Genomic DNA, 72089 nt, shown 5'->3' on the forward strand with positions numbered 1-72089 from the left:
CATATATAGGGAAGGAACCAAAGGGAGTGACATATATAGGGAAGGAACCAAAGGGAGTGACATATATAGGGAAGGAACCAAAGGGAGAGACATATATAGGGAAGGAACCAAAGGGAGTGACATATATAGGGAAGGAACCAAAGGGAGAGACATATATAGGGAAGGAACCAAAGGGAGTGACATATATAGGGAAGGAACCAAAGGAGTGACATATATAGGGAAGGAACCAAAGGGAGTGACATATATAGGGAAGGAACCAAAGGGAGTGACATATATAGGGAAGGAACCAAAGGGAGAGACATATATAGGGAAGGAACCAAAGGGAGGGACATATATAGGGAAGGAACCAAAGGGAGGGACATATATAGGGAAGGAACCAAAGGGAGAGACATATATAGGGAAGGAACCAAAGGGAGTGATATATAGGGAAGGAACCAAAGGGAGAGACATATATAGGGAAGGAACCAAAGGAGAGACATATATAGGGAAGGAACCAATGGGAGTGACATATATAGGGAAGGAACCAAAGGGAGAGACATATATAGGGAAGGAACCAAAGGGAGAGACATATATAGGGAAGGAACCAAAGGAGAGACATATATAGGGAAGGAACCAAAGAGAGAGACATATATAGGGAAGGAACCAAAGGGAGTAACATATAGGGAAGGAACCAAAGGAAGTGACATATAGGGAAGGAACCAAAGGGAGTGACATATATAGGGAAGGAACCAAAGGGAGTGACATATAGGGAAGGAACCAAAGGAGAGACATATATAGGGAAGGAACCAAAGGGAGTGACATATATAGGGAAGGAACCAAAGAGGAGAGACATATATAGGGAAGGAACCATAGGGAGTGACATATATAGGGAAGGAACCAAAGGGAGAGACATATATAGGGAAGGAACCAAAGGGAGTGACATATAGGGAAGGAACCAAAGAGAGAGACATATATAGGGAAGGAACCATAGGGAGAGACATATATAGGGAAGGAACCAAAGGGAGAGACATATATAGGGAAGGAACCATAGGGAAGGAACCAAAGAGAGAAACATATATAGGGAAGGAACCAACGGGAGTGACATATATAGGGAAGGAACCAAAGGGAGTGACATATATAGGGAAGGAACCAAAGAGAGAGACATATATAGGGAAGGAACCAAAGGAGAGACATATATAGGGAAGGAACCAAAGGAGAGACATATATAGGAAGACATATATAGGGAAGGAACCAAAGGAATAATATAGGGAAGGAACCAAAGGAAGTGTCATATATAGGGAAGGAACCAAAGGGGAGTGACATATATAGGGAAGGAACCAAAGGGAGTGACATATATAGGGAAGGAACCAAAGGTAGTGACAATATAGGGAAGGAACCAAAGGGAGAGACATATAGGGAAGGAACCAAAGGGAGTGACATATATAGGGAAGGAACCAAAGGGAGTGACATATATAGGGAAGGAACCAAAGGGAGAGACATATATAGGGAAGGAACCAAAGGGAGTGACATATATAGGGAAGGAACCAAAGGGAGAGACATATATAGGGAAGGAACCAAAGGGAGTGACATATATAGGGAAGGAACCAAAGGGAGAGACATATATAGGGAAGGAACCAATGGGAGTGACATATATAGGGAAGGAACCAAAGGGAGAGACATATATAGGGAAGGAACCAAAGGGAGAGACATATATAGGGAAGGAACCAAAGGGAGTGACATATATAGGGAAGGAACCAAAGGGAGTGACATATATAGGGAAGGAACCAAAGGGAGTAACATAGGGAAGGAACCAAAGGAAGTGACATATATAGGGAAGGAACCAAAGGGAGTGACATATATAGGGAAGGAACCAAAGGGAGTGACATATATAGGGAAGGAACCAAAGGGAGAGACATATATAGGGAAGGAACCAAAGGGAGTGACATATATAGGGAAGGAACCAAAGGGAGAGACATATATAGGGAAGGAACCAAAGGGAAAGACATATATAGGGAAGGAACCAAAGGGAGGGACAAATATAGAGAAGGAACCAATGGGAGGGACATATATATAGGGAAGGAACCAATGGGAGTGACATATATAGGGAAGGAACCAAAGGAGAGACATATATAGGGAAGGAACCAAAGGGAGTGACATATATAGGGAAGGAACCAAAGGGAGTGACATATATAGGGAAGGAACCAAAGAGAGAGACATATAGGGAAGGAACCAATGGGAGTGACATATATAGGGAAGGAACCAATGGGAGTGACATATATAGGGAAGGAACCAAAGGAGAGACATATATAGGGAAGGAACCAATGGGAGAGACATATATAGGGAAGGAAACAAAGGGAGTGACATATATAGGGAAGGAAACAAAGGGAGTGGACATATAGGGAAGGAACCAAAGGGAGTGACATATATAGGGAAGGAACCAAAGGGAGAGACATATATAGGGAAGGAACCAAAGGGAGTGACATATATAGGGAAGGAACCAAAGGGAGAGACATATATAGGGAAGGAACCAAAGGGAGAGACATATATAGGGAAGGAACCAAAGGGAGAGACATATATAGGGAAGGAACCAAAGGGAGTGACATATATAGGGAAGGAACCAAAGGGAGTAACATAGGGAAGGAACCAAAGGAAGTGACATATATAGGGAAGGAACCAAAGGGAGTGACATATATAGGGAAGGAACCAAAGGGAGTGACATATATAGGGAAGGAACCAAAGGGAGAGACATATATAGGGAAGGAACCAAAGGGAGGGACATATATAGGGAAGGAACCAAAGGGAGAGACATATATAGGGAAGGAACCAAAGGGAGGGACATATATAGGGAAGGAACCAAAGGGAGTGACATATATAGGGAAGGAACCAAAGGGAGTGACATATATAGGGAAGGAACCAAAGGAGAGACATATGGGGGAAGGAACCAAAGGAAGACATATATAGGGAAGGAACCAAAGGGAGAGACATATATAGGGAAGGAACCAAAGGAGAGACATATATAGGGAAGGAACCAAAGGGAGTGACATATATAGGGAAGGAACCAAAGGGAGTGACATATATAGGGAAGGAACCAAAGGGAGAGACATATATAGGGAAGGAACCAAAGGGAGTGACATATATAGGGAAGGAACCAAAGGGAGTGACATATATAGGGAAACAACCAAAGGGAGAGACATATATAGGGAAGGAACCAAAGGGAGGGACATATATAGGGAAGGAACCAAAGGGAGGGACATATATAGGGATGGAACCAAAGGAGAGACATATAGGGAAGGAACCAAAGGGAGTGACATATATAGGGAAGGAACCAAAGGGAGAGACATATATAGGGAAGGAACCAAAGGGAGAGACATATATAGGGAAGGAACCAAAGGGAGAGACATATATAGGGAAGGAACCAAAGGGAGAGACATATATAGGGAAGGAACCAAAGGGAGAGACATATATAGGGAAGGAACCAAAGGGAGAGACAGATATAGAGAAGGAACCAAAGGGAGAGACATATATAGAGAAGGAACCAAAGGGAGTGACAGATATAGGGAAGGAACCAAAGGAAGTGACATATATAGGGAAGGAACCAAAGGGAGTGACATATATAGGGAAGGAACCAAAGGGAGTGACATATATAGGGAAGGAACCAAAGGGAGAGACATATATAGGGAAGGAACCAAAGGGAGTGACATATATAGGGAAGGAACCAAAGAGAGAGACATATATAGGGAAGGAACCAAAGGGAGAGACATATATAGGGAAGGAACCAAAGGGAGGGACATATATAGGGAAGGAACCAAAGGGAGGGACATATATAGGGAAGGAACCAAAGGGAGTGACATATATAGGGAAGGAACCAAAGGGAGTGACATATATAGGGAAGGAACCAAAGGGAGAGACATATATAGGGAAGGAACCAAAGAGAGAGACATATATAGGGAAGGAACCAATGGGAGTGACATATATAGGGAAGGAACCAAAGGAGAGACATATATAGGGAAGGAACCAAAGAGAGAGACATATATAGGGAAGGAACCATAGGGAGAGACATATATAGGGAAGGAACCAAAGGGAGAGACATATATAGGGAAGGAACCAAAGGGAAGGAACCAAAGGGAGTGACATATATAGGGAAGGAACCAAAGGGAGTGACATATATAGGGAAGGAACCAAAGGGAGTGACATATATAGGGAAGGAACCAAAGAGAGAGACATATATAGGGAAGGAACCATAGGGAAGGAACCAAAGAGAGAGACATATATAGGGAAGGAACCAAAGGGAGTGACATATATAGGGAAGGAACCAAAGGGAGAGACATATATAGGGAAGGAACCATAGGGAAGGAACCAAAGAGAGAGACATATATAGGGAAGGAACCAAAGGGAGTGACATATATAGGGAAGGAACCAAAGGGAGAGACATATATAGGGAAGGAACCAAAGGGAGAGACATATATAGGGAAGGAACCAAAGGGAGAGACATATATAGGGAAGGAACCAAAGGGAGAGACATATATAGGGAAGGAACCATAGGGAGAGACATATATAGGGAAGGAACCAAAGGGAGAGACATATATAGGGAAGGAACCAAAGGGAGAGACATATATACGGAAGGAACCAAAGGAGAGACATATATAGGGAAGGAACCAAAGGGAGTAATATAGGGAAGGAACCAAAGGGAGTGACATATATAGGGAAGGAACCAAAGGGAGTGACATATATAGGGAAGGAACAAAGGAGTGACATATATAGGGAAGGAACCAAAGGTAGTGACATATATAGGGAAGGAACCAAAGGGAGAGACATATATAGGGAAGGAACCAAAGGGAGTGACATATATAGGGAAGGAACCAAAGGGAGTGACATATATAGGGAAGGAACCAAAGGGAGAGACATATATAGGGAAGGAACCAAAGGAGTGACATATATAGGGAAGGAACCAAAGGGAGAGACATATATAGGGAAGGAACCAAAGGGAGTGACATATATAGGGAAGGAACCAAAGGAGAGACATATATAGGGAAGGAACCAATGGGAGTGACATATATAGGGAAGGAACCAAAGGGAGAGACATATATAGGGAAGGAACCAAATGGGGAGAGACATATATAGGGAAGGAACCAAAGGGAGTGACATATATAGGGAAGGAACCAAAGGAGAGACATATATAGGGAAGGAACCAAAGGGAGTAACATATAGGGAAGGAACCAAAGGAAGTGACATATATAGGGAAGGAACCAAAGGGAGTGACATATATAGGGAAGGAACCAAAGGGAGTGACATATATAGGGAAGGAACCAAAGAGAGAGACATATATAGGGAAGGAACCAAAGGGAGAGACATATATAGGGAAGGAACCAAAGGGAGAGACATATATAGGGAAGGAACCAAAGGGAGTGACATATATAGGGAAGGAACCAAAGGGAGTGACATATATAGGGAAGGAACCAAAGGGAGTGACATATATAGGGAAGGAACCAAAGGAGAGACATATATAGGGAAGGACCAAAGGGAGTGACATATATAGGGAAGGAACCAAAGGAGAGACATATATAGGGAAGGAACCAAAGGGAGAGACATATATAGGGAAGGAACCAAAGGGAGTGACATATATAGGGAAGGAACCAAAGGGAGTGACATATATAGGGAAGGAACCAAAGGGAGAGACATATATAGGGAAGGAACCAAAGGGAGAGACATATATAGGGAAGGAACCAAAGAGAGAGAGACATATATAGGGAAGGAACCAAAGGGAGTAATATAGGGAAGGAACCAAAGGAAGTGACATATATAGGGAAGGAACCAAAGGGAGTGACATATATAGGGAAGGAACCAAAGGAGTGACATATATAGGGAAGGAACCAAAGAGAGAGACATATATAGGGAAGGAACCAAAGGGAGTGACATATATAGGGAAGGAACCAAAGAGAGAGACATATATAGGGAAGGAACCAAAGGAAGTGACATATATAGGGAAGGAACCAAAGGGAGTGACATATATAGGGAAGGAACCAAAGGAGTGACATATATAGGGAAGGAACCAAAGAGAGAGACATATATAGGGAAGGAACCAAAGGGAGTGACATATATAGGGAAGGAACCAAAGAGAGAGACATATATAGGGAAGGAACCAAAGGAGAGACATATATAGGGAAGGAACCAAAGGGAGTGACATATATAGGGAAGGAACCAAAGGGAGTGACATATATAGGGAAGGAACCAAAGGGAGAGACATATATAGGGAAGGAACCAAAGGAGAGACATATATAGGGAAGGAACCAAAGGGAGAGACATATATAGGGAAGGAACCAAAGGAGAGACATATATAGGGAAGGAACCAAAGGAGTGACAATATAGGGAAGGAACCAAAGGGAAGTGACATATATAGGGAAGGAACCAAAGGGAGTGACATATATAGGAAGGAACCAAAGGGAGTGACATATATAGGGAAGGAACCAAAAGAGAGAGACATATATAGGGAAGGAACCAAAGGGAGTGACATATATAGGGAAGGAACCAAAGGAGAGACATATATAGGGAAGGAACCAAAGGGAGTGACATATATAGGGAAGGAACCAAAGGGAGTGACATATATAGGGAAGGAACCAAAGGGAGTGACATATATAGGGAAGGAACCAAAGAGAGAGACATATATAGGGAAGGAACCAAAGGAGAGACATATATAGGGAAGGAACCAATGGGAGTGACATATATAGGGAAGGAACCAAAGGGAGGAACATATATAGGGAAGGAACCAAAGAGAGAGACATATATAGGGAAGGAACCAAAGGGAGAGACATATATAGGGAAGGAACCAAAGGGAGTGACATATATAGGGAAGGAACCAAAGGGAGTGACATATATAGGGAAGGAACCAAAGGAGAGACATATATAGGGAAGGAACCAAAGGGAGAGACATATATAGGGAAGGAACCAAAGGGAGAGACATATATAGGGAAGGAACCAAAGGGAGTGACATATATAGGGAAGAAACCAAATGCAGTGACATAAATAGGGAAGGAACCAAAGGGAGAGACATATATAGGGAAACAACCAAAGGCAGTGACATAAATAGGGAAGGAACCAAAGGGAGTGACATAAATAGGGAAGGAACCAAAGGGAGAGACATATATAGGGAAGGAACCAAAGGGAGTGACATATATAGGGAAGGAACCAAAGGGAGAGACATATATAGGGAAGGAACCAAAGGGAGAGACATATATAGGGAAACAACCAAAGGCAGTGACATAAATAGGGAAGGAACCAAAGAGAGTGACATATATAGGGAAGGAACCAAAGGGAGAGACATATATAGGGAAGGAACCAAAGGGAGGGACATAAATAGGGAAGGAAACAAAGGGAGAGACATATATAGGGAAGGAACCAAAGGGAGTGACATATATAGGGAAGGAACCAAAGGGAGTGACATATAGGGAAGGAACCAAAGGGAGAGACATATATAGGGAAGGAACCAAATGGGAGAGACATATATAGGGAAGGAACCAAAGGGAGTGACATATATAGGGAAGGAACCAAAGAGAGTGACATATGTAGGGAAGGAACCAAAGGAGAGACATATATAGGGAAGGAACCAAAGGGAGAGACATATATAGGGAAGGAACCAAAGGGAGTGACATATATAGGGAAGGAACCAAAGGGAGTGACATATATAGGGAAGGAACCAAAGGAGAGACATATATAGGGAAGGAACCAAAGGGAGAGACATATATAGGGAAGGAACCAAAGGAGAGACATATATAGGGAAGGAACCAAAGAGAGAGACATATATAGGGAAGGAACCAAAGGGAGAGACATATAGGGAAGGAACCAAAGGGAGAGACATATATAGGGAAGGAACCAAAGGGAGTGACATATATAGGGAAGGAACCAAAGGGAGAGACATATATAGGGAAGGAACCAAAGGGAGAGACATATATAGGGAAGGAACCAAAGGGAGTGACATATATAGGGAAGGAACCAAATGCAGTGACATAAATAGGGTAGGAACCAAAGGAGAGACATATATAGGGAAACAACCAAAGGCAGTGACATAAATAGGGAAGGAACCAAAGGGAGAGACATATGTAGGGAAGGAACCAAAGGGAGAGACATATATAGAGAAGGAACCAAAGGGAGAGACATATATAGGGAAGGAACCAAAGGGAGAGACATATATAGGGAAGGAACCAAAGGGAGAGACATATATAGGGAAGGAACCAAAGGGAGAGACATATATAGGGAAGGAACCAAAGGGAGAGACATATATAGGGAAGGAACCAAAGGGAGAGACATATATAAGGAAGGAACCAAAGGGAGAGACAAATATAGGGAAGGAACCAAAGGGAGAGACATATATAGGGAAGGAACCAAAGGGAGAGACATATATAGGGAAGGAACCAAAGGGAGTGACATATATAGGGAAGGAACCAAAGGGAGAGACATATATAGGGAAGGAACCAAAGGGAGAGACATATATAGGGAAGGAACCAAAGGCAGTGACATATATAAGGAAGGAACCAAAGGGAGAGACATATATAGGGAAGGAACAAAGGGAGAGACATATATAGGGAAGGAACCAAAGGGAGTGACATATATAGGGAAGGAACCAAAGGGAGTGACATATATAGGGAAGGAACCAAAGGGAGTGACATATATAGGGAAGGAACCAAAGGCAGTGACATAAATAGGGAAGGAACCAATAGGAGAGACATATATAGGGAAGGAACCAAAGGGAGTGACATAAATAGGGAAGGAACCAATGGGAGAGACATATATAGGGAAGGAACCAAAGGCAGTGACATAAATAGGGAAGGAACCAAAGGGAGAGACATATATAGGGAAGGAACCAAAGGCAGTGACATAAATAGGGATGGAACCAAAGGGAGTGACATAAATAGGGAAGGTAATCAGGGAGGTGATGTCATAATACGCTGATGTGCGTAACGATGGTGACAGGTGTGCTCCATAACGAGCAGCCTGGTGACCTAGAGGCCGGAGAGGGAGGAGCACACGTGACAGTTTTAATATTCACATCAACCATGTACAGTGTGCTTCATTGCACCTTGCTAGAAACCCCCAAAATAATTGTGAGCTATAAAAACCAACCAAAAAGAATACAAATCCATATTTATCCTTGTTAACCTTGTTCATTTTTAACCCACTCCATTTTTTAAAATGTATTAATGATATCTCCTCATTGATTCTTGAATATGTATAACTTATAAATGCCTCATGTGCTCTAGTTCAACTATCATAACCCAAAATATAACCCACTGGGCACAGACGTCAATTCAACGTCTATTCCACGTTGGTGCAGCGAAATGTTGTTGAAATGGTGTGTAAACTAATGTTGTTTCAACCAGTGTGTGCCCAGTGAGAAGTTTGTTTGACTCTGTAAACAAACACTGTGTAGCCTCAACATATGGTCAAAAACTATCATTTTGATTTCGCGGATGGTCAGTCCTTGCATCCTAAGATTCCATCTATGAATTTGAGAGTGGTTCCATTTCACCAGGCCCAAACAGAGACGGGTAAGAGCTGTGGATTGGCCCTTTAATCGTTAGAGTGATGGGCCAGTAACTGAAAGGTTGCTAGCCCATTATTTAAAAATTATATTAGATCCAAAAAGCCACACGTAGCAAATGAGCAATTACATTTTTCTTGACCAAATTCTACTCTTGTAGACTTCCATACAAAAAAATTCCTTGCGTCGTGGTTTTATTTTGGGCGGAGTAAACCATCTCGCTTCTCCTCTTCCTCTCTGGTTAAATGCAGGCTCCTCTACTTTCCTACAGTACCTACCTAGCTACTACCAACCAACCTGTAGGTACTTACCATCATCTGTGTCCACTAATAATCTATATATAATCTAGTATAATAATCCTAATCTAATAGCCTAACAGAATGAGTGGCTAACCACCAGCCCTTGGAAAACTAATCTAGTCTTTGTACACCTATAAGCTCTCTCTCTCTCTCTCTCTCTCTCTCTCTCTCTCTCTCTCTCTCTCTCTCTCTCTCTCTCTCTCTCTCTCTCTCTCTCTCTCTCTCTCTCTCTCTCTCTCTCTCTCAATTCAATTCAATTCAATTTCAATGTGAGGGCGTAATTGACATGGGAAACACATTGCCAAAACAAGTGAAGTACATAAACAAAAGTGAGAAAAAAAACTATAAAAATTAACAGGAAACATTACACTCACAAAAGTTCCCCCCCAAAAATGTAGACATTTCAAATGTCATATTATGTGCAAATAGTTACAAAAGGGAAAAGAAATACGCATAAACATGGGTTGTATTTACAATGGTGTTTCTTCTTCACTGGTTGATCTTTTCTCGTGGCAACAGGTCACAGATCTTGCTGCTGTGATGTCACACTGTGGGATTTCACCCAGAAGATATGGGAGTTTATTGGGTTTGTTTTCAAATTCTTTATGGGTCTGTGAAATCTGAGGGAAATATGTGTCTCTAATATTTTTTATATTTTTTATTTTATTTACAACTGCGACCTGGCCAAGATAAAGCAAAGCAGTGTGACAAAAACAACAAATAAACAAACATACAGTCAATAACAAAATAGAAAAATCTATGTACAGTGTGTGCAAATGTAGAAGATTAGGGAGGTAAGGCAATAAATAGACCATAGAGGTGAAATAATTACAATTTAGCATTAACACTGGAGTAATAGATGTGCAGATGATGATGTGCAAGTAGAGATACTGGGGTGCAAAATAGCAAGAGGATAAATAACAACATGGGAATAAAGTAGTTGGGTGGGCTATTTACAGATTGGCTGTGTACAGGTACAGTGATCAGTTAGCTGCTCAGATAGCTGATGTTAAAGGTTAGTGATTTTTTCAATTCGTTCCAGTCATTGGCAGCAGAGAACTGGAAGGAAAGGCGGCCAAAGGAGGTGTTGGCATTGGGGATGACCAGTGCAATATACCTGCTGAAGCGCGTGCTACGGGTGGGTGTTGCTATGGTGACCAGTGAGCTGAGATAAGGCGGGGCTTTACCTAGCAAAGACTTAGATGACCTGGAGCCAGTGGGTTTGGCAACAAATATGAAGTGAGGGCTAGCCAACGAGAGCATACAGGTCGCAGTGGTGGGTAGTATATGGGGCTTTGGTGACAAAACAAATGGCACTGTGATAGACTGCATCCAGTTTGCTGAGTAGAGCGTTGGAGGCTATTTTATAAATGATGTCGCCGAAGTCAAGGATTGGAAGGATAGTCAGTTTTACGAGGGTATGTTTGACAGCATGAGTGGAGGAGGCTTAGCTGCGAAATAGGAAGCCGATTCTAGATTTAATTTTGGATTGGAGATGTTTAATGTGAGTCTGGAAGGAGATGGTAATATGGTTATACATTTGGCAGGAGGTTAGGAAGTGCAGCTCAGTTTACACCTCATTTTGTGGGCAGTGCACATGTCTTCTCTTGAGAGCCATGTCTGCCTTTCTCAATAGCAAGCCTATGCTCAATGAGTCTTTACATAGTCAAAGTTTTCCTTAATTTTGTCTCAGTCACAGTGACTACTATTCTGCCACTGTGTACTCTCTGTTGAAGGCTAAATACCATTCTAGTTTGCTCAGTTTTTTTTTGTGTAAATTCTTTCCAATGTGTTCATGTGTCTCTCTCTCTCTCACACACACTCTCCTTCTCTCTCACACACTCTGCTTTCGCGTTCTCGCTCTCTTTCTCTCAATTCAATTTATTATTTATTTATTATTTATTGGTATGGGAAACATGTTCACAAAGCAAGTGAAATAGATAATTAACGAAAGTGACATTACTTTCTTAGGTTTTTGTATCCTTCGTCAAAACCATTTGTCATTGTTGTTCATTTTCTACGGTTTCCTGTTTGACATGTTTAGATTTGACAGGGAAGCTGAGAAGTCAACGATACTGTTAAGATGTTCTATGGCCAAGTTTACACCTTCACTATTACAGTGGAACCTTTTGTCCAGGAAGTTGTCTAAAAGGGATTGAATTTGTTGTTGCCTAATTGTTTTTTGGTTGGTTTCCACACTACAGTCCTTCCATCTATAGCATTTCTTAATTTTACTCAGTTCCGTTGGCTTTGATATCTCATGATTGAGTATTGCTCTGTTCAACTAGACTGCTTTTGCTGTGATCTGATAGGGGTGTCAGTGGGCTGAATGTTAACGCTCTTAGAGAGACTCTGGGTTGAGGTCAAAGATAAAGTAATGTCATGTCTGGACTATCATTACATTTGAAGACTTATTTATATCAAATCAGTTCTCTAGGTTTAATTAATATGCTAATCATGTAAACATTAATTAACTAAGAAGTCGGGGCACCACGGAACACGTTGAGATTAAAGTTATAATTGTCTGAATATAACTCTTCAGATATTTTGATATCTGATCAATTAGTCTTCAATTAATTAATTATTAATTGTTACCTCATTAGTCTCATTCCAAACGTTGTAAAATTCTTGGGTGTCTGCACGAACCCTAGTTTCCATAATGAATCAGCAATATACAGATTGGCTTAATTATTTATTCACTAACTAAGTAAATAATCACAGAAATACATCAAACAAACAGTAGATATTGGTTACTAACAATGACAAAAGTCCCTAGCTGTAACGATGTACGCTGAGAGTCGGGGAGCAAGCTCAGGGAGTGAATACATTTATTAAATAAATGAACAAAACTAGAAACACAAACAGCGCAACGACATGTACCTCCTCCCTGACACGCCTGCTCCAGCAACCTGATGCTGACCAAGATGACAATCCCGGGGATCAGGAGCGGACCAGTCACTCTGCTACGGTGTGGAAACTGACGATCCGGCTGAGGCGCGGGAGCATGATGACCTAGAGCACTGGAGAGAGAGCATACCTGACAGTAAGTTCAGTGAGTGAATACATTTAATGAATAAATGAACAAAACAAGGAACACCAACAGCCGCACCGACATGAAACAGGAACAATGACGACTGGGGAAGAAACCAAAGGGAGGTGACATATAAAGGACAGGTAATCAAGGAGGTGATGGAGTCCAGGTGATTGTCATTATGAGTGTATCGCTGGTCACAGGTGTGCGCCATATCGAGCAGCCTGGTGACCTAGAGGCCTGAGAGGGAGGAGCACACATGACACTAGTGGGCTTAGCTAATATGAAGGTTTGGTAGACAAAGGAAAGGGGTGGGGACTGAGAGAGAGCGGGAAAGACTAAATGGATCCCCTAGACACAGTCTATAATTATATTCATTATATTCATTGAAATGCTAATCCTTTGCAAATGAACGGCCGCTCTTTCTGAAAGAAATCGCAATGTACATATTTACGCCTGGATGTCGTTGTTGCCTCCCCGTTTGAAAGCACTCGATCATCATCAGCATCTCTGGTTAACTTTCCCAGAAGTCACAATGTATTTTGTGGTAGTTGGTGGTTAGAATGGATACCTCAGAGTACCATTCAGAAATGTTCTCATAGAATAGATGCTTCGGCGGTTGTTGGTATTCTTGTTAAAGACTTACTTAATTTCTAGCTGCAGACTAGTAATTACACATCTAAGATTTGCTCTTATTCTGTAGTGATCGATAGTCTCAGAGTTGAACCATTTCCAGCCGTGTTGCCAAACTATAGCTGTATGGTCTCCGATGGTCCATAGAATTGTTGCCATTCCAATGTGGGAACTCTATCCCGGCATTATCTGACTTAATAACCATTCGAGACGTCTGGTTTACCGTAAGAGTGGGTTTTATATGCTGGGGTAGAAAAGGGCGGTTTCCATGACGCCGACGTAATATCTATGCTCACGTGGGCGTGGCCACTGACTAGTTCATCTTTATATGAAAATCCACACTCTCATTTAGAAGGTTAACATCACATTACATATTTTCGTGGGCGTGGCCACGGACTAGTTAATCTTTAAATGAAAATCCACACTCTCATTTAGAAGGTTAACATCACATTACATCTTTTCAGAAATAGTTTCACGTTTATTTACATACGTTTCACAATATTTAGATGTAAACTTTAACTTTGACAGCTGAGAAATGTACACTTTAAGAGATACAGTTATGTCTGTTTCCTGTCCCTCATGAGATCACCAAATGAAACACACTTGTCACAACTGTCCCTTAAGTTTTCACGGACCCACATTCTCAAAAGTAGAAATATTGTTTTGTTCTCCCATTTTTTTAGGAGTTTTGAACAAAATAAGTCTTTGTTCTCTTAGACTCTCTCAATACTGCATGGCAGTTTCTACCAGGTATTTACGACCTGTTGTAAAATCATAAAACTGTGGAGAGACAGAGCGAGAGGGGAGAGGCCATGAGCAGATGAGCTCCTTCAATTTCAGCATGTTCTTAAAAAAAATATAGAGTTGGATAAACTTGGATATTTTGTCAGGGAAACATATGCAGGATGCTACCCTACTACAACATAACCTTCACTCCAAATCAAACCTACAACCTGATTATGGACAAAATTACGTAAACACCTGGAAGGTTGACAACTACCAAAGATTATTATTCCAACGCTATACAGCAAATGTTCTGGAAAACAACAGAAACCTGAAAACAACCAGGAACTGAGTGAGTAATGTTTAGTCTGATGCTTTATTTTATTTCCTAAAAGCCAGAATACATGACATTACAAGGACTGAATGCTAAGCCGAGCTTGATACAACTTCAATTAGCACTGACATGACAAGTGAGAGGTGTCAAAGCCCTTCAGCCCAACAATGGCAGGAGAGAAGCTGCCTCCCGCTGTTCAGAGATAACTAAAATACACTACCCTGTGTACGTAAAGAATGATAAGACAAGAAAAGAGCACAAAATGAAGCCCCTTATGGAAAATCAAGAGACACTTTATAAAAATGGGAACCTCATCTTCCACGCAGACCATCCCCTGGCACAGTGCTATATTAACCAGACCATCCCCTGGCACAGTGCTATATTAACCAGACCATCCCCTGGCATGGAGCTATATTAACCAGACCATCCCCTGGCACAGTGCTATATTAACCAGACCATCCCCTGGCACAGTGCTATATTAACCAGACCATCCCCTGGCATGGAGCTATATTAACCAGACCATCCCCTGGCACAGTGCTATATTAACCAGACCATCCCCTGGCATGGAGCTATATTAACCAGACCATCCCCTGGCACAGTGCTATATTAACCAGACCATCCCCTGGCACAGTGCTATATTAACCAGACCATCCCCTGGCATGGAGCTATATTAACCAGACCATCCCTGGCACAGTGCTATATTAACCAGACCATCCCCTGGCACAGTGCTATATTAACCAGACCATCCCCTGGCATGGAGCTATATTAACCAGACCATCCCCTGGCACAGTGCTATATTAACCAGACCATCCCTGGCATGGAGCAATATTAACCAGACCATCCCCTGGCATGGTGCTATATTAACCAGACCATCCCCTGGCACAGTGCTATATTAACCAGACCATCCCCTGGCACAGTGCTATATTAACCAGACCATCCCCTGGCATGGAACTATATTAACCAGACCATCCCCTGGCATGGCACAGTGCTATATTAACCAGACCATCCCCTGGCATGGAGCTATATTAACCAGACCATCCCCTGGCACAGTGCTATATTAACCAGACCATCCCCTGGCATGGAGCTATATTAACCAGACCATCCCCTGGCACAGTGCTATATTAACCAGACCATCCCCTGGCACAGAGCTATATTAACCAGACCATCCCCTGGCACAGTGCTATATTAACCAGACCATCCCCTGGCACAGTGCTATATTAACCAGACCATCCCCTGGCATGGAGCTATATTAACCAGACCATCCCCTGGCACAGTGCTATATTAACCAGACCATCCCCTGGCATGGAGCTATATTAACCAGACCATCCCCTGGCACAGTGCTATATTAACCAGACCATCCCCTGGCATGGAGCTATATTAACCAGACCATCCCCTGGCATGGAGCTAATATTAACCAGACCATAATGCTAATAATAACCAGACCATCCCCTGGCACAGTGCTATATTAACCAGACCATCCCCTGGCATGGAGCTATATTAACCAGACCATCCCCTGGCATGGAGCCACTACCCTTAACAGACCATCCCCTGGCATGGAGCTATATTAACCAGACCATCCCTGGCACAGTGCAGAAGGGAGCTATATTAACCAGACCATCCCCTGGCACAGTGCTATATTAACCAGACCATCCCCTGGCATGGAATATTGCAACCAGACCATCCCCTGGCATGGAGTGATTAACCTTACCATCCCTAGGTATTCCTTGAGCAGATATTAACCAGACCATCCCCTGGCATGGAGCTATATTAACCAGACCATCCCCTGGCACAGTGCTATATTAACCAGACCATCCCCTGGCACAGTGCTATATTAACCAGACCATCCCCAGTGGCATGGAGCTATATTAGGCCAGACCATCCCCTGGCATGGCACAGTGCTATAGGGCCAGACCATCCCCTGGCATGGAGCTATATTAGGTGCCAGACCATCCCCTGGCATGGAGCTATATTAACCAGACCATGGTCATGGAGCTATATTAACCAGACCATCCCCTGGCATGGAGCTATATTAACCAGACCATCCCCTGGCTTGGAGCTATATTAACCAGACCATCCCCTGGCACAGTGCTATATTAACCAGACCATCCCCTGGCATGGAGCTATATTAACCAGACCATCCCCTGGCACTGGTGCTATATTGCAGACCATCCCTGGCGGAGTGCTATATTAACCAGACCATCCCCTGGCATGTTAGTTGTGCTATATTAACCAGACCATCCCCTGGCATGGAGCTATATTAACCAGACCATCCATGGCATTGAGCTATATTAACCAGACCATCCCCTGGCATGGAGCAAGTTATTAACCAGACCATCCCCGTCATGGAGCTATATTAACCAGACCATCCCCTGGCACAGTGCTATATTAACCAGACCTGGCACAGTGCTATATTAACCAGACCATCCCCTGGCACAGTGCTATATTAACCAGACCATCCCCTGGCATGGTGCTATATTATCCAGACCATCCCCTGGCATGGAGCTATATTAACCAGACCATCCCCTGGCATGGAGCTATATTAACCAGACCATCCCCTGGCACAGTGCTATATTAACCAGACCATCCCCTGGCATGGTGTTATATTAACCAGACCATCCTGGTAGGAGACAGATTCTCAGACCATCCACCTGGCATGGAGCTATATTATCAGTGCAGACCATCCGGAGAGGGTGGCACAGTGATATATTAACCAGACCATCCCCTGGCACAGTGCTATATTAACCAGACCATCCCCTGGCACAGTGCTATATTAACCAGACAACCCCCTGGCACAGTGCTATATTAACCAGACCATCCCCTGGCATGGAGCTATATTAACCAGACCATCCCCTGGCACAGTGCTATATTAACCAGACCATCCCCTGGCATGGAGCTATATTAACCAGACCATCCCTGGCACAGTGCTATATTAACCAGACCATCCCCTGGCACAGTGCTATATTAATCAGACCATCCCCTGGCACAGTGCTATATTAACCAGACTATCCCCTGGCACAGTGCTATATTAACCAGACCATCCCCTGGCATGGAGCTATATTAACCAGACCATCCCTGGCACAGTGTTATATTAACCAGACCATCCCCTGGCACAGTGCTATATTAACCAGACCATCCCCTGGCATGGAGCTATATTAACCAGACCATCCCCTGGCATGGAGCTATATTAACCAGACCATCCCTTGGCATGGAGCAATATTAACCAGACCATCCCTTGGCATGGAGCTATATTAACCAGACCATCCCCTGGCACAGTGCTATATGAACCAGAACATCCCCTTGCACAGTGCTATATTAACCAGACCATCCCCTGGCACAGTGCTATATTAACCAGACCATCCCCTGGCATGGAGCTATATTAACCAGACCATCCCCTGGCATGGAGCTATATTAACCAGACCATCCCCCGGCATGGAGCTATATTAACCAGACCATCCCCTGGCATGGAGCTATATTATATGTTTTTGGTACTTCCGGGTTGGAGCGAGCGGTCGCATCCGCACTTCGGTCCGCAGGTAGTATAACTTTTCTTTACATTTCATTACATTTCATTATAGTACAACGGTTTGATTTGTCTAATCTTAGCAATTTCTTCTTAGCTAGCTACATAGCCGTCTTTGTATCAAAGATAATTGCGTAATTATCGTATTTCGTCGTCCTAACGTAGTCTACACTGCTATCTGCCCAGCAGCTAGCCAGCTAGCAAACGTCCACCGTCTACCGAATAGCAGCACTGTAGAAACTATTACACTCAACTGAACGACTTGATTAGTGTAGTGTTAGCTAGCTACATAGTTGTCTTTGCTGTCTTCGTATCCAAGATAATTGTGTAGTTTAGAGTGTGTAGTCTTAGAGTGATTATCTTAATTTACAGAGGTTAGCTAGCCAGCTATTTGTCGTCCTTAACGTAGGAGACACTGCTAGCTCGCCAACAGCTAGCCAACGTCTACCGAATAGAACTTCCGCACTCAACAACCCGGTCGCATTCCGCTTCGCTCCACAGGTAGTATCACATTTTCATTTCATTTCATTACAGCACAACGGTTTGATTTGTTTGATCGTAGCTAGCTACATAGCTAGCTACATAGCCGTCTTTGTATCAAAGATAATTGTGTAGTCTAGAGCGAGGGGTGTTCCTCTGTTTCTAGGTTAGCTAGCCAGCTATTGTCGTTCTTTTAACGCAACGTAACGTAATCAACACTGCTAGCTAGCCAGCTAGCCCCCGAATAGCAGCACTGTAGAAACTATTACACTCAACGGAACGACTTGATTAGTGTAGTGTCAACAACGCAGCCACTGCCAGCTAGCCTACAAAGTCAACAACGCAGCCACTGCCAGCTAGCCTACTTCAGCAGTACTGTATCATTTTAATCATTTTAGTCAATGAGATTCTTGCTACGTAAGCTTAACTTTCTGAACATTCGAGACGTGTAGTCCACTTGTCATTCCAATCTCCTTGCATTAGCGTAGCCTCTTCTGTAGCCTGTCAACTATGTTTTCTGTCTATCCCTGTTCTCTCCTCTCTGCACAGGCCATACAAACGCTCCACACCGCGTGGCCGCGGCCACCCTAATCTGGTGGTCCCAGCGCGCACGACCCACGTGGAGTTCCAGGTCTCCGGTAGCCTCTGGAACTGCTGATCTGCGGCCAACAAGGCAGAGTTCATCTCAGCCTATGCCTCCCTCCAGTCCCTCGACTTCTTGGCACTGACGGAAACATGGATCACCACAGATAACACTGCTACTCCTACTGCTCTCTCTTCGTCCGCCCACGTGTTCTCGCACACCCCGAGAGCTTCTGGTCAGCGGGGTGGTGGCACCGGGATCCTCATCTCTCCCAAGTGGTCATTCTCTCTTTCTCCCCTTACCCATCTGTCTATCGCCTCCTTTGAATTCCATGCTGTCACAGTCACCAGCCCTTTCAAGCTTAACATCCTTATCATTTATCGCCCTCCAGGTCCCCTCGGAGAGTTCATCAATGAGCTTGATGCCTTGATAAGCTCCTTTCCTGAGGACGGCTCACCTCTCACAGTTCTGGGCGACTTTAACCTCCCCACGTCTACCTTTGACTCATTCCTCTCTGCCTCCTTCTTTCCACTCCTCTCCTCTTTTGACCTCACCCTCTCACCTTCCCCCCCTACTCACAAGGCAGGCAATACGCTCGACCTCATCTTTACTAGATGCTGTTCTTCCACTAACCTCATTGCAACTCCCCTCCAAGTCTCCGACCACTACCTTGTATCCTTTTCCCTCTCGCTCTCATCCAACACTTCCCACACTGCCCCTACTCGGATGGTATCGCGCCGTCCCAACCTTCGCTCTCTCTCCCCCGCTACTCTCTCCTCTTCCATCCTATCATCTCTTCCCACTGCTCAAACCTTCTCCAACCTATCTCCTGATTCTGCCTCCTCAACCCTCCTCTCCTCCCTTTCTGCATCCTTTGACTCTCTATGTCCCCTATCCTCCAGGCCGGCTCGGTCCTCCCCTCCCGCTCCGTGGCTCGACGACTCATTGCGAGCTCACAGAACAGGGCTCCGGGCAGCCGAGCGGAAATGGAGGAAAATTCACCTCCCTGCGGACCTGGCATCCTTTCACTCCCTCCTCTCTACATTTTCCTCCTCTGTCTCTGCTGCTAAAGCCACTTTCTACCACTCTAAATTCCAAGCATCTGCCTCTAACCCTAGGAAGCTCTTTGCCACCTTCTCCTCCCTCCTGAATCCTCCTCCCCTCCCCCTCCTCCCTCTCTGCAGATGACTTCGTCAACCATTTTGAAAAGAAGGTCGACGACATCCGATCCTCGTTTGCTAAGTCAAACAACACCGCTGGTTCTGCTCACACTGCCCTATCCTGTGCTCTGACCTCTTTCTCCCCTCTCTCTCCAGATGAAATCTTGCGTCTTGTGACGGCCGGCCGCCCAACAACCTGCCCGCTTGACCCTATCCCCTCCTCTCTTCTCCAGACCATTTCCGGAGACCTTCTCCCTTACCTCACCTCGCTCATCAACTCATCCCTGACCGCTGGCTACGTCCCTTCCGTCTTCAAGAGAGCGAGAGTTGCACCCCTTCTGAAAAAACCTACACTCGATCCCTCCGATGTCAACAACTACAGACCAGTATCCCTTCTTTCTTTTCTCTCCAAAACTCTTGAACGTCCTTGGCCAGCTCTCCCGCTATCTCTCTCAGAATGACCTTCTTGATCCAAATCAGTCAGGTTTCAAGACTAGTCATTCAACTGAGACTGTTCTTCTTTGTATCACGGAGGCGCTCCGCACTGCTAAAGCTAACTCTCTCTCCTCTGCTCTCATCCTTCTAGACCTATCGGCTGCCTTCGATACTGTGAACCATCAGATCCTCCTCTCCACCCTCTCCGAGTTGGGCATCTCCGGCGCGGCCCACGCTTGGATTGCGTCCTACCTGACAGGTCGCTCCTACCAGGTAGCGTGGCGAGAATCTGTCTCCTCACCACGCGCTCTCACCACTGGTGTCCCCCAGGGCTCTGTTCTAGGCCCTCTCCTATTCTCGCTATACACCAAGTATTGGCCTATCATTAACCTCACATGGTCTCTCCTATCATTGCTATGCAGACGACACACAATTAATCTTCTCCTTTCCCCCTTCTGATGACCAGGTGGCGAATCGCATCTCTGCATGTCTGGCAGACATATCAGTGTGGATTACGGATCACCACCTCAAGCTGAACCTCGGCAAGACGGAGCTGCTCTTCCTCCCGGGAAGGACTGCCCGTTCCATGATCTCTCCATCACGGTTGACAACTCCATTGTGTCCTCCTCCCAGAGCGCTAAGAACCTTGGCGTGATCCTGGACAACACCCTGTCGTTCTCAACTAACATCAAGGCGGTGGCCCGTTCCTGTAGGTTCATGCTCTACAACATCCTCAGAGTACGACCCTGCCTCACACAGGAAGCGGCGCAGGTCCTAATCCAGGCACTTGTCATCTCCCGTCTGGATTACTGCAACTCGCTGTTGGCTGGGCTCCCTGCCTGTGCCATTAAACCCCTACAACTCATCCAGAACGCCGCAGCCCGTCTGGTGTTCAACCTTCCCAAGTTCTCTCACGTCACCCCGCTCCTCCGCTCTCTCCACTGGCTTCCAGTTGAAGCTCGCATCCGCTACAAGACCATGGTGCTTGCCTACGGAGCTGTGAGGGGAACGGCACCTCAGTACCTCCAGGCTCTGATCAGGCCCTACACCCAAACAAGGGCACTGCGTTCATCCACCTCTGGCCTGCTCGCCTCCCTACCACTGAGGAAGTACAGTTCCCGCTCAGCCCAGTCAAAACTGTTCGCTGCTCTGGCCCCCAATGGTGGAACAAACTCCCTCACGACGCCAGGACAGCGGAGTCAATCACCACCTTCCGGAGACACCTGAAACCCCACCTCTTTAAGGAATACCTAGGATAGGATAAAGTAATCCTTCTCACCCCCCTTAAAAGATTTAGATGCACTATTGTAAAGTGGCTGTTCCACTGGTTGTCATAAGGTGAATGCACCAATTTGTAAGTCGCTCTGGATAAGAGCGTCTGCTAAATGACTTAAATGTAAATGTAAATGTAAATGTAACCAGACCATCCCCTGACACAGTGCTATATTAACCAGACCATCCCCTGGCAAAGTGCTATATTAACCATTAACCAGACCATCCCCTGGCATGGAGCTATATTAACCAGACCATCCCCTGGCACAGTGCTATATTAATGAGACCATCCCCTGGCACAGTGCTATATTAACCAGACCATCCCCTGACACAGTGCTATATTAACCAGACCATCCCCTGGCACAGTGCTATATTAACCAGACCATCCCCTGGTACAGTGCTATATTAACCAGACCATCCCCTGACACAGTGCTATATTAACCAGACCATCCCTGGCACAGTGCTATATTAACCAGACCATCCCCTGGCATGGCACAGTTATATATTAACCAGACCATCCCCTGGCACAGTGCAATATTAACCAGACCATCCCCTGGCATGGCACAGTGCTATATTAACCAGACCATCCCCTGGCATGGAGCTATATTAACCAGACCATCTGGCAAGGAGCTGGCATCCCTGGCACAGTGCTATATTAACCAGACCATCCCCTGGCATGGCACAGTGCTATATTAACCAGACCATCCCCTGGCACAGTGCTATATTAACCAGACCATCCCCTGGCATGGAGCTATATTCACCAGACCATCCCCTGGCACAGTGCTATATTAATGAGACCATTCCCTGGCACAGTGCTATATTAACCAGACCATCCCCTGGCACAGTGCTATATTAACCAGACCATCCCCTGGCATGGCACAGTGCTATATTAACCAGACCATCCCATGGCACAGTGCTATATTAACCAGACCATCCCCTGGTACAGTGCAATATTAACCAGACCATCCCCTGGCACAGTGCTATATTAACCAGACCATCCCCTGGCACAGTGCAATATTAACGAGACCATCCGCTGACATGGCACAGTGCTATATTAACCAGACCATCCCCTGACATGGAGCTATATTAACCAGACCATCCCCTGGCAAGGAGCTATATTAACCAGACCATCCCCTGGTACAGTGCTATATTAACCAGACCATCCCCTGGTACAGTGCTATATTAACCAGTCCATCCACTGGCACAGTGCTATATTAATCAGACCATCCCCTGGCACAGTGCTATATTAACCAGACCATCCCCTGGCATGGAGCTATATTAACCAGACCATCCCCTGGCATGGCATAGTGCTATATTAACCAGACCATTCCCTGGTACAGTGCTATATTAACCAGACCATCCCCTGGCATGGCACAGTGCTATATTAACCAGACCATCCACTGGTACAGTGCTATATTAATCAGACCATCCCCTGGCATGGAGGTATATTAACCAGACCATCCCCTGGCATGGAGGTATATTAACCAGACCATCCCCTGGCATGGAGCTATATTAACCAGACCATCCCCTGGCATCCAGAAAATCACATTGTAGGATTTTTTATGAATTTATTTGCAAATTATGGTGGAAAATAAGTATTTTGCAAAATTGGTGGCTGACTAAATACTTTTTTGCCCCACTGTATTTGCTTGTAGTTCATCCACTTTGTTATCCAGCTATTGTACGTTGGCTAATAGTACCAATGGCAAAGGCAGATTATCCACTCGTTACCGGCTCCTTACCAGGCACTTCGATCTCCTTTCCGCAATATCTCTGTCTCTTCCTCCTGCAAATGACTGGGATGAGGGCCTTGTCATGTGTCTGGGGTAAATCTCTCTCGTCCAACTCATTAACCTCTCTAGGGTATGTGGGACGCTAGCGTCCCATCTGGTCAACATCCAGTGAGATTGCAGAGTGCCAAATTCAAATACACAAATACTCATTATAAAAATTCAGAAAACAAAACATATTTTACATGGGTTTAAAGATGAACTTCTTGTGAATCCAACCACGGTGTCAGATTTAAAAAATGCTTTATGGCGAAAGCATACCTTACGATTATTTGAGAACGTAGCCCAGTTGACAAATTATTACAAACAGTAACCAGCCAAGCAGAAGCGTTACAAAACTCAGAAATAGAGATAAACTGAATCCCTTACCTTTGATGATCTTCATATGTTTACACTCAGAAGACATTCAATTTTCTCAATAAATGTTCCTTTTGTTCGATATAGTCCCTTTATATTTGCGCGTTTTCTTCAGTAATCCACAGGCTCAAACGCAGTCAAAACAGGCAGACAAAAAAATCCAAATTGTATCCGTAAAGTTCATAGAAACATGTCAAACTATGTTAATATTCAAACCTCGGGTTGTTTTTAGCCTAAATTATCTATAATATTTCAACCGGACAATAACGTCGTCAATATAAAAGGTAAACAAGAAATGCACTCTCTTGGGATTGCACATGAAAAAGCTTTTTCTCAGGTTTTGCCTGCCAAATCAGTTCTGTTATACTCACAGACACTAATTTAACAGTTTTGGAAACTTTAGAGTGTTTGTATCCAAATCTACTAGTTATATGCATATCATATCTTCTGGGCCCGAGTAGCAGGCCGTTTAATTTAGGCATGCTTTTCATCCAAAATTCCGAATGCTGCCCCCTACCCTAGAGAAGTTAAAGAAAAATGATGTGTCTAGCTCAAGGTGAGTAATCGCTGTTCTGATGTCCAGATGCTCTTTTCGGTCATAAGAGACGGTATCAGAAACATTATGTACAAAAGAAGTTACAACCAATGCGAAATAACTAACAAAATATCTGTTGGGTTGAGAGCCCATAAAACAGCAGCCATCTTCTCATCTTCTCATCTTCTCAAATAGTAAAGTAAAATACAGATACAAAAAAAAACCTACGTAAGTTTATATTAACTTTAAAGTATTTTACACCACTGCAAACGGTACGATCACTTTGCTCGTTGTATATATATATATATATATATATGTTTTTGTTTGTGACGAGGCAAACAAAAACATTCCAATACAAACAAAATCATAACCGCTACACACAGCCTACATCACTGTCACCATATTAGCTTTACGTCATAGCTCGTCAATATAGCTACTAGAACTAACGCATTAGTAAACCCACTACAACCAGGAAGTATGGTGTACAGTCAGAAAGCAGTTTAGCAGTTACACCGGCGGGCCCCAGTGGCAATAAATGAATCATGAGCCGGGTGTTTGACTAAGCTAAACTAGCTGGCTGCATTTGCTAGCTAATTGAAAGTTTTAACCAAATCTCACTCACTCACTCACTCACTCACTCACTCACTCACTCACTCACTCACTCACTCACTCACTCAATCACTCACTCTCCCACTACTACTACTAACCACATTTTATGCACTGCAGTGCTAACCATCTGTAGCTTATGCTTTCAGTACTAGATTAATTATCTGATGCTTTTATTGGGTGGACAACATGTCAATTCCTGCTGCAAGAGCTCTGATAGGTTGGAGGACGTCCTCCGGAAGTTGTCATAACTACTGTGGAAGAGGGTGAGAACCATGAGCCTCTTGGGTTCTGTATTGAAGTCCCAGAGGAGGACGGAAGCTAGCTGTCATCCAGCTACACCATGGTGCTACCCTACAGAGTGCTGTTAAGGCTACTGTAGACCATTGCAAAACAGTGTGATTTAATCAATTATTTTGTGACGTGGATATATTTACTATAGTTTTATCTAAAAAGGATAACATTTTGAAATTCACTGAGGTGGACGGTCCTCCCCTTCCCGAGGAGCCTCCATTGGTTCAAAGTAAACTTGAAGTCACGAGATGGCATGTTGTGTGGTCCTCCCACTACGACTCTTCAGGAAAGCAAGTAGCAGTTTATTAGGCTACAGATGAAATAAGTTCCGATGAACTTCCCAGGGTGGTGAAAGTACACGGTCATGAGCTTGATGCTCCTTTTCCAATAACTATCCAGGGTCTTATTCTGGTGACAAGATGCTCGACTGACACATAAAAATAATACGACACATTGGCTAGAGTGTGTCAAGACCAGAGGGGGCACGTTGGCTAGAGTGTGCCAAGACCAGAGGGGGCACGTTGGCTAGAGTCAAGACCAGAGGGCACGTTGGCTAGAATCAAGACCAGAGGGGACACGTTGGCTAGAGTCAAGACCAGAGGGGACACGTTGGCTAGAGTGTGCCAAGACCAGAGGGGCACGTTGGCTAGAATGTGCCAAGACCAGAGGGGCACGTTGGCTAGAGTGTGCCAAGACCAGAGGGGGAACGTTGGCTAGAGTGTGCCAAGACCAGAGGGGACACGTTGGCTGAGTGTGCCAAGACCAGAGGGGACACGTTGGCTAGAGTGTGCCAAGACCAGAGGGGCACGTTGGCTAGAGTGTGCCAAGACCAGAGGGGACACGTTGGCTAGAGTGTCCCAAGACCAGAGGGGGCACGTTGGCTAGAGTGACCAAGACCAGTCAAGACCAGAGGGGCATGTTGGCTAGAGTGTGTCAAGACCAGAGGGCACGTTGGCTAGAGTGTGTCAAGACCAGAGGGGCACGTTGGCTAGAATCAAGACCAGTGTGGCTAGATCAAGACCAGAGAGGACACGTTGGCTAGAGTGTGCCAAGACCAGAGGGGGGAACGTTGGCTAGAGTGTGCCAAGACCAGAGGGGGCACGTTGGCTAGAGTGTACCAAGACCAGAGGGGACACGTTGGCTAGAGTGTGCCAAGACCAGAGGGGGCACGTTGGATAGAGTGTACCAAGACCAGAGGGGGCACGTTGGCTAGAGTGTGCCAAGACCAGAGGGGGCACGTTGGCTAGAGTCAAGACCAGAGGGGGACAAGTTGGCTAGAGTGTGCCAAGACCAGAGGGGACACGTTGGCTAGTGTGCCAAGACCAGAGGGGGCACGTTGGCTAGAATGTGCCAAGACCAGAGGGGGCACGTTGGCTAGAGTGTGCCAAGACCAGAGTGTGCCAAGACCAGAGGGGACACGTTGGCTAGAGTGTGCCAAGACCAGAGGGGACACGTTGGCTAGAGTGCCAAGACCAGAGGGGCACGTTGGCTAGAGTTTTGTCAAGACCAGAGGGGACACGTTGGCTAGAGTCAAGACCAGAGGGACACATTGGCTAGAATGTGCCAAGACCAGAGGGGGCACGTTGGCTAGAGTGTGCCAAGACCAGAGGGGCACGTTGGCTAGAGTGTGCCAAGACAAGAGGGGGCACGTTGGCTAGAGTTTGCCAAGACCAGAGGGGACAAGTTGGCTAGAGTCAAGACCAGAGGGGCACGTTGGCTAGAGTGTGCCAAGACCAGAGGGGGCACGTTGGTTAGAGTGTGCCAAGACCAGAGGGCACGTTGGCTAGAGTCAAGACCAGAGGGGACGCATTGACTAGAGTGTGTCAAGACCAGAGGGGGCACGTTGGCTAGAGTGTGCCAAGACCAGAGGGGCACGTTGGCTAGAGTGTGTCAAGACCAGAGGGGCACGTTGGCTAGAGTCAAGACCAGAGGGGGCACGTTGGCTAGAATCAAGACCAGAGGGGACACGTTGGCTAGAGTCAAGACCAGAGGGGACACGTTGGCTAGAGTGTGCCAAGACCAGAGGGGCACGTTGGCTAGAATGTGCCAAGACCAGAGGGGCACGTTGGCTAGAGTGTGCCAAGACCAGAGGGGTGGAACGTTGGCTAGAGTGTGCCAAGACCAGAGGGGACACGTTGACTTGAGTGTGCCAAGACCAGAGGGGCACGTTGGCTAGAGTGTGCCAAGACCAGAGGGGACACGTTGGCTAGAGTGTGCCAAGACCAGAGGGGACACGTTGGCTAGAGTGTCCCAAGACCAGAGGGGGCACGTTGGCTAGAGTCAAGACCAGAGGGGCACGTTGGCTAGAGTCAAGACCAGAGGGGGCATGTTGGCTAGAGTGTGTCAAGACCAGAGGGGCACGTTGGCTAGAGTGTGTCAAGACCAGAGGGGGCACGTTGGCTAGAATCAAGACCAGAGGGGGCACGTTGGCTAGAGTCAAGACCAGAGAGGACACGTTGGCTAGAGTGTGCCAAGACCAGAGGGGGAACGTTGGCTAGAGTGTGCCAAGACCAGAGGGGGCACGTTGGATAGAGTGTACCAAGACCAGAGGGGACACGTTGTCTAGAGTGTGCCAAGACCAGAGGGGGCACGTTGGATAGAGTGTACCAAGACCAGAGGGGGCACGTTGGCTAGAGTGTGCCAAGACCAGAGGGGCACGTTGGCTAGAGTCAAGACCAGAGGGGACAAGTTGGCTAGAGTGTGCCAAGACCAGAGGGGACACGTTGGCTAGTGTGCCAAGACCAGAGGGGCACGTTGGCTAGAATGTGCCAAGACCAGAGGGGGCACGTTGGCTAGAGTGTGCCAAGACCAGAGGGTGGAACGTTGGCTAGAGTGTGCCAAGACCAGAGGGGACATTGGCTAGAGTGTGCCAAGACCAGCGGGGACACGTTGGCTAGAGTGTGCCAAGACCAGAGGGGGCATGTTGGCTAGAGTGTCAAGACCAGAGGGGACACGTTGGCTAGAGTGTGCCAAGACCAGAGGGGGCACGTTGGCTAGAGTGTGTCAAGACCAGAGGGGACACGTTGGCTAGAGTGTGCCAAGACCAGAGGGGGCACGTTGGCTAGAGTGTGTCAAGACCAGAGGGGACAAGTTGGCAGTGTGCCAAGACCAGAGGGGGCACGTTGGCTAGAGTTTGCCAAGACCAGAGGGGACACGTTGGCTTGAGTGTGCCAAGACCAGAGGGGGCACGTTGGCTAGAGTGTGCCAAGACCAGAGGGGACACGTTGGCTAGAGTGTGCCAAGACCAGAGGGGACACGTTGGCTAGAGTGTCCCAAGACCAGAGGGGCACATTGGCTAGAGTCAAGACCAGAGGGGCACGTTGGCTGTCAAGACCAGAGGGGGCACGTTGGCTAGAGTGTGCCAAGACCAGAGGGCACGTTGGCTAGAATCAAGACCAGAGGGGGCACGTTGGCTAGAATCAAGACCAGAGGGCACGTTGGCTAGAGTCAAGACCAGAGGGGACACGTTGGCTAGAGTGTGCCAAGACCAGAGGGGAACGTTGGCTAGAGTGTCAAGACCAGAGGGGACAAAACCAGAGGGGGCACGTTGGCTAGAGTGTGCCAAGACCAGAGGGGGCACGTTGGCTAGAGTGTGCCAAGACCAGAGGGGACACGTTGGCTAGAGTGTGCCAAGACCAGAGGGCACGTTGGCTAGAGTGTGCCAAGACCAGAGGGGACACGTTGGCTAGAGTGTGCCAAGACCAGAGGGGACACGTTGGCTAGAGTGTGCCAAGACCAGAGGGGACACGTTGGCTGCCAAGACCAGAGGGGGCACGTTGGCTAGAGTGTGCCAAGACCAGAGGGGACACGTTGGCTAGAGTGTGCCAAGACCAGAGGCACGTTGGCTAGAGTGTGCCAAGACCAGAGGGCACGTTGGTAGAGAGTCAAGACCAGAGGGGACAAGTTGGCTAGAGTGTGCCAAGACCAGAGGGCACGTTGGCTAGAGTGTGTCAAGACCAGAGGGCACGTTGGCTAGAGTGTGCCAAGACCAGAGGGGACACGTTGGCTAGAGTGTGCCAAGACCAGAGGGGGACACGTTGGCTAGAGTGTCAAGACCAAGACACGTTGGCAGCCAAGACCAGAGGGGCACGTTGGCTAGAGTGCCCAAGACCAGAGGGCACGTTGGCTAGAGTCAAGACCAGAGGGCACGTTGGCTAGAGTGTGCCAAGACCAGAGGGGGCACGTTGGCTAGAATCAAGACCAGAGGGCACGTTGGCTAGAGTGTGCCAAGACCAGAGGGGCACGTTGGCTCAAGACCAGAGGGGCACGTTGGCTAGAGTCAAGACCAGAGGGCACGTTGGCTAGAGTGTCAAGACCAGAGGGACACGTTGGCTAGAGTCAAGACCAGAGAGGACACGTTGGATAGAATGTGCCAAGACCAGAGCACGTTGGCTAGAGTGTGCCAAGACCAGAGGGGGAACGTTGGCTAGAGTGTGCCAAGACCAGAGGGGACACATTGGCTAGAGTGTGCCAAGACCAGCGGGGACACGTTGGCTAGAGTGATACGTTGGCTAGAGTGTACCAAGACCAGAGGGGCACGTTGGCTAGAGTGTGTCAAGACCAGAGGGGACAAGTTGGCTAGAGTGTGCCAAGACCAGAGGGGACACGTTGGCTAGAGTGTGCCAAGACCAGAGGGGACACGTTGGCTAGAATGTGCCAAGACCAGAGGGGGCACGTTGGCTAGAGTGTGCCAAGACCAGAGGGGGACACGTTGGCTAGAGTGTGCCAAGACCAGAGGGGGCACGTTGGCTAGAGTGTGCCAAGACCAGAGGGGACACGTTGGCTAGAGTGTGCCAAGACCAGAGGGGACACGTTGGCTAGAGTGTGCCAAGACCAGAGGGGCACGTTGGCTCAAGACCAGAGGGGCACGTGTAGAGCCAAGACCAGAGGGCACGTTGGCTAGAATCAAGACCAGAGGGGACACGTTGGCTAGAGTCAAGACCAGAGGGGACACGTTGGCTAGAGTGTGCCAAGACCAGAGGGGCACGTTGGCTAGAGTGTGTCAAGACCAGAGGGGACAAGTTGGCTAGAGTGTGCCAAGACCAGAGGGGACACGTTGGCTAGAGTGTGTCAAGACCAGAGGGACACGTTGGCTAGAGTGTGCCAAGACCAGAGGGGCACGTTGGCTAGAGTGTGCCAAGACCAGAGGGGACACGTTGGCTAGAGTGTGCCAAGACCAGAGGGGACACGTTGGCTAGAGTGTGCCAAGACCAGAGGGGACAGAGGTGCCAAGACCAGAGGGGACACGTTGGCTAGAGTGTGCCAAGACCAGAGGGACACGTTGGCTAGAGTGTGCCAAGACCAGAGGGGCACGTTGGCTAGAGTCAAGACCAGAGGGCACGTTGGCTAGAATCAAGACCAGAGGGCACGTTGGCTAGAGTGTGTCAAGACCAGAGGGGCATGTTGGCTAGAGTGTGCCAAGACCAAGACGTTGGCTAGAATGTGCCAAGACCAGAGGGCACGTTGGCTAGAGTGTGCCAAGACCAGAGGGAACGTTGGCTAGAGTGTCCCAGACCAGAGGGGACACATTGGCAGAGACCAGCGGGGACACGTTGGCTAGAGTGTGCCAAGACCAGAGGGCATGTTGGCTACGTGTGCCAAGACCAGAGGGGTACGTTGACTAGAGTGTGCCAAGACCAGAGGGGCACGTTGGCTAGAGTGTGTCAAGACCAGAGGGGACAAGTTGGCTAGAGTGTGCCAAGACCAGAGGGGACACGTTGGCTAGAGTGTGTCAAGACCAGAGGGGACACGTTGGCTAGAGTGTGCCAAGACCAGAGGGGGCACGTTGGCTAGAGTGTGCCAAGACCAGAGGACACGTTGACTTGAGTGTCAAGACCAGAGGGGCACGTTGGCTAGAGTGTGCCAAGACCAGAGGGGACACGTTGGCTAGTGTGCCAAGACCAGAGGGGGCACGTTGGCTAGAGTGTGCCAAGACCAGAGGGGACACGTTGGCTAGAGTGTGTCAAGACCAGACGGGGCACGTTGGCTAGAGTGTGCCAAGACCAGAGGGGGCACGTTGGCTAGAGTGTGTCAAGACCAGAGGGGACAAGTTGGCTAGAGTGTGCCAAGACCAGAGGGGACACATTGGCTAGAGTGTGTCAAGACCAGAGGGACACGTTGGCTAGAGTGTGCCAAGACCAGAGGGGCACGTTGGCTAGAGTGTGCCAAGACCAGAGGGACACGTTGGCTAGAGTGTGCCAAGACCAGAGGGGACACGTTGGCTAGAGTGTGCCAAGACCAGAGGGGACACGTTGGCTAGAGTGTGCCAAGACCAGAGGGCACGTTGGCTAGAGTCAAGACCAGAGACGTTGGGAGTCAAGACCAGAGGGCACGTTGGCTAGAGTGTGCCAAGACCAGAGCACGTTGGCTAGAATCAAGACCAGAGGGGCACGTTGGCTAGAGTGTGCCAAGACCAGAGGGGCACGTTGGCTAGAATCAAGACCAGAGGGGGCACGTTGGCTAGAGTCAAGACCAGAGGGGGCACGTTGGCTAGAATCAAGACCAGAGGGGACACGTTGCTAGAGTCAAGACCAGAGGGGGCACGTTGGCTAGAATGTGCCAAGACCAGAGGGGGCACGTTGGCTAGAGTGTGCCAAGACCAGAGGGCACGTTGGCTAGAGTGTGCCAAGACCAGAGGGGACACATTGGCTAGAGTGTGCCAAGACCAGCGGGGACACGTTGGCTAGAGTGTGCCAAGACCAGAGGGACATGTTGGCTAGAGTGTGCCAAGACCAGAGGGGTCGTTGGCTAGAGTGTACCAAGACCAGAGCACGTTGGCTAGAGTGTGTCAAGACCAGAGGGGACAAGTTGGCTAGAGTGTGCCAAGACCAGAGGGGACACGTTGGCTAGAGTGTGTCAAGACCAGAGGGGACACGTTGGCTAGAGTGTGCCAAGACCAGAGGGGGCACGTTGGCTAGAGTGTGCCAAGACCCACGTTGAGACCAAGACCAGGGGGCACGTTGGCTAGAGTGTGCCAAGACCAGAGGGACACGTTGGCTAGAGTGTGCCAAGACCAGAGGGACACGTTGGCTAGAGTGTGCCAAGACCAGAGGGGCACGTTGGCTAGAGTCAAGACCAGAGGGGCACGTTGGCTAGAGTCAAGACCAGAGGGGGCACGTTGGCTAGAATCAAGACCAGAGGGACACGTTGGCTAGAGTCAAGACCAGAGGGACACGTTGGCTAGAGTGTGCCAAGACCAGAGGGGCACGTTGGCTAGAGTGTGTCAAGACCAGAGGGGACAAGTTGGCTAGAGTGTGCCAAGACCAGAGGGGACACATTGGCTAGAGTGTGTCAAGACCAGAGGGGACACGTTGGCTAGAGTGTGCCAAGACCAGAGGGGGCACGTTGGCTAGAGTGTGCCAAGACCAGAGGGGACACGTTGGCTAGAGTGTGCCAAGACCAGAGGGGACACGTTGGCTAGAGTGTGCCAAGACCAGAGGGGACACGTTGGCTAGAGTGTGCCAAGACCAGAGGGGACACGTTGGCTAGAGTGTGCCAAGACCAGAGGGGACACGTTGGCTAGAGTGTGCCAAGACCAGAGGGGGCACGTTGGCTAGAGTCAAGACCAGAGGGGGCACGTTGGCTAGAGTCAAGACCAGAGGGGGCACGTTGGCTAGAGTGTGTCAAGACCAGAGGGGGGCATGTTGGCTAGAGTGTGCCAAGACCAGAGGGGGCACGTTGGCTAGAGTGTGCCAAGACCAGAGGGGGCACGTTGGCTAGAATGTGCCAAGACCAGAGGGGGCACGTTGGCTAGAGTGTGCCAAGACCAGAGGGGACACATTGGCTAGAGTGTGCCAAGACCAGCGGGGACACGTTGGCTAGAGTGTGCCAAGACCAGAGGGGCATGTTGGCTAGAGTGTGCCAAGACCAGAGGGGTACGTTGACTAGAGTGTGCCAAGACCAGAGGGGGCACGTTGGCTAGAGTGTGTCAAGACCAGAGGGGACAAGTTGGCTAGAGTGTGCCAAGACCAGAGGGGACACGTTGGCTAGAGTGTGTCAAGACCAGAGGGGACACGTTGGCTAGAGTGTGCCAAGACCAGAGGGGGCACGTTGGCTAGAGTGTGCCAAGACCAGAGGGGACACGTTGACTTGAGTGTGCCAAGACCAGAGGGGGCACGTTGGCTAGAGTGTGCCAAGACCAGAGGGACACGTTGGCTAGAGTGTGCCAAGACCAGAGGGGACACGTTGGCTAGAGTGTGCCAAGACCAGAGGGGGCACGTTGGCTAGAGTCAAGACCAGAGGGGCACGTTGGCTAGAGTCAAGACCAGAGGGGCACGTTGGCTAGAGTCAAGACCAGAGGGGACACGTTGGCTAGAGTGTGCCAAGACCAGAGGGGGGAACGTTGGCTAGAGTGTGCCAAGACCAGAGGGGGCATGTTGGCTAGAGTCAAAACCAGAGGGGGCACGTTGGCTAGAGTGTACCAAGACCAGAGGGGGCACGTTGGCTAGAGTGTGCCAAGACCAGAGGGGGCACGTTGGCTAGAGTCAAGACCAGAGGGGACACATTGACTAGAGTGTGTCAAGACCAGAGGGGACACATTGACTAGAGTGTGTCAAGACCAGAGGGGACACGTTGGCTAGAGTGTGCCAAGACCAGAGGGGACACGTTGGCTAGAGTGTGCCAAGACCAGAGGGGACACGTTGGCTAGAGTGTGCCAAGACCAGAGACACGTTGGCTAGAGTGTGCCAAGACCAGAGGGGACACGTTGGCTAGAGTGTGCCAAGACCAGAGGCACGTTGGGGTCAAGACCAGAGGGGCACGTTGGCTAGAGTCAAGACCAGAGGGGGCACGTTGGCTAGAGTGTGTCAAGACCAGAGGGGCATGTTGGCTAGAGTGTGCCAAGACCAGAGGGGGAACGTTGGCTAGAATGTGCCAAGACCAGAGGGGGCACGTTGGCTAGAATGTGCCAAGACCAGAGGGGGCACGTTGGCTAGAGTGTGCCAAGACCAGAGGGGACACATTGGCTAGAGTGTGCTAAGACCAGCGGGGACACGTTGGCTAGAGTGTGCCAAGACCAGAGGGGGCATGTTGGCTAGAGTGTGCCAAGACCAGAGGGGACACGTTGGCTAGAGTGTGCCAAGACCAGAGGGGGTACGTTGGCTAGAGTGTGTCAAGACCAGAGGGGACAAGTTGGCTAGAGTGTGTCAAGACCAGAGGGGACACGTTGGCTAGAGTCAAGACCAGAGGGGGCATGTTGGCTAGAGTGTGCCAAGACCAGAGGGGGCACGTTGGCTAGAGTGTGCCAAGACCAGAGGGGACACGTTGACTTGAGTGTGCCAAGACCAGAGGGGGCACGTTGGCTAGAGTGTGCCAAGACCAGAGGGGACACGTTGGCTAGTGTGCCAAGACCAGAGGGGGCACGTTGGCTAGAGTGTGCCAAGACCAGAGGGGACACGTTGGCTAGAGTGTGTCAAGACCAGACGGGGCACGTTGGCTAGAGTGTGCCAAGACCAGAGGGGGCACGTTGGCTAGAGTGTGTCAAGACCAGAGGGGACAAGTTGGCTAGAGTGTGCCAAGACCAGAGGGGACATTGGCTAGAGTGTGTCAAGACCAGAGGGGACACGTTGGCTAGAGTGTGCCAAGACCAGAGGGCACGTTGGCTAGAGTGTGCCAAGACCAGAGGGGACACGTTGGCTAGAGTGTGCCAAGACCAGAGGGGACACGTTGGCTAGAGTGTGCCAAGACCAGAGGGGACACGTTGGCTAGAGTGTGCCAAGACCAGAGGGGGCACGTTGGCTAGAGTCAAGACCAGAGGGGCACGTTGGCTAGAGTCAAGACCAGAGGGGCACGTTGGCTAGAGTGTGCCAAGACCAGAGGGGGCACGTTGGCTAGAATCAAGACCAGAGGGGGGCGTTGGCTAGAGTGTGCCAAGACCAGAGGGGCACGTTGGCTAGAATCAAGACCAGAGGGCACGTTGGCTAGAGTCAAGACCAGAGGGGGCACGTTGGCTAGAATCAAGACCAGAGGGGACACGTTGGCTAGAGTCAAGACCAGAGGGCACGTTGGCTAGAATGTGCCAAGACCAGAGGGGGCACGTTGGCTAGAGTGTGCCAAGACCAGAGGGGGAACGTTGGCTAGAGTGTGCCAAGACCAGAGGGGACACATTGGCTAGAGTGTGCCAAGACCAGCGGGGACACGTTGGCTAGAGTGTGCCAAGACCAGAGGGGGCATGTTGGCTAGAGTGTGCCAAGACCAGAGGGGTACGTTGGCTAGAGTGTACCAAGACCAGGGGGCACGTTGGCTAGAGTGTGTCAAGACCAGAGGGGACAAGTTGGCTAGAGTGTGCCAAGACCAGAGGGGACACGTTGGCTAGAGTGTGTCAAGACCAGAGGGGACACGTTGGCTAGAGTGTGCCAAGACCAGAGGGGCACGTTGGCTAGAGTGTGCCAAGACCAGAGGGGACACGTTGACTTGAGTGTGCCAAGACCAGAGGGGGCACGTTGGCTAGAGTGTGCCAAGACCAGAGGGGACACGTTGGCTAGAGTGTGCCAAGACCAGAGGGGACACGTTGGCTAGAGTGTGCCAAGACCAGAGGGGCACGTTGGCTAGAGTCAAGACCAGAGGGGCACGTTGGCTAGAGTCAAGACCAGAGGGCACGTTGGCTAGAATCAAGACCAGAGGGGACACGTTGGCTAGAGTCAAGACCAGAGGGGACACGTTGGCTAGAGTGTGCCAAGACCAGAGGGGGCACGTTGGCTAGAGTGTGCCAAGACCAGAGGGGGCACGTTGGCTAGAGTGTGCCAAGACCAGAGGGGACACATTGGCTAGAGTGTGCCAAGACCAGAGGGGACACGTTGGCTAGAGTGTGCCAAGACCAGAGGGGGCACGTTGGCTAGAGTGTGCCAAGACCAGAGGGGACACGTTGGCTAGAGTGTGCCAAGACCAGAGGGGGCACGTTGGCTAGAGTGTGCCAAGACCAGAGGGGACACGTTGGCTAGAGTGTGCCAAGACCAGAGGGGACACATTGGCTAGAGTGTGCCAAGACCAGAGGGGACACGTTGGCTAGAGTGTGCCAAGACCAGAGGGGCACGTTGGCTAGAGTCAAGACCAGAGGGGGCACGTTGGCTAGAGTCAAGACCAGAGGGGCACGTTGGCTAGAGTGTGTCAAGACCAGAGGGGGCATGTTGGCTAGAGTGTGCCAAGACCAGAGGGGGAACGTTGGCTAGAATGTGCCAAGACCAGAGGGGGCACGTTGGCTAGAGTGTGCCAAGACCAGAGGGGGGAACGTTGGCTAGAGTGTCCCAAGACCAGAGGGGACACATTGGCTAGAGTGTGCCAAGACCAGCGGGGACACGTTGGCTAGAGTGTGCCAAGACCAGAGGGGGCATGTTGGCTAGAGTGTGCCAAGACCAGAGGGGTACGTTGACTAGAGTGTGCCAAGACCAGAGGGGCACGTTGGCTAGATGTGTCAAGACCAGAGGGGACAAGTTGGCTAGAGTGTGCCAAGACCAGAGGGGACACGTTGGCTAGAGTGTGTCAAGACCAGAGGGGACACGTTGGCTAGAGTGTGCCAAGACCAGAGGGGGCACGTTGGCTAGAGTGTGCCAAGACCAGAGGGGACACGTTGACTTGAGTGTGCCAAGACCAGAGGGGGCACGTTGGCTAGAGTGTGCCAAGACCAGAGGGGACACGTTGGCTAGAGTGTGCCAAGACCAGAGGGGACACGTTGGCTAGAGTGTGCCAAGACCAGAGGGGGCACGTTGGCTAGAGTCAAGACCAGAGGGGCACGTTGGCTAGAGTCAAGACCAGAGGGGGCACGTTGGCTAGAGTCAAGACCAGAGGGGACACGTTGGCTAGATTGTGCCAAGACCAGAGGGGGGAACGTTGGCTAGAGTGTGCCAAGACCAGAGGGGCATGTTGGCTAGAGTCAAAACCAGAGGGCACGTTGGCTAGAGTGTACCAAGACCAGAGGGCACGTTGGCTAGAGTGTGCCAAGACCAGAGGGGGCACGTTGGCTAGAGTCAAGACCAGAGGGGACACATTGACTAGAGGTGGACACATTGACTAGAGTGTGTCAAGACCAGAGGGGACACATTGGCTAGAGTGTGTCAAGACCAGAGGGGGCACGTTGGCTAGAGTGTGCCAAGACCAGAGGGGACACGTTGGCTAGAGTGTGCCAAGACCAGAGGGGACAAGTTGGCTAGAGTCAAGACCAGAGGGGGCACGTTGGCTAGAGTGTGCCAGGACCAGAGGGCACGTTGGCTAGAGTGTGCCAAGTCCAGAGGGGGCACGTTGGTTAGAGTGTGCCAAGACCAGAGGGGGCACGTTGGCTAGAGTCAAGACCAGAGGGGACGCATTGACTAGAGTGTGTCAAGACCAGGGGGCACGTTGGCTAGAGTGTGCCAAGACCAGAGGGGACACATTGGCTAGAGTGTGCCAAGACCAGAGGGGACACGTTGGCTAGAGTGTGCCAAGACCAGAGGGCATGTTGGCTAGAGTGTGCCAAGACCAGAGGGGGAACGTTGGCTAGAATGTGCCAAGACCAGAGGGGGCACGTTGGCTAGAGTGTGCCAAGACCAGAGGGGAACGTTGGCTAGAGTGTCCCAAGACCAGAGGGGACACATTGGCTAGAGTGTGCCAAGACCAGCGGGGACACGTTGGCTAGAGTGTGCCAAGACCAGAGGGGGCATGTTGGCTAGAGTGTGCCAAGACCAGAGGGGTACGTTGACTAGAGTGTGCCAAGACCAGAGGGGGCACGTTGGCTAGAGTGTGTCAAGACCAGAGGGGACAAGTTGGCTAGAGTGTGCCAAGACCAGAGGGGACACGTTGGCTAGAGTGTGTCAAGACCAGAGGGGACACGTTGGCTAGAGTGTGCCAAGACCAGAGGGGGCACGTTGGCTAGAGTGTGCCAAGACCAGAGGGGACACGTTGACTTGAGTGTGCCAAGACCAGAGGGGGCACGTTGGCTAGAGTGTGCCAAGACCAGAGGGGACACGTTGGCTAGAGTGTGCCAAGACCAGAGGGGACACGTTGGCTAGAGTGTGCCAAGACCAGAGGGGGCACGTTGGCTAGAGTCAAGACCAGAGGGCACGTTGGCTAGAGTCAAGACCAGAGGGGGCACGTTGGCTAGTGTGTCAAGACCAGAGGGGACACGTTGGCTAGAGTGTGCCAAGACCAGAGGGGGAACGTTGGCTAGAGTGTGCCAAGACCAGAGGGGGAACGTTGGCTAGAGTGTGCCAAGACCAGAGGGGGCATGTTGGCTAGAGTCAAAACCAGAGGGGCACGTTGGCTAGAGTGTACCAAGACCAGAGGGGGCACGTTGGCTAGAGTGTGCCAAGACCAGAGGGGCACGTTGGCTAGAGTCAAGACCAGAGGGGACACATTGACTAGAGTGTGTCAAGACCAGAGGGGACACATTGACTAGAGTGTGTCAAGACCAGAGGGACACATTGGCTAGAGTGTGTCAAGACCAGAGGGGCACGTTGGCTAGAGTGTGCCAAGACCAGAGGGCACGTTGGCTAGAGTTTGCCAAGACCAGAGGGGACAAGTTGGCTAGAGTCAAGACCAGAGGGGGCACGTTGGCTAGAGTGTGCCAGGACCAGAGGGGGCACGTTGGCTAGAGTGTGCCAAGTCCAGAGGGGCACGTTGGTTAGAGTGTGCCAAGACCAGAGGGGGCACGTTGGCTAGAGTCAAGACCAGAGGGGACGCATTGACTAGAGTGTGTCAAGACCAGAGGGCACGTTGGCTAGAGTGTGCCAAGACCAGAGGGGCACGTTGGCTAGAGTGTGCCAAGACCAGAGGGGCGTTGGCTAGAGTGTGCCAAGACCAGAGGGGCACGTTGGCTAGAGTGTGTCAAGACCAGAGGGACACGTTGGCTAGAGTGTGCCAAGACCAGAGGGGGCACGTTGGCTAGAGTGTGCCAAGACCAGAGGGGACACGTTGGCTAGAGTGTGCCAAGACCAGAGGGACACGTTGGCTAGAGTGTGCCAAGACCAGAGGGGACACGTTGGCTAGAATCAAGACCAGAGGGCACGTTGGCTAGAGTCAAGACCAGAGGGGGCACGTTGGCTAGAATCAAGACCAGAGGGGACACGTTGGCTAGAATGTGCCAAGACCAGAGGGGGCACGTTGGCTAGAATGTGCCAAGACCAGAGGGGCACGTTGGCTAGAGTCAAGACCAGAGGGGCACGTTGGCGAGAGTCAAGACCAGAGGGCACGTTGGCTAGAGTCAAGACCAGAGGGGACACGTTGGCTAGAGTGTGCCAAGACCAGAGGGCACGTTGGCTAGAGTCAAGACCAGAGGGGGCACGTTGGCGAGAGTCAAGACCAGAGGGGGCACGTTGGCTAGAGTCAAGACCAGAGGGGGCACGTTGGCTAGAGTCAAGACCAGAGGGGACACGTTGGCTAGAGTGTGTCAAGACCAGAGGGGGCACGTTGGCTAGAGTGTGTCAAGACCAGAGGGGAAGGTTGGCTAGAGTGTGCCAAGACCAGAGGGGGCACGTTGGCTAGAGTGTGTCAAGACCAGAGGGGGCACGTTGGCTAGAATCAAGACCAGAGGGGACACGTTGGCTAGAATCAAGACCAGAGGGGGCACGTTGGCTAGAATCAAGACCAGAGGGGGCACGTTGGCTAGAATCAAGACCAGAGGGGGCACGTTGGCTAGAATCAAGACCAGAGGGGGCACGTTGGCTAGAATCAAGACCAGAGGGCACGTTGGCTAGAGTCAAGACCAGAGGGGACACGTTGGCTAGAGTGTGCCAAGACCAGAGGGGCACGTTGGCTAGAGTGTGTCAAGACCAGAGGGGGCACGTTGGCTAGAGTCAAGACCAGAGGGGCACGTTGGCTAGAATCAAGACCAGAGGGGACACGTTGGCTAGAGTGTGCCAAGACCAGAGGGGGAAGGTTGGCTAGAGTGTGCCAAGACCAGAGGGGGCACGTTGGCTAGGTGTGTCAAGACCAGAGGGGCACGTTGGCTAGAATCAAGACCAGAGGGGCACGTTGGCTAGAATCAAGACCAGAGGGGCACGTTGGCTAGAGTGTGTCAAGACCAGAGGGGGCACGTTGGCTAGAGTCAAGACCAGAGGGGACACGTTGGCTAGAGTGTGTCAAGACCAGAGGGGGCACGTTGGCTAGAATCAAGACCAGAGGGGGCACGTTGGCTAGAATCAAGACCAGAGGGGGCACGTTGGCTAGAATCAAGACCAGAGGGGGCACGTTGGCTAGAATCAAGACCAGAGGGGGCACGTTGGCTAGAGTGTGCCAAGACCAGAGGGGCAGGTTGGCTAGAGTGTGCCAAGACCAGAGGGGGCACGTTGGCTAGAGTGTGTCAAGACCAGAGGGGGCACGTTGGCTAGAATCAAGACCAGAGGGGGCACGTTGGCTAGAATCAAGACCAGAGGGGACAAGTTGGCTAGAGTGTGCCAAGACCAGAGGGGCACGTTGGCTAGAGTGTGCCAAGACCAGAGGGGGCACGTTGGCTAGAGTCAAGACCAGAGGGGACAAGTTGGCTGCCAAGACCAGAGGGGACACGTGTGCCAAGACCAGAGGGGACACGTTGGCTAGTGTGCCAAGACCAGAGGGGGCACGTTGGCTAGAGTGTGCCAAGACCAGAGGGGACACGTTGGCTAGAGTGTGCCAAGACCAGAGGGGACACGTTGGCTAGAGTCAAGACCAGAGGGGACACGTTGGCTAGAGTGTGCCAAGACCAGAGGGGCACGTTGGCCAGAGTGTGCCAAGACCAGAGGGGACACGTTGGCTAGAGTGTGCCAAGACCAGAGGGGACACGTTGGCTAGAGTCAAGACCAGAGGGGGCACGTTGGCTAGAGTGTGCCAAGACCAGAGGGGCACTTTGGCTAGAGTGTGCCAAGACCAGAGGGACACGTTGCTAGTGTGTCAAGACCAAGACCAGACCAGGGGACACGTTGGCTAGAGTGTGCCAAGACCAGAGGGGAGGGCACGTTGGCTAGAGTGTGCCAAGACCAGAGGGGCACGTTGGCTAGAGTGTGCAAAAGACCAAGACCAGAGGGGACCAGAGGAGGACACGTTGGCTAGAGTGTGTCAAGACCAGAGGGGACAAGTTGGCTAGAGTGTGTCAAGACCAGAGGGGACACGTTGGCTAGAGTCAAGACCAGAGGGGGCATGTTGGCTAGAGTGTGCCAAGACCAGAGGGGACACGTTGGCTAGAGCCAAGACCAGAGGGGGCACATTGGCTAGAATGTGCCAAGACCAGAGGGGGCACATTGGCTAGAATGTGCCAAGACCAGAGGGGGCATGTTTGCTATATAATGCAACAGTTTTTGTGACAAAATCATCAGTAGAAACCCATTTAACTTGTATTTTTTAGTCTGTAATTTGGAATTTCCTCACACACATACTTTTATCAATTTGATGGAAACATTTCTTGAGGTAAAATGCATTTTTTTAATGCAGATGTTTAGAGTATTTGCATGAGCGAGCAATGCAATTCATACATCAAGGATGGAATTACAACAGAATGAAGTAGACGCTAAAAAACGAGGAAACGCTTCTATTGTGTGGTTGGTTGTGGCCCGAACCATGGGTTTGGTTTTTCTCTGGGAACTCTTTCCCTTTGATGAATGAAGACAAGGCATCTCTCTGTGTTGGGCAGGCAGATCAGCTAAAACACTGTGACATCCAGCTGGATCAGACAGGTTTCTCCCATGGCCGAGACAATAAGGAGCCTTTGGCTGGCCGCACCAAACCTACCAGGATCCTGCCTGCATGGCTCCCCAGGTCACGCATCTCTCCTCCTTTCAAAATGATTAGCAGAGAGAGCCAAGATTAGCCTGGTCCCAGATCTGTTTGTGCTTGGTAGCCATCTACTACTGTATGCAGTGTGAACGACTAGGGTTTGAACAGCAGAAAACTGCCTGCCTGGGGTTCAATGGGTCTTTCCTCTATGGGTTTCAACATGGGTTGTCTATGTACGATTGGAGCCTTTAGCTGCACCAAACCTACCAGGAGCCTGCTATGCCTGGGCTCGCTGGTTAACAAGATAGAACAGTGAGCAATGCTAGAACAATGAGTAATGCTAGAACAATGAGCAATCCTAGAACAATGAGCAATGCTAGAACAATGAGTAATGCTAGAACAATGAGTAATGCTAGAACAATGAGCAATGCTAGAAAAATGAGCAATGCTAGAACAATGAGTAATGCTAGAACAATGAGTAATGCTAGAACAATGAGTAATGCTAGAACAATGAGCAATGATAGAACAATGAGTAATGCTAGAACAATGAGTAATGCTAGAACAATGAGCAATGATAGAACAATGAATAATGCTAGAACAATGAGTAATGCTAGAACAATGAGTAATGCTAGAACAATGAGTAATGCTAGAACAATGAGTAATGCTAGAACAATGAGTAATGCTAGAACAATGTAAGCTAGAACAATGATAGAACAATGAGTAATGCTAGAACAATGAGTAATGCTAGAACAATGAGTAATGCTAGAACAATGAGTAATGCTAGAACAATGAGTAATGCTAGAACAATGAGTAATGCTAGAACAATGAGTAATGCTAGAACAATGAGTAATGCTAGAACAATGGGTAATGCTAGAACAATGAGTAATGCTAGAACAATGAGTAATGCTAGAACAATGGGCAATGCTAGAACAATGAGTAATGCTAGAACAATGAGCAATGCTAGAACAATGAGTAATGCTAGAACAATGAGCAATGCTAGAACAATGAGTAATGCTAGAACAATGAGTAATGCTAGAACAATGAGTAATGCTAGAACAATGGGCAATGCTAGAACAATGAGTAATGCTAGAACAATGAGCAATGCTAGAACAATGAGTAATGCTAGAACAATGAGCAATGCTAGAACAATGAGTAATGCTAGAACAATGAGTAATGCTAGAACAATGAGTAATGCTAGAACAATGAGCAATGCTAGAACAATGAGTAATGCTAGAACAATGAGTAATACTAGAACAATGAGTAATGCTAGAACAATGCATGCCAAGGGGACTGATGAGGTATGACTTTCTGGTGGTCTCCAGTGGTGGGAAAAAGTACCCGATTATCATACTTGAGTAAAAGTAAAGATACCTTAATTAATAGATAATGACTCAAGTAAAAGTGAAAGTCACCCAGTAAAATACTACTTGAGTAAAATAAAATGTAATTGCTAATGTATACTTTAGTATCAAAAGCAAAAGTGTAAATGTAAATAATTATTAATTACCAAACCAGGGCGCACGATTTTCTTATTGTTTTTTATTTACGGATAGCCACTGGCACACTACCAATATTCAGACATCATTTACAAACGAAGCATGTGTGTTTAGTGAGTCCTCCAGATCAGAGGCAGTAGGGATGACCAGGGATGTTCTCTGTTTAGTGAGTCCTCCAGATCAGAGGCAGTAGGGATGACCAGGGATGTTCTCTGTTTAGTGAGTCCTCCAGATCAGAGGCAGTAGGGATGGACCAGGGATGTTCTCTGTTTAGTGAGTCCTCCAGATCAGAGGCAGTAGGGATGACCAGGGATGTTCTCTGTTTAGTGAGTCCTCCAGATCAGAGGCAGCAGGGATGACCAGGGATGTTCTCTGTTTAGTGAGTCCTCCAGATCAGAGGCAGTAGGGATGACCAGGGATGTTCTCTGTTTAGTGAGTCCTCCAGATCAGAGGCAGCAGGGATGACCAGGGATGTTCTCTGTTTAGTGAGTCCTCCAGATCAGAGGCAGTAGAGATGACCAGGGATGTTCTCTGTTTAGTGAGTCCTCCAGATCAGAGGCAGTAGGGATGACCATGGATGTTCTCTGTTTAGTGAGTCCTCCAGATCAGAGGCAGTAGGGATGACCAGGGATGTTCTCTGTTTAATGAGTCCTCCAGATCAGAGGCAGTAGGGATGACCAGGGATGTTCTCTGTTTAGTGAGTCCTCCAGATCAGAGGCAGTAGGGATGACCAGAGAGGTTCTCTGTTTAGTGAGTCCACCAGATCAGAGGCAGTAGGGATGACCAGGGATGTTCTCTGTTTAGTGAGTCCTCCAGATCAGAGGCAGTAGGGATGACCAGGGATGTTCTCTATTTAGTGAGTCCACCAGATCAGAGGCAGTAGGGATGACCAGGGACGTTATCTTGAGAAGTGTGTGAATTGGACCATTTTCCTGTTCTGCTAAGCATTCAAAACGTAACGAATACTTTTGCATGCAAGGGGAAAATGTATGGAGTAAAAAATATTTTCTTTAGGAATGTAGTGAAGTAAAACATAAAAGTTGTCAAAAGTATAAATAATAAAGTACAGATACGCACCATTTCCTGGTACCTAAACGTCTAAAAGGTTGTTCATTTCAATTTCCTGTTTCCTGTTTCAGTTTACTGACAAAACAAACAGTCATTGTGTAGAGGAATCATTGTACCATCTAAACCGCGGTTGTCAAATCAAATCAAATCAAATCAAATTTTATTTGTCACATACACATGGTTAGCAGATGTTAATGCGAGTGTAGCGAAATGCTTGTGCTTCTAGTTCCGACAATGCAGTGATAACCAACAAGTAATCTAACTAACAATTCCAAAACTACTGTCTTATACACAGTGTAAGGGGATAAAGATCACGCCCTGACCTTAGTATTCTTTGTTTTCTTTATATATTTTGGTTAGGTCAGGGTGTGACATGGGTGATCTATGTGCTTTTGTACTGTCTAGAGGGTTTTTTGTAGGTTTATGGGATTGTTTACCATCTAGGTGTTTATGTATGTCTATGGTTGCCTAGATTGGTTCTCAATTAGAGGCAGCTGTGTTTCGTTGTCTCTAATTGTGAACCATATTTAGGCAGCCATTTTTTTTGGGGGGGGGGTATTTTGTGGGTTATTGTCTATGTGACATGGGTGATGTATGTGTTTTTGTACTGTCTAGGGGTTTTATGGGGTTGTTTACCATCTAGGTGTTTATACATGTCTATGTCTAGTTGCCTGTGTCTGCACTGTTTGTAGTATAGCTTCACGTTCGTTTTGTCGTTTTTGTAGTTTGTTTAGTGTCCTTCTTCATTAAAATATAACATGTATTCAATTCACGCTGCGCCTTGGTCTCCTCCATTCAACGAACGCGACAGCTGTGAAATGCCTTGTCCATAACCAAAAATATTGTATTTTCAGCTGTTTGAAGCAGAAAGTAAGAGATGTGAAACGGTGAAACTTCTGAGAGCATAGAAAGAGCACACAAAGAACAGATCTGCCTCTTCCTAGACTTGCTTTCAATGAGAACGACAGATCTATAACTCATATGTATAACTCTTTTTTTTTTTTGGTCGCCCCCCAAAAAAGTTACATATTGTAATAGTACTTTAAAGTATTACTTTAAGTTATTTGTACTTATTAAGTACTTAAGTACACTCCTGGTTGTATTCCATACTGTGCTAGTCAATCTTTAGGCCACTTGCCTTGCAATGTAATCTACTACAGCTCTATGTAACGCATATTCAACGACGAGGCCAGAGGGAAGTGGTCTGCACACCAAACTAACTAGGCAAGTCAGTTTAAGGAGAGAGAGGAGAGAGAGAGAGGGAGGGGAGAGGAGAGGAGAGGAGAGGAGAGGAGGGGAGAGGAGAGGAGGAGAGGGGAGGGGAGAGGAGAGGAGAGGAGAGGAGAGGAGAGGAGAGGAGAGGAGAGGGAGGGGAGGGGAGGGGAGAGAGGAGAGGAGAGTAGAGGAGAGGAGAGGGAGAGGAGGGAGGGGAGAGGAGAGGAGGGAGGGGGAGAGGAGAGGAGAGGAGAGAGGAGGAGAGGAGAAGAGAAGAGGGGAGAGGAGAAATGGAGATAAGGATATTCAACGAGAGGCCAGAGGGAAGTGGTCTGCACACCAAACTAACTAGGCAAGTCAGTTTAAGGAGAGAGAGGATAGAGAGAGGGAGGGGAGAGGAGAGGAGGGGAGAGGAGAGGAGAGGAGGGGAGAGGAGGGGAGAGGAGAGGAGGAGAGGAGGGAGGCGAGGGAGAGGAGGAGAGGGGAGAGGGGAGAGGAGAGGAGAGGAGAGGAGAGGAGAGGAGGGGAGGGGAGGAGAGGAGAGGAGGGGAGGGGAGAGGAGAGGAGAGGAGAGGAGAGGAGAGGAGAGGAGAGGAGAGGGAGAGAGGAGAGGAGAGGAGAGGAGAGGAGAGGAGAGAGAGAGGAGAGGAGAAGAGGGGAGAGGAGAAATGGAGATAAGGCATATTCAACGACGAGGCCAGAGGGAAGTGGTCTGCAGGCTAAATCATATCAAATCAAATGTATTTAATAATATAATAATAATATATGCCATTTAGCAGACGCTTTTATCCAAAGCGACTTACAGTCATGTGTGCATACATTCTACGTATGGGTGGTCCTGGGGATCGAGGACCCACTACCCTGGCGTTAAGAAGCGCCATGCTCTACCAACTGAGCTACAGAAGGACCACCAATGACTTGGGGTTATATATATATATATATATTTGTCTTTATATATATATATATATATATATTTGTCTTTATATATATATATATATTTGTCTTTATATATATATATATATATATATTTGTCTTTATATATATATCTTTATATATTTTTCTTTTATATATATATATATATTTGTCTTTATATATATATATATATTTGTCTTTATATATATATATATATATATTTGTCTTTATATATATATATATATATATATTTGTCTTTATATATATATATATTTTTGTCTTTATATATATATATATATATTTCTCGAAACAGATCGCCTTGTTGTTGTTTCAACTGCAGATTGCCTCTTTAAAGCCACTGTCACATCGTCATAGAACTGTATGTACTAAAACATCCTCCACCGAACGGTAAACCATAGCAAGGAAATAAATGCCTCCTCTTGGTGTCACAGTAAGGACAGGATAATAGATGTGATGGGGTCATTTTCAGCTACTCGGAGAGGTGCTCAGGTGCCAGACTACTGGTGTGTGTGTGTGTGCGTCTCTGTGTGTGTGTGTGTCTGTGTGTGTGTGTCTGTGTCTGTGTGTGTGTGTGTGTGTGTGTGTGTGTGTGTGTGTGTGTGTGTGTGTGTGTGTGTGTGTGTGTGTGTGTGTGTGTGTGTGTGTGTGTGTGTGTCTGTGTGTGCCTTCACCCATTCTCCATCCCCGTCCACAACTCCATAGCAGCTGCGTTTCTACTTGATGGTGACAGATCTCACCGTGTGGCCGATATTGAAGTCTCCAGACATCGTGGGGCCCTGGACAAACATTGAATAACACCTTGTATGTGGTGTCACTTCTCTGGATGTGAAGGGCTGTGCTGCCATGATCGTCTGCCCTGAGCTGTCAGAAGGCAATCCCTCTCCCATCTCTCCCTCGTCTCTCTCCCTTTCTCCCCGTCTCTCCACTGTCTCTCCCCTGTCTCTCCCCATCTCTCCCCATCTCTCCCCATCTCTGCCCCATCTCTGCCCCCATCTCTGACCCATCTCCCCATCTCTCCCCCATCTCTCCCCCATCTCTCCCCCATCTCTGCCCCATCTCTCCCCATCTCTCCCCATCTGCCCCCCATCTCTCCCCGTCTCTCTGTCTCCCATCTCTCCCCCATCTCTCCCCATCTCTCCCCATCTCTCCCCCATCTCTGCCCCATCTCTCCCCCATCTCTCCCCCATCTCTGCCCCATCTCTCCCCCATCTCTCCCCCATCTCTCCCCATCTCTCCCCCATCTCTCCCCATCTATACCCCGTCTCTCCACTGTCTCTCCCCCATCTCTCCCCCATCTCTCCCCCATCTCTCCCCATCTCTCCCCCATCTCTGCCCCATCTCTGCCCCATCTCTGCCCCATCTCTCCCCCCATCTCTCCCCATCATCCCATCTCATCTCCCCATCTCTCCCCATCTCTCCCCCTCTCATCTCTCTATCCCATCTCTGCCCCATCTCTCCCCATCTCTCCCCATCTCTCCCCATCTCTCCCCATCTCTCCCCCATCTCTCCCCATCTCTCCCCATCTCCCCATCTCTCCCCATCTCTGTCCCCATCTCTCCCCATCTCTCCCCCATCTCTCCCCATCTCTCCCCCATCTCTCCCCATCTCTCCCCATCTCTGCCCCATCTCTCCCCATCTCTCCCCATCTCTCCCCATCTGTCCCCATCTCTCCCCATCTCTCCCCATCTCTGATCTCTCCCCCATCTCCCCCATCTCTCCCCCATCTCTGCCCCATCTCTCCCCCATCTTCCCCATCTCTCCCATCTCTCTCCCCATCTCCCCATCTCTCCCCATCTCTCCCCCATCTCTCCCCATCTCTGCCCCATCTCTGCCCCATCCATCTGTCCCCATCTCTCCCCATCTCTCCCCATCCTCCCCATCTCTCCCCCATCTCTCCCCCATCTCCCCATCTCTCCCCCATCTCTCCCCATCTCTCCCCCATCTCATCTCTGCCATCTCCCCCATCTCTCCCCCATCTCTCCCCATCTCTCCCCATCTCTCCCCATCTCGCAGGCCCCATCTCTCCCCATCTCTCCCCATCTCTCCCCATCTCTCATCCCCATCTCTCCCCATCTCTCCCCCATCTCTCCCCCATCTCTCCCCATCTCTCCCCATCTCTCCCCATCTCTTCCCCATCTCTCCCCATCTCTCCCCATCTCTCCCCATCTCTCCCCATCTCTTCCCCATCCCCCATCTCCCCATCTCTCCCCATCCCCATCTCCCCATCTCTCCCCATCTCTCCCCATCTCTCCCCCATCTCTCCCCATCTCTCCCCATCTCCTCTCTCCCCATCTCTCTCCCCATCTCTCCCCATCTCTCCCATCTCCCCATCTCTCTCTCCCCATGCCCCATCTCTCCCCATCTCTCCCCATCTCTCCCCATCTCTCCCCATCTCCCCATCTCTCCCCATCTCTCCCCATCTCTCCCTATCTCTCCCCATCTCTCCCCATCTCTCTCCCCCATCTCTCCCCCATCTCTCCCCATCTCTCCCCATCTCTCCCCCATCTCTCTCCCCATCTCTGCCCCATCTCTCCCCATCTCTCCCCATCTCCCCATCTCTCCCATCTCTGCATCTCTCCCCCATCTCTCCCCCATCTCTGTCCCCCATCTCTCCCCATCTCTCCCCATCTCTCCCCATCTCTCCCCCATCTCTCCCCATCTCTCCCCCATCTCTCCCCATCTCTCCCCATCTCATCTTCCCCATCTCTCCCCATCTCTGCCCCATCTCTCCCCATCTCTCCCCATCTGTCCCCCCATCTCTCCCCATCTCTCCCCATCTCTCCCCCATCTCTCCCCATCTCTCCCCATCTCTCCCCATCTCTCCCCATCTCCCCAGGGTCCCCATCTCTCCCCATCTCTCCCCATCTCTCCCCATCTCTCCCCCCATCTCCCCCATCTCTCCCCATCTCTCCCCAGTCCCCATCTCTCCCCATCTCTGCCCCATCTCTTCCCCATCTCTCCCCATCTCTGCCCCATCTCTCCCCATCTCTTCCCCATCTCTGCCCCCATCTCCCCATCTCTTCCCCATCTCTCCCCATCTCCATCTCTCAGGGTATCCCATCTCTCCCCATCTCTCCCATCTCTCCCCCATCTCTCTCCCCCCCATCTCTCCCCATCTCTCCCCATCTCTGCCCCATCATCTCTCCCCCATCTCTCCCCATCTCTCTCCCCATCTCTCCCCATCTCTCCCCATCTCTGCCCCATCTCTCCCCCATCTCTCCCCCATCTCTCCCCCCCATCTCTCCCCATCTCTCCCCATCTCTCCCCCATCTCTCCCCCATCTCTCCCCATCTCTCCCCATCTCTCCCCATCTCTCATCTGTCCCCATCTCTCCCCCATCTCTCCCCATCTCTCCCCCCATCTCTCCCCCATCTCTCCCCATCTCTCCCCATCATCTTCCCCATCTCTCCCCATCTCTCCCCCATCTCTCCCATCTCTCCCCCATCTCCCCCATCTCTGCCCCATCTCCCCATCTCTCCCCCCATCTCTCCCCATCTCTCCCCATCTCTCTCCCCATCTCTCCCCATCTCTGCCCCATCTCTCCCCCATCTCTCCCCATCTCTCCCCATCTCTCCCCATCTCTTCCCCATCTCTCCCCCATCTCCCCCCTGCCCCATCTCCCCCATCTCTCCCCATCTCTCCCCATCTCTCCCCCATCCTCCCCATCTCTCCCCCCCATCTCTCCCCATCTCTCCCCATCTCTCCCATCATCTCCCCATCTCTTCCCCCATCTCTCCCCATCTTCCCCATATATATCTCCCCCATCTCTCCCCATCTCTCCCCATCTCTCCCCATCTCTCCCCATCTCTCCCCATCTGTCCCCCATCTCCATCTCTCCCCATCTCTCCCCATCTGTCTCCCATCTTCCCCATCTGTCCCCCATCTCTCCCCATCTCTCCCCATCTATTCCCCATTGTCTCTCCCCATCTATCCCATCTCTCCCCCATCTCATCTCCCCCATCTCTATATATTCCCCATCTCTCCCCATCCCCATCTCTCCCCATCTCCCCATCTCTATATATTTGTCCCCATCTCTCCCCATCTCTCCCCCATCTTCCCCATCTCTCCCCCATCTCTCCCCATCTCTCCCATCTCTCCCCATCTCCCCCCCATCTCTGCCCCATCCCCATCTCCCCATCTCTCTCTGCCCCATTCTCTCTGCCCCATCTCTGCCCCATCTCTCCCCATCTCTCCCCATCTCCATCTCTCCCCATCTCTCCCCCATCTCTCCCCCATCTCTCCCCCATCTCTCCCCCATCTCTCCCCATCTCTCCCCCATCTCTCTGCCCCATCTCTCCCCCATCTCTCCCCATCTCTCCCCATCTCTCATCTCCCCATCTCTCCCCATCTCTCCCCATCTCTCCCCATCTCTGCCCCATCTCTCCCCCATCTCTCCCCCCATCTCTCCCCCATCTCTCCCCCATCTCTCCCCCATCTCTCCCCATCTCTCCCCATCCCCATCTCTCCCCCATCTCTCCCCCATCTCTCCCCATCTCTCCCCCATCTCTCCCCCATCTCTCCCCCATCTCTCCCCATCTCTCCCCCATCTCTCCCCCATCTCTCCCCATCTCTCCCCATCTCTCCCCATCTCTCCCCATCTCTCTCCCCCATCTCTCCCCCCCATCTCTCCCCATCTCTCCCCATCTCTCCCCATCTCTCCCCATCTCTCCCCCATCTGTCCCCCCCATCTCTCCCCCATCTCTCCCCATCTCTCCCCCATCTCTCCCCATCTCTCTCCCCATCTCTCCCCATCTCTCCCCATCTCTCCCCATCTGTCTGCCCCATCCCCCATCTCTCCCCATCTCTCCCCATCTCTCCCCATCTCTCCCCCATCTCCCATCTCTCCCCCATCTCTCCCCATCTCTCTCTCTCCCCATCTCTCCCCATCTCTCCCCCCCATCTCTGCCCCATCTCTGCCCCATCTCTCCCCATCTCTCCCCATCTCTCCCCATCTCTCCCCATCTCTCCCCCATCTCTCCCCCATCTCTGCCCCATCTCTCCCATCTTCCCCATCTCTCCCCATCTCTCCCCCATCTCTCCCCATCTCTCCAATCTCTCCCCATCTCTCCCCCATCCCCATCTCCCCCATCTCTCCCCATCTCTCCCCATCTCTCCCCATCTCTCCCCATCTCTCTCCCCATCTCTCCCCATCTCTGTCCCCATCTCTCCCCATCTCTCCCCATCTCTCCCCATCTCTCCCCATCTCTCCCCATCTCTCCCCATCTCTCCCCCATCTCTCCCCCATCCTCCCCCATCTCTCCCCCATCTCTCCCCCATCTCTCCCCATCTGTCCCCATCTCTCCCCATCTCTCCCCATCTCTCCCCATCTCTGCCCCATCTCTCCCCATCTCTCCCCCATCTCTCCCCATCTCTCCCCCATCTCCCCATCCCCCATCTCCCCTCCCCATCTCTCCCCCATCTCCCCATCTCTCCCCATCTGCCCCATCTCTCCCCATCTCTCCCCATCTCTCCCCCATCTCTCCCCATCTCTCCCCATCTCTCTGCCCCATCTCTCCCCATCTCTCCCCATCTCCCCATCTCTCCCCCATCTCTCCCCATCTCTGCCCCATCTCTCCCCATCTCTCCCCATCTCTCCCCATCTCTCCCCCATCTCCCCCATCTCTCCCCATCTCTCCCCATCTCTCCCCATCTCTCCCCATCTCTCCCCATCTCCCCATCTCCCCCATCTCTGCCCCATCTCTCCCCATCTCTCCCCATCTCTCTGTCCCCATCTCTCCCCATCTCTCCCCATCTCTGCCCCATCTCTCCCCATCTCTCCCCATCTCTCCCCCCATCTCTCTCCCCATCTCTCCCCATCTCTCCCCATCATCTCTCCCCATCTCTCCCCATCTCTCCCCATCTCTCCCCATCTGCCCCATCTCCCCATCTCTCCCCATCATCTCTCTCTCCCCATCTCTCCCCATCTGTCCCCCATCTCTCCCCATCTCTCCCCATCTCTCCCCATCTCTCCCCCATCTCTCCCCATCCCCCATCTCTCCCCATCTCTGCCCCATCTCTCCCCATCATCTCTGCCCCATCTCTCATCTCCCCATCTCTCCCCATCTCTCCCCATCTCTCCCCATCTCTGCCCCATCTCTCCCCATCTCTTCCCCATCTCCCCCATCTCTCCCCATCTCTCCCCATCTCTGTCCCCCATCTCTCCCCATCTCTCCCCCATCTCTGTCTCTCCCCATCTCTCCCCATCTCTCCCCATCTCTCCCATCTCTCCCCATCCCCATCTCTCCCCCATCTCTCCCCATCTCTCCCCATCTCTCCCCCATCTCTCCCCATCTCCCCCATCTCTCCCCATCTCTCCCCATCTCTCCCCATCTGTCCCCCCATCTCTCCCCATCTCTCCCCAACCTGTCCCCATCTCTCCCCATCTCTCCCCATCTCTCCCCATCTCTCCCCCATCTCTGCCCCATCTCATCCCTCCCCCATCTCTCCCCCATCTCTCCCCATCTCTGCCCCATCTCTCCCCATCTCTCCCCCTCTCTCTCCCCATCTCTGCCCCTCCCCATCTCCCCATCTCCCCATCTCTCCCCAGATCTCTCCCCATCTCCCCAGGAGACCCCATCTCTGCCCCATCTCTCCCCATCTCTCCCCATCTCTCCCCCATCTCTCCCCCATCTCTCCCCATCTCTCCCCATCTCTGCCCCATCTCTCCCCATCTCTGCCCCATCTCTCCCCATCTCTGCCCCATCTCTCCCCCATCTCTCCCCATCTCTCCCCATCTCTCCCCATCTCTCCCCCATCTCCATCTCTCCCCCATCTCTCCCCATCTCTCCCCATCTCTCCCCATCTCTCCCCATCTCTCCCCATCTCTCCCCATCTCTCCCCATCTCTCCCCATCTCTCCCCATCTCTCCCCATCTCTCCCCCCTCCCTCCCCCATCTCTGCCCCATCTCTCCCCATCTCCCCCATCTCTCCCCCATCTCTCCCCATCTCTCCCCATCTCTCCCCATCTCATCCCCATCTCTCCCCATCTCTCCCCATCTCTGCCCCATCTGTCCCCATCTCTCCCCCATCTCTCCCCATCTCTTCCCCATCTCTCTCCCCATCTCTTCCCATCTCTCCCCCATCTCTCCCCATCTCTCCCCATCTCTCCCCATCTCTCCCCATCTCTCCCCATCTCTCCCCATCTCTCCCCATCTCTCCCCCCATCTCTCCCCATCTCTCTCATCTCTCCCCATCTCTCCCCATCTCTGCCCCATCTCTCCCCATCTCTCCCCATCTCTCCCCATCTCTCCCCATCTCTCCCTGTCTCTCCCCATCTCTCCCCATCTCTCCCCATCTCTGCCCCATCTCTCCCCATCATCTCTGCCCAATCTCCCCATCTCTCCCCCATCTCTCTCCCCATCTCTCCCCATCTCTCCCCATCTCTCCCCATCTCTCCCCATCTCTCCCCATCTCTCTCCCCCCCATCTCCCCCCCATCTCTGCCCCATCTCTCCCCATCTCTCCCCATCTCCCCCATCTCTCCCCATCTCTGCCCCATCTCCCCATCTCTGCCCCATCTCTCCCCATCTCTCCCCATCTCTCCCCCATCTCTCCCCATCTCTCCCCATCTCTCCCCATCTCTCCCCATCTCTCCCCATCTCTCCCCATCTCTCCCCATCTCTCCCCATCTCTCCCCATCTCATCTCTCCCCATCTCTGCCCCATCTCCCCATCTCTCCCCATCTCTCCCCATCTCTCCCCCATCTCATCCCCATCTCTCCCCATCTCTCCCCATCTCTCCCCATCTCTCCCCCATCTCTCCCCATCTCCCCATCTCTTCCCCATCTCTCCCCATCTCTCCCCCATCTCTCCCCATCTCTCCCCATCTCTCCCCATCTCTCCCATCTCTGCCCCCCATCTCTCCCCATCTCCCCATCTCTCCCCATCTCTCCCCCATCTCTGCCCCATCTCTCCCCCATCTCTCCCCCATCTCTCCCCCCATCTCTCCCCCATCTCTCCCCATCTCTCTCCCCATCTCTCCCCCATCTCTCCCCCATCTCTGCCCCATCTCTCCCCCATCTCTGCCCCATCTCTCCCCCATCTCTGCCCCATCTCTCCCCATCTCTCCCCATCTCTCCCCATCTCTCCCCATCTCTCCCCCATCTCTCCCCCATCTCTCCCCCATCTCTCCCCATCTCTCCCCATCTCTCCCCCATCCCCATCTCTCCCCCCTCCCCCATCTCTCATCTCTCCCCATCTCTCCCCCATCTCTCCCCATCTCTCCCCATCTCTGCCCCATCTCTCCCCATCTCTGCCCCATCTCTGCCCCATCCATCTCTCCCCCATCTCTCCCCATCTCTGCCCCATCTCTCCCCATCTCTCCCCATCTCTCCCCATCATCTCTCCCCATCTCTCTCCCCATCTCTCCCCATCTCTCCCAATGTCTGTCCTCTGTCTCTCCCCATCTCTCCCCATCTCTCCCCATCTCTCCCCATCTCTCCCCATCTCTCCCCATCTCTCCCCATCTCTCCCCATCTCTCCCCATCTCTCCCCATCTCTCCCCATCTCTCCCCATCTCTCCCCATCTCATCCCCCATCTCTCCCCATCTCTCCCCATCTCTCCCCATCTCTCCCCCATCTCTCCCCCATCTCTCCCCATCTCTCCCCATCTCTCCCCATCTCTCCCCATCTCTCCCCATCTCTCCCCATCTCTCCCCATCTCTCCCCATCTCTCCCCCATCTCTCCCCATCTCTCCCCATCTCTCCCCATCTCTCCCCCATCTCTCCCCCATCTCTCCCCCATCTCTGCCCCATCTCCCCATCTCTCCCCATCTCTCCCCATCTCTCCCCATCTCTGCCCCATCCCTCCCCATCTCTCCCCATCTCTCCCCATCTCTGCCCCATCTCTCCCCATCTCTCCCCCATCTCTCCCCATCTCTCCCCATCTCTCCCCATCTCTCCCCATCTCTCCCCATCTCTCCCCTCTCCCCATCTCTCCCATCTCTCCCCATCTCTCCCCCATCTCTCCCCATCTCTCCCCATCTCTCCCCATCTCTCCCCATCTCTCTCTGCCCAATCTCTCCCCATCTATCTCTCCCCATCTCTCCCCCATCTCTCCCCATCTCTGCCCCATCTCTCCCCATCTCTCCCCATCTCTCCCCATCTCTCCCCATCTCTCCCCATCTCTCCCCCATCTCTCCCCCATCTCTGCCCATCTCTCCCCATCTCTCTCCCCATCTCTCCCCATCTCTCCCCCATCTCTCCCCCATCTCTGCCCCATCTCTCCCCATCTCTCCCCATCTCTCCCCATCTCTCCCCCATCTCTGCCCCATCTCTGCCCCATCTCCCCATCTCTCCCCATCTCTCCCCATCTCTCCCCATCTCTGCCCCATCTCTCCCCATCTCTCCCCCATCTCTCCCCATCTATACCCATCTATACCCCGTCTCTCCACTGTCTCTCCCCCATCTCTCCCCCATCTCTCCCCATCTCTCCCCATCTCTCCCCATCTCTCCCCCATCTCTCCCCATCTCTCCCCATCTCTCCCCATCTCTCCCCATCTCTCATCCCCATCTCTCCCCCATCTCTCCCCATCTCTCTCCCCATCTCTCCCCATCTCTCCCCATCTCTCCCCATCTCTCCCCATCTCATCTCCCCATCTCTCCCCATCTCTCCCCATCTCTGCCCCATCCCCATCTCTCCCATCCCCATCTCTCCCCCATCTGTCTCCCCATCTCTCCCCATCTCTCCCCCATCTCTCCCCCATCTCTGCCCCATCTCTCCCCATCTCTGTCCCCCCATCTCTCCCCCATCTCTCCCCATCTCTCCCCATCTCTCCCCCATCTCTACCCCATCTCTACCCCATCTCTCCCCATCTCTCCCCCATCTCTCCCCATCTCCCCTCCCCCATCTCTCCCCATCTCTCCCCATCTCTCCCCATCTGTCCCCCATCTCTCCCCATCTCTACCCCATCTCTCCATCTCCCCATCTCTCCCCCATCTCTCCCCATCTCTCCCCATCTCTCCCCATCTCTCCCCCATCTCTCCCCCATCTCTCCCCATCTGTCCCCCATCTCTCCCCCATCTCTCCCCCCCATCTCTGCCCCCATCTCTCCCCATCTCTCCCCATCTCTCCCCATCTGTCCCCCATCTCTCCCCATCTCTGCCCCATCTCTGCCCATCTCTCCCCATCTCTCTCCCATCTCTGCCCATCTCTCCATCTCTCCCCATCTGTCCCCCATCTCTCCCCATCTCTCCCCATCTCTCCCCATCTCTCCCCCATCTCTCCCCATCTCTCCCCCATCTCTGCCCCATCTCTCCCCATCTCTGCCCCATCTCTCCCCATCTCTCCCCATCTCTCCCCATCTCTTCCCCATCTCTCCCCATCTCTCCCCATCTCTCCCCCATCTGTCCCTGATCTGTCCCCATCTCTCCCCATCTCTCCCCCTCTCATCTGTCCCCCATCTCTCCCCCATCTCTCCCCATCTCTCCCTCCCCATCTCTCCCCATCTCCCCCCATCTCTCCCCCATCTCTCCCCAATCCCCATCTCTCCCCATCTCTCCCCATCTCTCTCCCCATCTCTCCCCATCTGTCCCCATCTCTCCCCATCTCTCCCCATCTCTCCCCATCTCTCCCCCATCTCTACCCCATCTCTCCCCATCTCTCCCCATCTCTCCCCATCTCTCCCCATCTCTCCCTCCCCCATCTCTCCCCCAGGATCTCTCTCCCCATCTCTCCCCATCTCTCCCCATCTCTCCCCATCTCTCCCCCATCTCCCCATCTCTCTCCCATCTCTCCCCATCTCTCCCCATCTCTCCCCATCTCTCCCCATCTCTCCCCATCTCTCCCCCATCTGTCCCCCATCTCTCCCCATCTCTCTCCCATCTCTCCCCATCTCTCCCCATCTCTCTCCCCATCTCTCCCCCATCTCTCCCCCATCTCTCCCCCATCTCTCCCCATCTCTCCCCATCTCTCCCCATCTCTCCTCCCCATCTCTCCCCATCTCTGCCCCCTCATCTCTCCCCATCTCTCCCCATCTCTCCCCATCTCTCCCCATCTGCCCCATCCCCATCTCTCCCCATCTCTCCCCATCTCTCCCCATCTCTCCCCATCTCTCCCCATCTCTCCCCATCTCATCTCCCATCTCTCCCCATCTCTCTCCCCATCTCTCCCCATCTCCCCATCTCTCCCCCATCCCTCCCCATCTCTCCCCATCTCTGCCCCATCTCTCCCCATCTCTGCCCCATCTCTCCCCATCTCTGCCCATCTCTGCCCATCTCTGCCCATCTCTGCCCATCTCTCCCCATCTCTCCCCCATCTCTCCCCATCTCTCCCCATCTCTCCCCATCTCTCCCATCTCTCCCCATCTCTCCCCCCATCTCTCCCCATCTCTGCCCCATCTCTCCCCATCCCATCTCTCCCCATCTCTGCCCCATCTCTGCCCCATCTCTCCCCATCTCTCCCCATCTCTCCCCATCTCTCCCCATCTCTCCCCATCTCTCCCCATCTCTCCCCCATCTCTCCCCATCTGTCCCCGTCTCTCCCCATCTCTCCCCATCTGTCCCCCATCTCTCCCCGTCTCTCCCCTGACTCTCCCGCCATCTGTCCCCCATCTCTCCCCCATCTGTCCCCCATCTCTCCCCATCTCTCCCCATCTCTCCCCATCTCTCCCCATCTCTGCCCCAATCTCTCCCCATCTCTGCCCATCTAGCCCGTCTCTCCACTGTCTCTCCCCATCTCTCCCCATCTCTCCCCATCTCTCCCCATCTCTCCCCATCTCTCCCCCATCTCCCCATCTCTCCCCCATCTCTCCCCCATCTCTGCCCCATCTCTCCCCCATCTCTCCCCATCTCTCCCCATCTCTCCCCCATCTCTCCCCATCTCTCTCTGCCCCATCTCCCCCATCTCTCCCCATCTCTCCCCATCTCTCCCCATCTCTCCCCCATCTCTCCCCATCTCTCCCCATCTCTCCCCATCTCTTCCCCATCTCTCCCCATCTCTCCCCATCTCTCCCCATCTCTCCCCCATCTCTCCCCCATCTCTCCCCCCTCTCTCCCCCATCTCTCCCCATCTCTTCCCCATCTCTTCCCCATCTCTGCCCCATCTCTCCCCCATCTCTCCCCCATCTCTGCCCCATCTCTTCCCCCATCTCTCCCCCATCTCTGCCCCATCTCTCCCCCATCTCTCCCCATCTCTGCCCCATCTCTGCCCCATCTCTCCCCATCTCTCCCCATCTCTCCCCATCTCTCCCCAATCTCTCCCCATATCTCCCCCCCATCTCTGCCCCATCTCTCCCCATCTCTCCCCATCTCTACCCCATCTCTCCCCCATCTCTGCCCCATCTCTCCCCATCTCTCCCCCATCTCTCCCCCATCTCTCCCCATCTCTGCCCCATCTCTCCCCCATCTCTGCCCCATCTCTGCCCCATCTCTGCCCCATCTCTCCCCCATCTCTCCCCATCTCTGCCCCATCTCTCCCCCATCTCTCCCCATCTCTCCCCCATCTCTCCCCCATCTCCCCATCTGTCCCCATCTCCCCCATCTCTCCCCATCTCTCCCCATCTGTCCCCCCCATCTCTCCCCCATCTCTGCCCCATCTCTCCCCATCTCTCCCCATCTCTCCCCATATTTCCCCATCTTTCCCCATCTGTCCCCCCATCTGTCCCCCATCTCTCCTCCATCTCTCCCCCATCTCTCCCCATCTCTCCCCAATCTCTCCCCATCTCTCCCCATCTCTCCCCCATCTCTCATCCCCATCTCTCCCCATCTCTCTCCCATCTCTCCCCCATCTCTGCCCCATCCCCCCCCATCTCTGCCCCATCTCTCCCCCATCTCTGCCCCATCTCTGCCCCATCTCTGCCCATCTCTGCCCATCTCTGCCCATCTCTGCCCATCTCTGCCCATCTCTGCCCATCTCTGCCCCATCTCTGCCCATCTGTCCCCATCTCTACCCCATCTCTACCCCATCTCTCCCCATTTCTCCCCATCTGTCCCCCATCTGTCCCCCATCTCTACCCCATCTCTCCCCATCTCTTCCCCATCTGTCCCCCCCATATGTCCCCCATATGTCCCCATCTCTCCCCATCTCTACCCCATCTCTCCCCCATCTCTTCCCCATCTCTCCCCATCTCTCCCCATCTGTCCCCATCTCTACCCCATCTCTCCCCCATCTCTCCCCATTTCTCCCCATCTCTCCCCATCTCTACCCCATCTATCCCCATCTATCCCCCATCTCTCCCCATCTCTTCCCCATCTGTCCCCCATCTGTCCCCATCTGTCCCCATCTGTCCCCATCTGTCCCCATCTCTCCCCCATCTCTCCCCATCTCTCCCCCGTCTCTCCCCGTCTCTGCCCCGTCTCTGCCCCGTCTCTCCCCCGTCTCTCCCCGTCTCTCCCCGTCTGTCCCCGTCTGTCCCCCGTCTGTCCCCGACTCTCCCCGAAGAGAGGACTCTCCCCATCTGTCCCCATCTGTCCCCATCTCTGCCCCATCTCTGCCCCATCTCTCCCCATCTGTCCCCATCTGTCCCCATCTGTCCCCATATGTCCCCATCTCTCCCCATCTCTCCCCATCTCTAACATCTGTCCCCCATCTGTCCCCCATCTGTCCCCCATCTCTCCCCATTTCTCCCCATCTCTCCCCATCTGTCCCCCCATCTCTCCCCATCTCTTCCCCATCTGTCCCCCCATCTGTACCCCATCTCTGCCCCATCTCTGCCCCATCTCTGCCCCATCTCTGCCCCATCTCTTCCCCATCTCTCCCCATCTCTCCCCATCTCTCCCCATCTTCCCCCATCTCTCCCCCATCTCTCCCCCATCTGTCCCCATCTCTCCCCATCTCTTATAATCTGTCCCCATCTGTCCCCCATCTCTCCACCATCTGTCCCCCATCTGTCCCCATCTGTCCCCATCTCTGTCCCCATCTCTACCCCATCTCTCCCCCATCTCTCCCCCATCTGTCTCCCATCTCTCCCCCATCTTTCCCCCCATCTGTCCCCCATCTGTCCCCCATCTCTCCCCCATCTCTCCTCCATCTCTCCCCCATCTCTCCCCATCTGTCCCCCATCTCTCCCCCATCTCTCCCCCATCTCTCCCCCATCTCTCCCCATCTCTCCCCATCTCTCCCCATCTCTCCCCCATCTCTGCCCATCTCTGCCCCATCTCTGCCCCATCTCTCCCCCATCTCTCCCCCATCTCTCCCCCATCTCTGCCCCATCTCTCCCCATCTCTGCCCCATCTCTCCCCCATCTCTCCTCATCTCTCCCCATCTCTCCCCATCTCTCCCCCATCTCTGCCCCATCTCTGCCCATCTCTCCCCATCTCTCTCCCATCTCTGCCCATCTCTGCCCCATCTCTGCCCCATCTCTGCCCCATCTCTCCCCCATCTCTCCCCCATCTCTGCCCCATCTCTCCCCATCTCTGCCCCATCTCTCCCCCATCTCTCCTCATCTCTCCCCATCTCTGCCCCATCTCTCCCCAATGTCTCCCCCATCTCTCCCCCATCTGTCCCCGTCTGTCCCCGTCTGTCCCCGTCTGTCCCCCGTCTGTCCCCATCTGTCCCCGTCTCTCCCCACTCTCCCGCCATCTGTCCCGCCATCTGTCCCCATCTCTCCCCCATCTCTCCCCCATCTCTCCCCCGTCTATACCCCGTCTATAGTCTCTGCCCCATCTCTCCCCCATCTCTCCCCATCTCTCCCCATCTCTGCCCCATCTCTCCCCATCTCTCACCCATCTCTCCCCAACTCTCCCCATCTGTCCCCCATCTCTACCCCATCTCTCTCCTCCATCTCTCCCCATCTCAGCCCCAGTCTCTCCCCCATCTCTCCCCCATCTCTCCCCATGTCTAATGGTCTCCCCCTCTCTCCCCATAGTCTGTCCCCCATCTGTCCCCATCTAGTCCCCATCTCTCCCCATCTCTGCCCCATCTCTGCCCCATCTCTCCCCATCTCCCCAATGTCTAATCTCTCCCCGTCCTCCCAGTCTCTCCCCCGTCTCTCCCCAGAGGACCCCATCTCTCCCCCATGTTCTCCCCATCTCTGACCCCGTCTCTGCCCCGTCTCTGCCCCGTCTGTCCCCGTAGTCTAACTGTTCTCCCGCATCTCTACCCCATCTCTGCCCCATCTCTCCCCATCCTGCCCAATGTCTCCCCATCTCTGCCCCATCTCACCCCATCTCTCCCCCATAGAAGAGTTCCCATATCTCCCCATCTGTCCCCCATCTCTCCCCATCTCTGCTAATGTTATAGAAGAGTCTCTGCCCAGTCTCTAATGTCTCTCCCCGTCTCTCCCCCGTCCAGAACAGTAGTCTCTCCCCGTCTATACCCCATCTCTCCCCATCTATCCCCCATCTATCCCCATCTATCCCCATCTTTCCCCATCTCTCCCCCATCTCTCCCCCAGAAGAGAGGACCAGAACAGTCCCCGTCTGTCCCCCGTCTGAGGACCCCGTCTGTCCCCGAGGACCAGTCCCCCGTCTGTAGAAGAGGTCAGAACAGTAGTCGTTATAGAATGTCCGGAGACTTCACCATCAAACAGAATCACAGCTGCTAAGGAGTTGTAGACGGAAAAGGCGAATGGGCGAAGGCACACCAACAGACGCGCACGCACGCACACACACACACACACACACACACACACACACACACACACCAGTAGTCAGGCACCTGAGCACCCCTCTGAGTAGCTGGAAATTGGAGTTTAATCAGAGTTTAATTCAATAAGAGAAAAGCTGTGAAATGGAAAGATGAATATATAGAGAACGGAGAACAGTGGTCTAACGGTATCTAAGAGAGGACCAGAACAGTAGTCTAATGGTATCTAAGAGAGGACCAGAACAGTAGTCTAATGGTATCTAAGAGAGGACCAGAACAGTAGTCTAATTATATAGAAGAGAGGACCAGAACAGTAGTCTAATGTTTTCGAAGAGAGGACCAGAACAGTAGTCTAATGTTATAGAAGAGAGGACCAGAACAGTAGTCTAATTATATAGAGGACCAGAACAGTAGTCTAATGTTATAGAAGAGAGGACCAGAACAGTAATCTAATGTTATAGAAGAGAGGACCAGAACAGTAATCTAATGTTATAGAAGAGAGGACCAGAACAGTAATCTAATGTTATAGAAGAGAGGACCAGAACAGTAGTCTAATGTTATAGAAGAGAGGACCAGAACAGTAATCTAATGTTATAGAAGAGAGGACCAGAACAGTAATCTAATGTTACAGAAGAGAGGACCAGAACAGTACTCTACTGTTATAGAAGAGAGGACCTGAACAGTAGTCTAATGTTATAGAAGAGAGGACCAGAACAGTAGTCTAATGTTATAGAAGAGAGGACCAGAACAGTAGTCTACTGTTATAGAAGAGAGGACCAGAACAGTAGTCTAATGTTATAGAAGAGAGGACCAGAACAGTAGTCTACTGTTATAGAAGAGAGGGACAGAAGAGTAGTCTAATATTATAGAGGACCAGAACAGTAGTCTAATGGTATAGATAGAGGTTAAAGGACAGAAATAGAAATAGAGGAGAAATAGAGATAGAAGAGCCCATTGAATTGAATTGATAGAGAAATAGAAGAGATAGAGGAGAGAGAGGCTAGAGTAGAAAAGAGGCTAGGGGGAGGTAGAGGAGAGATAAAGGAGAGATAGAGGCTGGTTGAGGAATGGATGCTAGAGGAGAGATAGAGGAGAACTAGAGGCTAGAGGGGAGATAGAGGAGAACTAGAGGCTAGCGGAGAGATAGAGGAGAACTAGAGGCTGGTTGAGGAATGGATGCTAGAGGAGAGATAGAGGAGAACTAGAGGCTAGAGGGGAGATAGAGGAGAACTAGAGGCTAGCGGAGAGATAGAGGAGAACTAGAGGCTGGTTGAGGAATGGATGCTAGAGGAGAGATAGAGGAGAACTAGAGACCAGAGGGGAGATAGAGGAGAACTAGAGTCTAGAGGGGAGATAGAGGAGAACTAGAGGCTCGCGGAGAGATAGAGGAGAACTAGAGGCTAGAGGGGAGATAAAGGAGATCCCAGAGGCTAGAAGGGAGATAGAGGAGAACTAGAGGCTAGAGGGGAGATAGAGGAGAACTAGAGGCTAGAGGGGAGATAGAGGAGAACTAGAGGCTAGAGGGGAGATAAAGGAGAACTAGAGGCTAGAGGGGAGATAGAGGAGAACTAGAGGCTAGAGGGGAGATAGAGGAGAACTAGAGGCTAGAGGGGAGATAGATGAGAACTAGAGGCTAGAGGGGAGATAGAGGAGAACTAGAGGCTAGAGGGGAGATAGAGGAGAACTAGAGGCTAGAGGGGAGATAAAGGAGAACTAGAGGCTAGAGGGGAGATAAAGGAGATCTTGAGGCTAGAGGGGAGATAGAGGAGAACTAGAGGCTAGAGGGGAGATAAAGGAGAACTAGAGGCTAGAGGGGAGACAGAATTCCAATTGTAATTCCAAGTTCAACCCATTGAAAATCTTCTAGGAGAATTATAATTGTAACTTCAGTATACTTCCTGAATTGACTGAAATTTAAATATAACTGATCCCAGCCCTGGAGGAGAGACTAACAGAGCCCAACCCTCTGTGCCTTGTCCAAAACCCTAACAGTTGATTGTCTTTCCTACTTCCATTTCAGCATCAAAGAAGCGTAGTGTAGCCGCGGGCAATGTGGAGATAAATCGGTAGTAATTAGTGTTGGCGTGAGAGAGAGAGGCGCTCTCATATTTAACATGGTGTAAAACACAGATGGAAATGAGTGAGAGAGAGAGAGAAAGCGAGGGAGGAAGAGAGAAAGCGAGGGAGGAAGAGAGAGAGAGAAAGGGTGAGGGAAAGAGAGAGCGAGGGAAAGAGAGAGCGAGAGAGAGCGAGGGAAAGAGAGAGCGAGAGAGAGCGAGGGAAAGAGAGAGCGAGAGAGAGCGAGGGAAAGAGAGAGCGAGAGAAAGAGAAAGCGAGAGAAAGAGAGAGCGAGAGAGAGCGAGGGAAAGAGAGAGCGAGAGAAAGAGAGAGCGAGAGAGAGAGAGAGAGAGAGAGAGAGAGAGGTCGCCTCCTACAGTCACCTCATGTTGAAGATGTTCGTTAGCGGAAAGACATGCTGTGCATTTACTGCCTCTATAATTAACATACTGTGCAGCAGTCTTTATAGTAGAGCCTTGACATATGTGAAGAAATGCAAAACTAGGTGTGTGGATAATACGGTGCTGATTGGGACATAAAAGGGGAAATGGTTGTTGGATCTTAGTGGGAATAAAAGACTCCAGTCAAGGCTAGCCTAGTGGTTAGAGTGTAGAGGCGGCAGTGTAGCCTAGTGGTTAGAGTGGAGGGGCGGCAGGGTTGCCTAGTGGTTAGAGCTTTGGACTAGTAACTGGAAGGTTGCTAGTTCAAACCCCGAGCTGACAAGGTACAAATCTGTCGTTCTGCCCCTGAACAGGCAGTTAACCCACTGTTCCTAGACCGTCATTGAAAATAAGAATTTGTTCTTAACTGACTTGTCTAGTTAAATAAAGTTAAAATAAAAAAGGAGCTCTGTAGTCAGGAGACTCCAACCAGCTTTGCAAAATACACTGTGTACCTTTGCTGGATTAGCTACAACAGGTAAATGAGGTTTAGCTAAATGTGGTGATTGAGGTAGATGAGGTTTAGTTAAATGGTTGTGGTAGATGAGGTTTAGCTAAATTATTGAGGTAGATGAGGTTTAGCTAAATGTGATGATTGAGGTAGATGGGGTTTATCTAACTGATTCAGGTAGATGAGGTCTAGCTAAATGTGGTGATTGAGGTAAATGGGGTTTAGCGAAATGTGGTGATTGAGGTAGATGAGGTTTAGCTAAATGTGGTGATTGAGGTAGATGGGGTTTAGCTAAATGATTGAGGTAGATGAGGTTTAGCTAAATGTGGTGATTGAGGTATATTAAATTTATGTAAATGATTGAGGTAGATGTGTTTTAGCTAAATTGGGTGATTGAGGTAGATGAGGTTTAGTTAAATGATTGAGGTAGATGAGGTTTAGCTAAGTTATTGCGGTAGACGAGGTTTAGCTAAATTATTGAGGTAGATGAGGTCTAGCAAAATGATTGAGATAGATGAGGTTTAGCTAAATGTGATGATTGAGGTAAATGAGGTTTACCTAAATGTGGTGATTGAGGTAAATTAAGTTTATCTAAATCTGGTGATTGAGGTAGATGAGATCTAGCTAAATGTGGTGATTGTGGTAGATGAGATCTAGCTAAATGTGATGATTGTGGTAGATGAGGTTAAACTAAATGTGGTGATTGAGGTAGATGAGGTTTAGCTAAATGATTGAGGGAGATGAGGTTTAGCTAAATTATTGAGGTAGATGAGGTTATGCTAAATGTGATGATTGAGGTAGATGAGGTTTAGTTAAATGATTGAGATAGATGATGTCTAGCTAAATGATTGAGATAGATGAGGTTTAGCTAAATGTGATGATTGAGGTAAATGAGGTTTACCTAAATGTGGTGATTGAGGTAGATGAGGTTGATCTAAATCTGGTGATTGAGGTAGATGAGATCTAGCTAAATTTGATTGAGGTAGATGAGATTTAGCTAAATGTGATGATTGTGGTAGATGAGGTTAAATGTGGTGATTAAAGGTTTGTAAATGATTGAGGTAGATTAGGTTTAGCTAAATGGGTGATTGAGGTAGATGAGGTTTAGCTAAGTGATTGCGGTAGATGAGGTTTAGCTAAATGTGGTGATTGAGGTAGATGAGGTTTAGCTAAATGATTGAGGGAGATGAGGTTTAGCTAAATGATTGAGGTAGATGAGATTTAGCTAAATGTGGTGATTGAGGTAGATGAGGTTTAGCTAAATGTGGTGATTGAGGTAGATGAGGTTGAGCTAAATTGGGTGATTGAGGTAGATGAGGTTTAGCTAACTGTGGTGATTGAGGTAGATGAGGTTTAGCTAAATGTGGTGATTGAGGTAGATGGGGTTTAGTTAAATCATTGAGGTAGATGAGGTTTAGCTAAATGTGGTGATTAAGGTAGATAAGGTTTAGCTAAATGTGATAATTAATTAAGGTAGATGTTATTAGCTAAATGTGGTGATTTAGGTAGATGGGGTTTAGTTAAATCATTGAGGTAGATGAGGTTTAGCTAAATGTGGTGATTAAGGTAGATAAGGTTTAGCTAAATGTGATAATTAATTAAGGTAGATGTTTTTAGCTAAATGAATACAAACAAAAAGTGCTACAATGGGATCACCAACCCTATTTCGCCAACGGGGCACCATTAGTGATCTCACGACAGTGCCTTTAAATAACAATCCCGTTGCTTTACATTATATTATACATTACAGAATCACGATGTCTTTCTTTACAATCTATTCCCACTGACAGACATCAAGAACACACAGCTGTAATTCCACTCTATCGTTCAACGACAATGTTTTAAATCGTGGAGCATAACAAATCTGAGCTAAGCGCAGATCGCAATTTCCCTTTTAGGAGGCGTGTCTACAGATACACCGTATTAATGAATGTGTGGAGGAGGCGTGTCTACAGATACACCGTATTAATGAAGCTGTGGAGGAGGCGTGTCTACAGATACACCGTATTAATGAAGCTGTGGAGGAGGCGTGTCTACAGATACACCGTATTAATGAAGGTGGGGTGGAGGCGTGTCTACAGATACACCGTATTAATGAATGTCTGGAGGAGGCGTGTCTACAGATACACCGTATTAATGAATGTGTGGAGGAGGCGTGTCTACAGATACACCGTATTAATGAAGCTGTGGAGGAGGCGTGTCTACAGATACACCGTATTAGTAAAGCTGTGGAGGAGGCGTGTCTACAGATACACCGTATTAAATGAAGCTGTGGAGGAGGCGTGTCTACAGATACACCGTATTAATGAAGGTGGGGTGGAGGCGTGTCTACAGATACACCGTATTAAATGAAGCTGTGGAGGAGGCGTGTCTACAGATACACCGTATTAATGAATGTGTGGAGGAGGCGTGTCTACAGATACACCGTATTAATGAAGGTGGGGTGGAGGCGTGTCTACAGATACACCGTATTAAATGAAGCTGTGGAGGAGGCGTGTCTACAGATACAACGTATTAATGAAGCTGTGGAGGAGGCGTGTCTACAGATACACCGTATTAATGAAGGTGTGGAGGAGGCGTGTCTACAGATACACCGTATTAATGAAGGTGTGGAGGAGGCGTGTCTACAGATACACCGTATTAATGAAGCTGAGGAGGAGGTGTGTCTACAGATACACCGTATTAATGAAGCTGTGGAGGAGGCGTGTCTACAGATACACCGTATTAATGAAGCTGTGGAGGAGGCGTGTCTACAGATACACCGTATTCATGAATGTGTGGAGGAGGCGTGTCTACAGATACACCGTATTAATGAAGCTGTGGAGGAGGCGTGTCTACAGATACACCGTATTAATGAAGCTGTGGAGGAGGCGTGTCTACAGATACACCGTATTAATGAAGCTGTGGAGGAGGCGTGTCTACAGATACACCGTATTAATGAATGTGTGGAGGAGGCGTGTCTATAGATACACCGTATTAATGAAGGTGTGGAGGAGGCGTGTCTACAGATACACCGTATTAATGAAGGTGTGGAGGAGGCGTGTCTACAGATACACCGTATTCATGAAGCTGTGGAGGAGGCGTGTCTATAGATACACCGTATTAATGAAGGTGTGGAGGAGGCGTGTCTACAGATACACCGTATTAATGAAGCTGTGGAGGAGGCGTGTCTACAGATACACCGTATTAATGAAGGTGTGGAGGAGGCGTGTCTACAGATACACCGTATTAATGAAGCTGTGGAGGAGGCGTGTCTACAGATACACCGTATTAATGAAGGTGTGGAGGAGGCGTGTCTACAGATACACCGTATTAATGAAGCTGTGGAGGAGGCGTGGGACACCTTTTGTTATGTCTAGAAATCCTGATTTAACACAGTTTTTCTTCGTATCTGAACAATCAATGACATCATTTAAAACCATAGAAGTAGCAGAGATGGTACTGTGGGGCGGCAGGTTAGCCTAGTTAGAGAGTTTGACTAGTAACCGGAAGGTTGCAAGTTCAAACCCCTCGTTCTGCCCCTGAACAGGCAGTTAACCCATTGTTCTTAGGCTGCCATTGAAATTAAGAATTTGCTCTTAACTTACTTGCCTAGTTAAATAAAGGGTAAAAAAATCAAATGTCCTGGTCGGAACCCTGACTGGTTTACATTTCGACAATATGTAGCAGTAGCAGAGATGGTACTATGTCCTGGTCGGAGAATTTGTTCTTAACGTATAAAGTTATAAAAAATTAAATGGCCTGGTCGGAACTCTGACTGGTTTACACTTCAGACGATATGTAGCAGTATCAGAGATGGTACTATGTCCTGGTCGGAACTCTGACTGGTTTACACTTCAGACGATATGTAGCAGTATCAGAGATGGTACTATGTCCTGGTCGGAACTCTGACTGGTTTACACTTCAGACGATATGTAGCGGTATCAGAGATGGTACTATGTCCTGGTCGGAACTCTGACTGGTTTAACTTCCAACGAAAAACGGTATCAGAGATGGTTATGTTTTTTTAGGAACCTGACTGGTTTACACTTGCAGACGATATGTCGGTATCAAGATGGTAATGTCCTGGTGGAACTCTGACTGGTTTACACTTCAGAGATATGTTAGCGGTATCAGAGATGGAAAAACTATGTCCTTTTCGGAACTCTGACTGGTTTACACTTCAGTTACGATATGTAGCGGTACCTCAGAGATGGTACTATGTCCTTTTCCGGAACTCTGACTGGTTTACACTTTAGGATATCTGAGGGTATCAGAGATGGAAACAAACTATGTCCTGGTCGGAACTCTGACTGGTTTACATTTTCAGACGATATGTGCAGTATCAGAGATGGTACTAAATCTGATGGAACTTGACTGGTTTACACTTCGTCAGACATGATTTTTAAGAGCGGTCATCAATCCAGATGGTATTTATGTCCTGGTGGAACTCTGACTGGTTTACACTTCAACGATATGTAGCACAAATCAGAGATGGTACTATTCCTATTTGGAAAATAACAGGACTGTTTTACACTTCAGACGATATTAGCGGTATCAGAGATGGTACTATGGCTTTTTGGTCGGAAAGCAGACTGAAGTTTCACTTCAGAGCCTGAGCCTGCTGTAGGGGCAGTATCAGAGATGGTACAAAATCTGTGTACAGGAAACTTACAGTTTTTACAGATAGACCAATATGTGAATATAAATGGTACTATGTAACTGGACCGGAACCCTGACTGGTTTACACTTCAGACTTATGTTATGCAGAAATCAGAGATGGTACACATTTCCTGGTCGGAACTCAATGACTGGTTTACACTTAAAACGATAGTAGCAGTATCAGAGATGGTACTATGTCCTGGTCGGAACTCTGACTGGTTTACAGTAACCGGATAGGTTGCAAGTTCAAGATGGTACTATGTCCCCTGAACAGGCAGTTAACCCATTGTTCTTAGGCTGCCATATGAAGCGGTATCAGAGATGGTACTATGTCCTGGTCGGAACTCTGACTGGTTTACACTTCAGACGATATGTAGCGGTATCAGAGATGGTACTATGTCCTGGTCGGAACTCTGACTGGTTTACACTTCAGACGATATGTAGCGGTATCAGAGATGGTACTATGTCCTGGTCGGAACTCTGACTGGTTTACACTTCAGACGATATGTAGCAGTATCAGAGATGGTACTATGTCCTGGTCGGAACTCTGACTGGTTTACACTTCAGACGATATGTAGCAGTATCAGAGACTATTAATCAATGATTCCAGGATTGTTGCACGGCAACAGAGAGATTAAAAATGGGACGATTAACTATCTCGATCACTCGGGGGGGGTCGCCACCTTTATGTAGAGGAAACACATAGGCTTCCAAACTCCAGGGATAGTACTCAATATAATTGTCGAGTTAAAACACATGTGTTAATGCTTCTACATTAATGGGTTAAGATGGCGTGTATTGCGACCCCTTTTCCACCGTGAAGAAGGCTATAAATAGCTGTGTCGTTATTCAGCATATGTATTGTATGTATCACATCATTTGCATGGATGAAATGTGGAAACCCAGGCTGAAGGCTTTGGAAAGGATGAACCACTTCTATAGGGCTGAACCACTTCTATAGGCTTCTGTAGGGCTGAACCCCTTCTATAGGGCTGAACCCCTTCTATAGGGCTGAACCCCTTCTATAGGGTTGAACCCCTTCTATAGGCTTCTGTAGGGCTGAACCCCTTCTATAGGGCTGAACCTCTTCTATAGGCTTCTGTAGGGCTGAACCACTTCTATAGTCTTCTATAGGGCTGAACCCCTTCTATAGGCTTCTGTAGGGCTGAACCACTTCTATAGGCTTCTGTAGGGCTGAGCCACTTCTATAGGCTTCTGTAGGGCTGAACCACTTCTATAGGCTTCTGTAGGGCTGAACCCCTTCTATAGTCTTCTATAGGGCTGAACCACTTCTATAGTCTTCTATAGGGCTGAACCACTTCTATAGGCTTCTGTAGGGCTGAACCACTTCTATAGTCTTCTATAGGGCTGAACCACTTCTATAGTCTTCTATAGGGCTGAACCACTTCTATAGGCTTCTGTAGGGCTGAACCACTTCTATAGTCTTCTATAGGGCTGAACCACTTCTATAGTCTTCTGTAGGGCTGAACCACTTCTATAGGCTTCTGTAGGGCTGAACCACTTCTATAGTCTTCTATAGGGCTGAACCACTTCTATAGGCTTCTGTAGGGCTGAACCACTTCTATAGTCTTCTATAGGGCTGAGCCACTTCTATAGTTTTCTATAGGGCTGAGCGACTTCAACCTGCTTCTATAGGGCTGAAACCCTTCTATAGTCTTCTATAGGGCTGAACAACTTCTATAGTCTTCTGTAGGGCTGAACCACTTCTATAGGCTTCTATAGGGCTGAACCACTTCTATAGTCTTCTATAGGGCTGAACCCCTTCTATAGGCTTCTGTAGGGCTGAACCACTTCTATAGGGCTGAACCCCTTCTATAGGCTTCTGTAGGGCTGAACTAGTTCTATAGGGCTGAACCCCTTCTATAGTCTTCTATAGGGCTGAACCCCTTCTATAGTCTTCTATAGGGCTGAACCCCTTCTATAGTCTTCTGTAGGGCTGAACCCCTTCTATAGTCTTCTATAGGGCTGAGAGGAATGAGTCAAAGGTAGACGTGGGGAGGTTAAAGTCGCCCAGAACAAGACGCTGTAAATG

This window comes from Oncorhynchus keta, chromosome 21, assembly GCF_023373465.1.
Source record: "Oncorhynchus keta strain PuntledgeMale-10-30-2019 chromosome 21, Oket_V2, whole genome shotgun sequence".
Lineage (NCBI taxonomy): Eukaryota > Metazoa > Chordata > Actinopteri > Salmoniformes > Salmonidae > Oncorhynchus > Oncorhynchus keta.